This window comes from Leuciscus leuciscus, assembly GCF_965113295.1.
Source record: "Leuciscus leuciscus genome assembly, chromosome: 4".
NCBI classification, from domain to species: Eukaryota; Metazoa; Chordata; class Actinopteri; order Cypriniformes; family Leuciscidae; genus Leuciscus; species Leuciscus leuciscus.
This window is the reverse complement of record NC_138728.1, coordinates 54,061,810-54,133,898: the sequence shown is the minus strand read 5'-3', so window position 1 is coordinate 54,133,898 and position 72,089 is coordinate 54,061,810. Positions and strand designations below refer to the sequence as shown.

The 72,089-nt window shown below is 40.5% G+C and overlaps 2 protein-coding genes and 2 long non-coding RNA genes across 9 annotated transcripts; 3 read left to right on the top strand and 1 right to left on the bottom strand.

Moving 5' to 3' along the window:
* The first annotated feature begins 4,375 nt into the window (after positions 1 to 4,375).
* Positions 4,376 to 5,580, top strand: LOC309498038. Of its 2 annotated transcripts, XR_014205823.1 has the most exons (3): positions 4,376 to 4,457; positions 4,669 to 4,752; positions 5,058 to 5,580. It is a non-coding gene; the product is annotated as an uncharacterized lncRNA (long non-coding RNA). The 2 variants fall into 2 exon arrangements; XR_014205824.1 differs by having other exon boundaries at positions 4,382 to 4,752.
* Positions 5,581 to 15,775: 10,195 nt separating this feature from the next.
* On the bottom strand, positions 15,776 to 42,656 carry LOC309497126 (tripartite motif-containing protein 16-like protein). 2 transcript variants are annotated; one of them, XM_082167350.1, is made up of 9 exons: positions 42,309 to 42,655; positions 42,003 to 42,065; positions 41,755 to 41,817; positions 35,917 to 35,951; positions 26,961 to 27,056; positions 26,643 to 26,876; positions 22,740 to 22,896; positions 22,554 to 22,601; positions 15,776 to 16,664 (listed from the first exon to the last, which is right to left on the bottom strand). In XM_082167350.1, the coding sequence occupies exons 1-9, from the start codon at positions 42,565 to 42,567 to the stop codon at positions 16,153 to 16,155; spliced, it is 1,467 nt and encodes a 488-aa protein (XP_082023476.1). In that variant the 5' UTR covers positions 42,568 to 42,655; the 3' UTR covers positions 15,776 to 16,152. The 2 variants fall into 2 exon arrangements, with proteins under 2 accessions (XP_082023476.1, XP_082023477.1); XM_082167351.1 differs by lacking the exon at positions 42,003 to 42,065 and having other exon boundaries at positions 42,309 to 42,656.
* Positions 42,657 to 44,572: 1,916 nt separating this feature from the next.
* LOC309497150 lies at positions 44,573 to 47,502 on the top strand. Its single transcript, XR_014205427.1, has 2 exons — positions 44,573 to 45,603; positions 45,778 to 47,502. It is a non-coding gene; the product is annotated as an uncharacterized lncRNA (long non-coding RNA).
* A 1,780-nt stretch (positions 47,503 to 49,282) lies between these two features.
* On the top strand, positions 49,283 to 64,370 carry LOC309497124 (uncharacterized protein). 4 transcript variants are annotated; one of them, XM_082167344.1, is made up of 13 exons: positions 49,283 to 49,606; positions 49,934 to 50,051; positions 53,755 to 53,966; positions 56,219 to 56,375; positions 56,893 to 57,849; positions 58,496 to 58,542; positions 58,692 to 58,771; positions 60,643 to 60,686; positions 60,865 to 60,916; positions 61,118 to 61,205; positions 61,460 to 61,499; positions 63,530 to 63,603; positions 63,954 to 64,370. In XM_082167344.1, the coding sequence occupies exons 2-7, from the start codon at positions 49,976 to 49,978 to the stop codon at positions 58,713 to 58,715; spliced, it is 1,473 nt and encodes a 490-aa protein (XP_082023470.1). In that variant the 5' UTR covers positions 49,283 to 49,606; positions 49,934 to 49,975; the 3' UTR covers positions 58,716 to 58,771; positions 60,643 to 60,686; positions 60,865 to 60,916; positions 61,118 to 61,205; positions 61,460 to 61,499; positions 63,530 to 63,603; positions 63,954 to 64,370. The 4 variants fall into 4 exon arrangements, with proteins under 4 accessions (XP_082023470.1, XP_082023471.1, XP_082023473.1 ...); XM_082167345.1 differs by having other exon boundaries at positions 58,496 to 58,544; positions 61,118 to 61,275; XM_082167347.1 differs by lacking the exons at positions 49,934 to 50,051; positions 53,755 to 53,966 and having other exon boundaries at positions 61,118 to 61,275.
* The last annotated feature ends 7,719 nt before the right edge of the window (positions 64,371 to 72,089 follow it).

Here is a 72,089-nt window from a genome sequence, read left to right as displayed (position 1 = left end):
TGGGGTTGTTGCTTGGTCCTCACATTTTCAAATGCATTTTTTCCTTAACCCACCTCACAGGAGAAACAAATAAGAGGGATGCATAACATAGACTATTGTTAAATATTGTTATTATCTGACTATACCTACATCAAAAAAAAAAAAAAAAAAGCACACTTTAAAATAGTCAAATTTTTATCAGGCAGTAGACTAATATGGCCTAGTCGAGTCTATGCAGACTGCTTGTTATTATCAGAGATGGCAACGCCGGCGAAGGAGGTAACTTTACGTGACAAACTCAAAAAAGGAGAATTAAAAACAAAGGCAATAGAAGGTCATCCATCCATTTTTTCCCCCAAAACGCTATAAATCCATCCTTTATATATTTTTTTTATTGATGGTTTGTCTTTTTTTTTTAAGTATTTTGTCATTTATGAGGAAAAAACAATCTTACGTGAGTGACAGTTCTCCATTACGGACGAGACCTCTGAAAGCGCCGCGGCACTAAAAGACTTTCAAACTTTCACAGAGACCTCAAACAGAAAGCACAAAGCCTTTCTTTAAAGCGAATTTCGTTTTGTATCAATTGTATCTTAATTTTAATCCATGTTTCATTAACCACATTCCTGGTTTTAATAAATAAAAAAAGTAAATAGGCTATCTTGATTGTTTAGGCAATTTTTTTAATTATAGCCTAAGTTTAAAATATTAGGCTGTGTATACCGACATGGATCAATTATTAATATTAAATTTCATCTGTCTTTTGTAGGCATAGGCGAGCTGATGGCGCACCAACGAAAAATCCTAAATGATGTGCCAAAATGCGTTTTCTATTAGGCTACAATGAAAATATTGTACGGTCAGGTTTGCCGAAGTTCGTTTAATTTAGGCTATTTATTTATTTAAATTATTTATTTATTTTTGTCCATGTGCGCCGATCGGAGACGGAGTTCACTGCTGATATTCTGAGGTAAGAGAGTTTTCTAGTCTCGCGGCTGTCATCAGCAGCGCCTTGCATCCATAGTGGATGGCGGGCGGGTGTGGTTTTGAAAATTGGTCAAAAACGTTGGTGCGGATGGATGGCGGACGGATGATGAGTTTTGCGATGCGGTTGCGGATGAAATAGCCCATCCGCGCATCTCTAGTTCTGAGGCCTATCCAACAACACAGATTGCGCACCTATCTATCCCCAAATCTTAGGTACGCAAATGAGGGTTGCGGCAATTCATCTGGTACGCATTGTTTAATTGGGTAGCGCATGCGCACCTGCGCACCACTTATGTGCATCCCTGGTTATTATTGTTCTTCACAGGTTCACATCAACTGTTCTCTGATGTAACATCATTATTGGCCTGTGTTGGTTCTGAATGTGTGTTTGTCAACAAAAGGAACTTGAATAAGAATCATCTTTACAGAAGACATCTCAGAGATGCAGTATACTCTTCTGAAAACAGTCAAGGTGTGCACCAAAGCTGAACTACAGAGAGATGGTTGATGTGATTTTGTATTTTTCAATTGGATATTTTAATGCTTTTCATCAATTTCATGAACTTGTTTTTACAGAAAAATGTGTAGTGGCCTGCTTGTGCAAGGACAGCAAACAAACATCCAGAAGCCATTACCATTGCCCACTTTGTAAATGTAAAACTTGTGCACGGTCAGCCAACGTCATAGAGCATTTGACATGCACACATGGTAGGTGTTCTACTGTGGCATCTTGTAACATATTCATCTTTATGTTAATGAGCATCACCAAGCACTAAACCCATCCAAAGGGTGTTACAATCAAGTATGTGATTTGCGAATATGTAGTTTAAAAAGATTGCAATGCTCATTGTGTGAAATGTAGGTAAATTTTCCAAATATGTAATACACACACACACAGTAGGTAGAAGGGCCTGTAAAAGACCTCCCAGAAGCACTCGTCAGAGAGACAGACAATCCTAGGAGGAATTATGCTAATGTGTTTTTATGGACAGTATACGTTATGTAATGGTAACACTTTACAATACGGCTTCATTTGTTAACATTAGTTAATGTATTAACTAACATGAATTAACAATGAACTACACATTTGTTACAGTGTTATTACTCTTTGTTAATGATAGTTTAGAAAAATACAGCTGTTCAAATTAACATTAAGAAGTATTGTTCATTCTAAGTTCATGTCAACTAAAGTAGTTAACTAATGTTATCAAATGAAACCTTTTTCAATTAATAATCTGACTGTCTTATTTTCACAATATTTATCTCCTGCAGGTGTTGCATCTGAGAAAAAGCAAGGTAGTATACATCATTCATTGTTTCCATTATTTTTTCTTAAATAACTAACAGTAAATAAATAAATACATAATTTGATTGTAAAATGATTTTTTTAAAGGCTCATATTGTTCTGTTGTGGTGATTTGTGTTTATGTGATATTATAGGATCATGGCATACTATGTGTTCTGTGCAGTGTTTATTGTTTGTTTGATGGCAATATCATAATCACTGTTTATGTTTTTACGTGTTATTGTTCTCTCCTCTCTCTCCTCTGTATTCTTGTCTCTTTCTCTATTGTTTGTCTATGTGTGTGTTTAACCCTCTGAGGTCGAGAAACGCGCCGACGCGTTTTGCTGGATTTTTTTCACATAGCAGCAACATAAACTTAAAAAAATCCGTAATTTATGGTCATATAAATAAAATAAATACATGATTATAAACTATAGAGGGTCTTCTTTTTTTGTGTACACTCACATTAACATCAAAACCTTGTTTTTATTTTTAAATAAATAAAATAAACAGGGTGCGCTTTCAGCTCACTCTGTCTCCGCAAAAATCTTTCTGAAACAAGTCTGGAAAACTCAGCGAATACTTATCACACAACCATGAAACATGCGTCTAAAGAAAGCTTTAAATTTCTACTTTTAAATAAAACAATTCACATTCAAAACAAATATTCTCCTGCAATTTAATCTGTATGAAACTAAAGAGAAGTACAGTTTCTCCCGTCTCATCTAATTAGCTGTAATGAGTTCACGCCCTCTCGCAGAGCGCGCTATTCATAAGATAATGTGCTGAGGTGATATGCAAAATAAGGTAAACGCCCCCTGAAATGAGTTCACACCCACTCGCAGAGCACGCTATTCATAAGATAATGTGCTGAGGTGATCTATGCAAAATAAGGTAAAAAGCCCCCTGAAATGCTTTAAAACCAGCAAGTTTCATTCACTCACTTTCCTGTGCCGTTGGAAGATGACACACAGCCCTTCAGCTCGTCCTGGATAGCAATGAAGAGTTCACTTTTTCCTCAGAAGAAGAAGAGGACTCTGACAACGAACGTTTGTATTTTGAAGAGCGACTTGATCCAGGCGTGGATAATATTTTGGATGAGTAAGTCTTTTTAAATTTACTTGCATTAGTTGACAAGCTATTTTGTATAAACGTAGGCTACATATTTTACTGGTTGGACCATTTCCATATGTCATTCAGAGTAATTTATATTTAAATGGTCTAGGCTATGCTTTATAAAGTAGGAGAGAGGCTTCATGCAGTCTGTTTTCTTTCATTTTTAATAGTTTTGTTTAAAATAACACATTTCGAGCTTTCTATATATTTCTCTGGTATTTTAGGCAAAGCTTATGAGTTTGGGTTCATTTATGAGGCGAGCTCCAGTTCCTGCTATTTTTAATTCTTATGTTTTAAATACAGGCATTTGGTTGATGAAACAACTATTACAATTAAGATACAATTAATACAAAATGAAATTCACTTTAAAGAAAGGCTTTATACAAAAAATAAACTTAATGAAATGGTCAAAATCGTGTCTGCCCACTCCATTTGTCTCGCGATTGCGCATGATCTTACTCATATGATCTTACTCAAATTAGTTGACAAGCTATTTTAAATAAACGTAGGCTACAGATTTTACTGGTTGGACCATTTCCATACTTGCCATTCAGAGTAATTATATTTAAATGGTCTAGGCTATGCTGTATAAAGTAGGAGAGAGGCTTCATGCATAAATAAACTTATTTGCACAAACGCGTTTCGGCGCGTGCCTTCAGAAGACTTTATACAGCATAGCCTAGACATGCTGTATATATGTACAACGTTTAGATTATAGGCCTGTATGAAAGTTAGAATTTTGAAATTAATTTAGAAAATATTATGTATGTTTAGATTATATTTTGACTAGTGTTTATGCTGCCTCATTATCATCAACGAAGAGTGCTTGCAAATATCTATTGCAAATGTGTGTATGTGCTGAAATGTGTAAATATGCAGTGCTATCTCCGGTAATGGCCCATTACACGCAATATATGCCTACAGCACGTGTCTATAATTATTTGCATCAGTTATTCATATAGACTAATGGTAATATACTTTGAAATATTTATGTTATAATAGTTTTCCACTTTTTTTAAAACAGGAATGCTGCATCTCCTTCATCTGCAACTCGGAGGGCGCGCAGCAACACAGTTGAACGTCAGAAAGAGTAAGTACATATTTACCAATGTTTGTGCAATTTTGTTTATATACTTATTACAATATGAGCCTGTATGAGTTTATTTATTTTTGGAGGTTGGTTGATAATGTTACATATTTTTTCTTTGTGCTATCTTATCAGCATGCTAATGCCCATCAGTTGTGCATGTGCTGGAATAGTACTCTATATGATAATAATAGTTTTCAACTTTTTTTGAAAGGAATGATGTAGGTTGCTCACTCTCACCTCTCACTGCAACTCGCACTAAGAGGGCACGCAGCAACACAGACAGAAATCAGAAGGAGTAAGTACATATTTACCCACTATTTTACAGATGTTAGACCAATTTGTTTATATACTTAGTGATGCTACAAATGTACATGTGCCTGTGTGGATTGCCAGACACAATTGCAAAACACAATTACCAGACACAATTGCAAAAATTATGGTGTTATGTATGCACAATATTACAATTAGTGATTGGTAATGTTAGTATAAAAGAGCTTATTTTTGTTGTTTTACCAAAATGCTGACTGTCCATCAGTTATGCATGTGCTGGCATAGTACTTTGTTCAACCTTTATTAATATTAATATTATTATTTTTATAGGAATGTGGTAGCATCACTCTCACCCTCACCTGCAACTCGCACTGGGAGGGCACGCGACAGGTGTCGTTCAGTTTTGAGAACGACTGAAAAGTAAGTACACTTATTCCCTTTCTTTCAGATATTAGTATAATTCTGTTTACATATTCTGGTTTTACATAGTCCATACAAACATTATGTGTCTGTATGGCTTTGCATCTGGCCAATGTTACTTATAATGATGGAAATGCAGTTGTTATATTTTGTGTAATAAACATGCTCACAGTTGTTTGTTTGTTTTACAGCTATAAAGGTGATGGTGATCATCAGACACCTGTTGCAAAGAGGGCCAAGACAAACATTCAGACAAGCAACAAGCAGTCTACTCTGTCATGGAAAACAGAGACTGACATTGATATGGTTCCACAGACTCTGAGATTCCTGCCTGCACGGGAACCTGGACCACAGCTGAGTTTAAAACATTGCAAATTTAAAACATTTAGTTCCTCCTCATAGAGGAATTACAATAAAACAGTGAAAAACAAAACCTTTGAATCTCCTCTACTTTGTTCAGGCTGCCTCTCTTGATGGCCCATTAGTCATTGGGGGAGTGTCTATGTCACACCCCTGGTCTGAATCTCATTAATATTGATGAGCGATTACCCCTCCCACTAGTGGTGCAACGGATCATCATTGATCCGTGATCCGTTCGGATCAATATCTTCGGTTCGGCACTCACGTGATCCGCGGATTGATTTATGAAAAAAAAGTTGTGCGCATGTTCAGTCCACACACAGCGTGGTCATGGCGAGCGTTATGAACCGCAGAGAGCGTGACGCCTCATTCGCGCCGCAAAACCTCCAGACGTGCGTAAACGCGTCTTTACATTGACTTCACATTGAAATCACTCGCGCCAGACGCTCTATTCGCGTTTGGTGTGAACGCAGCATGGGTGACGGCGAGAGAGAGAGAGAGAGAAAGAGTGCCTGCTAGTGCGAGCGAGCAAGGTAATACGGTGTCGAATATGTTTAAACTTAAATGAACTACATATACAAGTAGTTTTGTCTCTTTGTATTAATTTGTCCTGTTATTGACATAGGCCTAATGCGCGTCATTGACAAAATGCGCAACCAGATGTTCGAATAATTCGAATATGTGTTTTTTAGAGGGAATATTCGAACGTCATTTGAGCAATTTTGACAGCCCTATATGACAGTGGAAACACATAAAGCATTGGTCCATGTTTAAAGGAAGGAAGATGCCTTTTTATGTTGCACTTTAAGTTGTTTTTCATTAATTATGTTAAAAAGAAGATATTATGCCTTGTGCACTTTAAGTTGATTTTATATATTTAAATTTAATAATTTAAAAGTGTTAATAAAAAAAAATATTTTTTTTTGCTGATCCGAAAAATGATCCGATCCGTGACTCTGATCCGAGAAACGATCCGAACCGTGAGTTTTTTGATCCGTTGCACCCCTACCTCCCACGCATAAACCTCTTCTGACAAAAAAAACTGTTTTACAATGTTTAAATCAATGTATTGTTTTAAGAGAACGATCAGGCAGGATGAATTTCACATCATTTTGAAGCCAGAACTAGAAACGACAACATACATTAGTCAAGAGGCTTGTGGGCACATATTTAGAATGTGTTTTGTGGTCTTATTTCAGCAATTTGTATTTTTTTTTAAATAACCACGCATAAACATTATTCTCTTAAAAATACAAAGATTTACAAGCATGTTGATCACATATTATGCTAGCCCTGTTTGTGTTATATAGAGTGAATTTACACTTTTGCCATTAACATGTTTATAAATAACTGAAAAAAAACCAAATGTCAGAGCATGTCAGAACACCTCCAGGGCCCAGAAAACCGCTCAGACCCCAGAGGGTTAATCTACTGGAAATAGTGATTTCTGAAAGATGCAGAATAAATCTGTCACGATTCATGAATTCACTGTCTTGTCTCGTGTCATTGTTGTTGTTGTGTGTGTGTGTGTGTGTGTGTGTGTGTGTGTGTGTGTGTGTGTGTGTGTGTGTGTGTGTGTGTGTGTGTGTGTGTGTGTGTGTGTGTGTGTGTGTGCGTGCGTGTGTGCGTGTGTGTGGTCCGGATCGTTAGCGCTCATCAGCGGTGACAGCTGCAGCTGATCAACGCGCCTTTTTATACTCACGTTCTCTGTCCTCTCATTGTCAGATCGTTGTGAAGTTTTCCCGTGTCCTGTTCCTGGTTTCTGTCTGCCGTTTCCTGTTGGCCTCCGTTGGTGTGTTCCTGTTTGATGTTCAGCGTTCTCTCTGTTATTCGTCTGGATTCATCTACCCTGTTCATTTCACGGATCACCACTCACCACCATCACTTCCTGTGTTGCCTGTCGAGGTCCCTGCGCCACTCAGCTGTCATCGTGTCCTGTGATTTATTTCCTCTGACCTATTATACTGAATAAACTTAGGCCCCGTTTACACGATGGGAAAACGCAGATATTTCCCTGCGTTTTGGCCTGTCATTTACACGAAAACGCCGTTTTTATCCCAGAAAACGATTATTTTTAAAAACTCCGGCCAAAGTGGAGATTTCTGAAAACGCCGGTTATGTGTTGCCGTGTCAACTGGGAGAAACGGGGTTTTAGGTTCTCAAACGTCACATTATGCGCCAGAAAATGCTTACGTCATGTGAGCGCCCTATGTTTAGAGTTTGTTCCATACTGTCTATGAGTTTGTTTGGCTACTATTTGATCATGGATGCTGTTAAAGTGGTACTCATTTTTACTTTTGTGAAAACGCTTTTGGCCTGTTTGCATTTGCTTCGCTGTCTGTCCACACGAACGAACCTCGCGCCATGTCTATTGTTTTGAAAGGAACAGGAAGTCGCTCGTGCTATTCGTCGTTGTCGATTTTGAGGATTCTGATTGGCTTGCATGGCTTTATCCTTCTCCTTACACTGCCGCCCCTTTGTATTTATGCGGGTTGATGTAAACGGCAACTGTTTTTGAAAACGATATTGTGTGCACGATGTTATTTTTGAAAACGGAGGGGGAGAAATATTCGTTTCTCTAAATACCCGGCTATGTGTAAATGTGGCCTTATTCACTTATAACATATTTGCTTCCTCCTCATTTAATATGACAAAATCAAGATGTAACATTTATTTGTCAGGTAAAAATGTATCATGCCAATTACACAAGTAAATGATTAAAAGCCAATTTATAAATAATAAATACATGACATCAATTACTCAAAGATGACTCTAAAAGCAAGCAATGCATTCCTGACAGAGACATGCAGTGGTGTGTGAGTGTTTTCCAACGGGAAAACACTGAAACATCACTGTATGGGGGATGATCCTGGTTACAGGTTCCCACAGACTGCTGTCACCTTCCCTTAAATACCCAGACCAGAACAAAAGGCTTGTACAAATATTGTTTAGAGTTGTTTTGGGTCAGTTCATGTACCCCAGGGGGTAACACCTGGTTTCAGGGGAGAAGGGAGATATCTTGAAGAGACATCACCCAAAGAGGAGAACAGGATTCTCCTAAGTTCTCAGTCTTTCTCATAATACCAATGACTGCAATGAAATTAAGACCATTTTACCAATCGTACTGAGACACTTAAAATGATACCAAACATGAAAAGGAAAAACAATAGATACACAAGATACATCATATGTGATATATAGACAATCTTAGTTAACTTTCAGTGACTTGAGGAGGGAGAGGGGGATGCATATAAACAAGGAGACAAGTTTGGACAAGACGATGTCCTGTGCTCTCGATCTTCTGTCCAGGGTGCGCTTTATTGCAGGGTGAGTTTTGTCTTGGCAGGAAAATCAGTTCTTACAGTCTGTTCCTTTCCTAGGGTACATCATCTCATCTGAGGGAGTGGGTATGGATCCTGACAAGGTTAAGTCTGTGGTAGAGTGGCCAAGTCCAGATTCCCGTAAGGCCCTACAGAGGTTTCTGGGGTTCGCCAATTTCTATCGCGTTTTATTCAAAACTTCAGCCAAATAGCCGCTCCTCTGACTGCCTTGACCTCCCCCAGAACAACGTTCAGGTGGCCCTATACAGCCGAAGCTGTATTCACCAACCTGAAAAGTCGCTTTGTTTCGGCTCCCATCCTGATAGCCCCTGATCCTTCACGTCAGTTCGTGGTGGAGGTCGACGTGTCAGAGGTGGGGGTAGGTGCAGTTCTTTCCCAACGCTCCCCACAGACGACAAGATGCATCCTTGCACGTTTTTGTCTCACTGGTTATCACCTGCTGAACGCAACTATGACATTGGTAACGCAACTATGACATTGAGAGTTGTTAGCAGTCAAGTTAGCGTTGGAAGAATGGCGTCATTGGTTAGAAGGGTCGGGGGTACCTTTTATCGTTTGGACCGATCACAAGAACCTGGAATATATTAGATCTGCCAAAAGACCTAACTCCAGGCAGGCTCAGTGGGCATTTTCTTTTGGTCATTTTGAATTTTCTCTCTCGTATGACTTACAGTCATAAAACCAACTGTAAAGTGTTCATGTAGGTGCCAGACATGATGCACACTTTTAGATTTTCGATATTTAATAAAATAAATTGTCAAATCATGTGTAGGCCTACTAATTGCTATTTTTTTCAGTAGCACATGAGCTCATATTTATTTTAATATCAACTATCTAAAAAGTGTGCATCATGACACCTACATGAGCACTTTACAGTTGGTTGTATGACTAAGTCATTCTCTTCAAATGCTATTTAAGTTAGAAACGTGAGTACCAATGTCTTATATAACTTTAGAGACGGTCCCTAAATGTGTGAATATCCAGTGTCAGGCGAACTTATGCCAGTATATCAATGGGAAACGCTTAGCGTGAAACTTTGTGCGTTACGTTCATATTCTGGTCCATCTGCTTGCCTGTAGCCTATTAATATAGCCTACATCCCCAATAAGGTCTTTTATATCACTGTATTTTGTCCATTGAGTTACTTTGAGTGTCCTGAGACCGTAGGGGAATCCTGGAGAGTGACGTATTGAGGGAATCCCCAGTTCTGCAGCACAGCGCTGCAATCTAAGTAAAGAAAACTAAACAACCGAGAGAAATATATGTCTACTACCTCAGATTTAACATTTGTACATCAGCATCGGGGAATAACATAATCTCGGTCAAGACAGAGAAAGCTGTTCAAAACTTACATGTACAAAAGTAACAGTGAAGACTTCAATGTAAACACAGCTTTTGTGTCTTTATCAGCTTTTCCATGATAATCATCACAATTCATCACCATGATAATAATCACAAATAGCCTACTACTCGCTCCATGTCTGTAATTCAACGAATAAATGAGTCTCTCACCCATTGCTCTAGTTTTCTTCGTCAACAGCCGCTTGCACCCCCTGCTGGTGAGGCCGACTAACAGCTATGGAGATCATCAATCGGCAATCTACTGATATTCCTGCCGTTCCTGTCAAATGCTGAATTTCAGCCCATAAAAATGCAAGCCCTGAAAATACAATGCTTTAAAATGCAAGCAGGGTTAATGCAATGCAAATTTTTTCAAGTAGTGCAATTCAACAAGCTTTTTTGTTTCAAAAACGTCATTATTTTATTTCCATACACGTTCAACCATTCCAGAACTTTGTGGTCCGAATGGGATGTGAAATTTTTAGCTTGATGTTCAGCATTTTGCACATATTTTTCATGACTTGTCCAGTAAAGTGAGTCCCCTGATCAGATTCAATTTGAATGAGTGCTCCCCAAATAGGGATAATTTGGTTCGCCATCACACGTGCCACGGTTTTTGCTGTATTATTGCGACTGGGAATCACTTCAACCGATTTTGAGAATTTGTCAATTATCACGAGGCAATAGCGATACCCCCCTTTGGCACTGGGACGCGGACCAACGAAATCCAATTGTAAGGACTCACAATTGTTTGAGGTCAACGGGTGTGACTTGGACAGCACTTGCTACAGAAACAGAGGTTGTCACGTTTTGCCAACGGTCGCCTTTCACTGCTGCCAGCTTAGCCAATTGGTCGTGCACATCTGGATTTTTGTTAATGTGCGCACGCACTTTTACCACGGAAATGGGGTTTTCTCGTGTTTATACAGCTTGCCATATTGCAGTTATAGTGCTGAAAAGTTTTATGGGCGTTCCGGCAGAAGTGAGGAATTTTTCTCAATTGCCATTGGGCCATAAAATTTGTTACGACGCCGAAAGAATAACGACTGTCAGTGTGCACGCAGAGCAGTTCAGGGTGTGCCTTGATCTCTTCTAGCAGTGCAATGAGTTCAGCTTCTTGTGTGGATATGTTAGCTGGTAGTTTAAACAACAACTGCCGTTCAGCATCTGTATCGGGAAGATGAGGGGTCCACACTGCACAGCCAGTATAGAAATGAGCATTTTAACTAAATCGAGAACCATCAATGTACACATGCACTTGGCCTAGCAGTGGCTGGTCATGGACAAGGCTTTGTGCCTCTTGTTTGGGCTGGCATGTGTGCGGGTGTTCTTCAACATCCCCGAGCAGATGTGGCAAAATTTGAGTGTTTTTTGTTGTGATTTCGCGTGCTTGAATGTCTGCTAACCATCTTGCTAATCTTTGGGAGGAAACTCCCTTTATTCTACCCTTTAACAGCATTCGTACAGGTGTGTGTATTGTGTGTATAACAACAGATTGAAAACCTACAATGGGTTCTGTTGTTTTTAGCATCCAATGCACTGCAAGCACATGCTGTGTTCATGGGTCGAATCCTCTTTCGACCAGAGATTTTTTCCGGCTGTAGTAAGCGATTGGACGCAGTTTTCCTCCATATTCCTGAGCTAAGGCTCCGCTTAATGTAATTTCATGTGCGTCTACTTGAATGTGGAAAATGTTTGATGGGTTGGGCAAACCCAGGGTGGGCGTGGCGCACAAACGCTGTTTCAAATCAGTAAAAGCCTGTTCGTGTTCCTCAGTCCATTCAAGGACATCATTTGGCTTTGTTTTCCCTTTTAAAAGCGAATACAACGGTGCGGCAGTATTTGCAAAATCAGGGATGAAATCTCTTAAATAGTTTGCTGTACCTAATACTTTTTGCAGCGATTTTAAAGTATAAGGTCGAGGCAGTTCGACAATGCATTTTTTTCTGTCGTCTGACTTTGAGTCAGAGTGTATCCTAAATAGTGTACCTCCCTTTGTGCAATTTGGGCTTTTTCTTTGTTCATTTTAAAGCCTGCATCCCGTAGCATATGTAACACTTCATCAATCAGCTGCAAGTGGTTCTCAAGTGGTTCCTCTGTGGCTATCATCAGTATGTCGTCTACATAGTGCACTACTTTGCCAGTCCCTAGTAAGGGACTGAGCACATCTGCCACAGCTCAATGAAAAATGGCTGGGCTGTTGTGAAGGCCCTGTGGCATTCGTTCCCAGGTATACTGCATTTGGTATACAGTAAATGCTAGCTTCCGTTGGTCTTCTCGTTTGACTTTAATAGACAAAAAAACATTTTTGATGTCAAGCACTGTGAACCACGAAACATTGGTTGAAACTTGTGATAAGATTGTAGCTGGATTTGCCACTATAGCTGTTCCTTTAGGCATAACTTTGTTTAGACGCTGATAATCAATGAAAAAAAGCCATTTACCGTACTGTTAAGTGAACATGCAATTTATTCTCTTATAATGCCTCATATATATTGTTAGGTGACCATGCAATTTATTCTCTTATAATGCCTCATATATATAGGCTGATATGATATTATCCACAATTGTAACCTTGTGAGTGGAATATGCAATTTATTCTGTATTAACCAATGATTTTCATGTATAAGTTTATGTATGTTATTAACCAAGTTTATGATTTAGTAAGAAAGAGTGTTGTATAAGAAAGACACCACAACTTGTTATAAAAGTCTTTATTAAGAATCTGTTTTATTAAGAAAGACACTACAAATAGTTTTGTAATAACCTTTTATTGTAGTAATGCATGCAAGAAACGACAATGATATACTCATAGTTGAACATTTAATCAATAGATAGAAATAATAATAAGTAGTGAAAAGCATATATCTTAGTGAAGTAGAAATGGAAAGTATAACCTGTTTCTTTGTAGACAAAGCGTAGGAGACGACAAAGGATCCGAGCGAAGAAAAGAAGAACAAAGGAGAGGAAGACTTTTTATAAGAAGCTCTTGAAAGAACTGAAAGGGTTAACAATAGATCAAGATTTTGGATTGGATAAATTGTCTATAGACGATTGAATATGTGATAAGTGGGTGTGATATGAAGTATAAAAACACAGTGTAATATGTCAACGTCAGACGCTGTACAGACCCTGTCGGCCTCTCCTCAGTTCAATGGTCCAAGCCTGCCACCTGGAGCCGAAGCTTGAAAACTGCTTTTTATATGTTTTGGTTTCTGGTTAATTTCTTTTAATACTTGGTATGTATACCATTTGATTTTGTAACAATAAAAATACTTATAATCAACATAAAAGAACCAGCCTGCCTTGAGTCTCTACTATAGAAAGAATTGAGCTGAACTAAACCACGGAGCAGTCTTTCGACTGAACTGTAAGTATGGAAATTTATCTACTTATTGTTTAAAGCGAATTTGACTTACTTTACCTAACCTGAGAATAAATAAAATAAGGTAGAAGGTGTTTGGGAATTCACACCATAAAACAATATATAGGCTGACATGATATTATCCACACTTGTAACTTTGTAAGTGGAATATATATGCAATTTATTCTGTATTAACCAATGACTTTTATGTATAAGCTTATGTATGATACTAACCAAGTTTATGATTTAGTAAGAAAGAGTGTTGTATAAGAAAGACACTGCAATTTGTTTTGTAAAAGTCTTTATTGTGAATCTGGTTTATTAAGAAAGACACTGCAACTTGTTTTGTAAAATTCTTTATTGTGAATCTGGTTTATTAAGAAGGACACTGCAACTTGTTTTGTAAAAACCTTTTATTGTAATAATGCATGCAAGAAACGATAATAATGTACTCATGTTTAAGCATTTAATCAATGGAAAGAATAGCATATGGTAGATAGAAATAACACTAAGTAGTAGAAAGCATGTATCTTAGCAAAGTAGAAATGGCAAGCATTACCCGTTTGATGAGGAGCATGATACGCAGGAGAAAGGCAGAGGGTCCAGAACAGCAAGCAAAGGAGAACAAAGGAAAGAGTTTTATATATGGAGTTTGCAAGGGGGTTTCCAGAATGGAGGACAGTTCAAGACTTCGGATTGGACAGTGTCTGTAAAGGACTGAATCTGTGCGGAGGGCGTGTGGACTATAAAAAGTATTGTAAGGAATGTCAAAGTCAGACGCTGATTCACCAAGGACGGCCTCTCCGGTGTTAGATGCCTTGCCATTGCGCCTCATGAAGATGAAAGCTTGCAAATTATTTGATTTTGATTTACTTTTATTTTTATTTTATATATTAGTACCTTTTATGTAAACTAGTTAACCTGTATTTAATAAAAAATACATTTAATTTAAATTAAGAAGCTCGCCTGCCTTAAGTTTCTGTTTTACAAAACATTGAGCTGAACTAAACCACGGAGCAGTCTTTCGACTGAATTGTAAGTATGGAAATGTATATACTTATTGTTTAGAACGAATTCGACTGACTTTACCTAACCTGAGAATAAACAAAATAAGGTAGAAGGTGTCTATATTTAAGACCCAAACAAGGGGTTAAATTAAGCACCACAAAACAGTACGCACTGGCAAACATGGAGAATTTGTAGTTGAACTGCTTCGCCGAACTGTTATTTGGTGGAAAGCATTCGTGAGAGTGCCGAAATTGCATTGCAATGATAAGATCTTTTCATACGCGATCAACAGACTGTCTGTCATCTGCTCAATGCTCATCACTGCAGCCTTTCATGTGATGGGAATAGATCATTATGATCAATACTTTTCACGATTCCTTAATCTCGATAGCTATAATAGTAAAAACTTGCCTTTTAAAATTATAAAATTTTATAAAATTATGACAATTTTTGATGTTAAAATCATACTAACATTATAAGGGCACCAAAGGAAACATTATAAAATAATAAAATGATCCAGTCTATGACCCCTTTAAAAAAGATTTTGCAGTAAGAGTAAATGAAGAGTTGTTTGCTGCATTTCTGACCTTGCCCAGTTCTGGCCGTCACCCTTCCTCGCTCTCCCGGGTGAACCTCCTACACCATGGCCCTACTGGTGAGGTGGGACCCGACTTGGAAGGCCCAACTTCCAAGGACACCAAGACATAGTGGGGTCTGAGTGTGTGGTGCAACAATTATCTGTTTCCACGGGTCGGCAAGAGGTGCATGAGAAGGCTTACCTGGGTCCTCGAACCGCACCAGGCTGTCGGCTAACACAATGCTAAATCATAAATCAGATTTATGTACAATAATATTACAATGTCCAGCCATTGATTTAAATAGTACATTGGGTTTAATTTATCGTTTAATAAATAAATACATAGATCCGACTATTTTAAGATGAAATGCAAGGGTGTCGTTTTCAGATTTATCCACTCTGGGACCTGGTTTCAAAAAATAGTGGTTTCAGGCTCCCAAAATGCCTGATCCATTTGGACGAAACGCTGATACGATACATTTTTGTGATACAGCTAAACGCGTCTCTGTGTGGGAAAGGCCTACAATCAGCTAAAACGCCTTACAACTTCACTCAAAAACATTTATTTTTATCTAACTCAATAATAATGGAAACATACGTGTGTGTAAAAATATACATAGTGCTGCTCACAGACACATACAAATCAAGATACAACTTTATTAAATCAAACATGGCACACTTTTATAAACTTTATTCAGTGATTTAATAACGGATAAATATGATTGATGAAAAGGATATAAAGCCCTTCACCATCAACACGAATAAGGTTGAGAAATGCATACATACAGATTGTCACTCACCATGACACACACACACACACTGTTCTTACTATCTATATGAGGATTTATTACACACATTTATTCTGACATTATATTTCAGTGACAGAAGTTCAGCTGTGTTATTAATGTAATGAAGAGACAATAAGAGACTCTAGAACATCATCTCACTGTCACTGATTTATCATGCAGCTCAAAGCATTATGGGTAGAGTCTCTCATCAGGCTATTCTCATTCATCAACACAGTCTCACTGATGATCCAGAATCAACCCCAAACCCAGGATAGAGTGGCTGAGTGAATGTGGTCTGGACTGTGTGTATGAGGCTCAGTGTGTCAGAGATGCTGTAGAAGGACAGAGTTCCTGCACTGTGATCCACATACACTCCTACTCTACTGCTGGACACTTTAGGGAAATAAGTCGATGTTTTATTGTGTATGAATACAGTTCTGGAAGGAGAGCAGGACAAACCCCAGGACTGATCACTACTTCCAAACTCACATTCACCAACCTTCCTGCTGATGCTCTTATATGACACTGATATAGACACATCTCCACTCCACTCAATCTCCCAGTAACAGCGTCCACTCACACTCTCTCTACACAACACCTGAAGATAATCATCAAATCTGTCTGGATGATCAAGATACGGCTGACGCTCTGGGTAAGTGTTAGTAATCACTCTGTTCTTCTCAGACAGATGGAGGAGTCTATTCGCTGTGTTCGGATCCAGAGTGAGGCGATTGAAATCTGATGGAGATCAAACTTATTAGAGAAAAATATTTTTTAATTTAGCTGAACATCAGTAACTCAGTACAGCTTGACAGATATCCTGTGAAAATCATTTATATAATCAATTTCAAAATTGTTCACTCATGTTTTATTTCACCTTCTATAGGAAGAACATGAACAGTTTTTTTTCTGATTGTTTTTAAACCCGTTCACATCACCAGCAACAAAGTGATATGATCCCATTCATTTTGAATGAGAGCTGGTGACAGTGACATTGGCCGTTACCAACAGGATGGAGGCATGTTCAGCGATGCTATACAATTGAGCAATGTTTAACTTTATGCTAATGAAGAGCAACTTTTAGGAGAGACAACCAATAGGAGTAAAGATATTGTCAGTGAAGCTCACACTTCGTCCACCTCAAGTGCAGGTGTAACGCTCACTTATAGCATTTATTGTAATTTGTAGTTGAAAAAGACAACTGCGTACCTGGTCGGACGCTAAGGGCATGCCAGTGTCCAGTGTCTGAAGCATGTGTGAAAACACTGTATACGGAAGTATAAGAGGTTACGTCTACAAGTCATGTACATGTAGTACATGTCTTCACTTTTTTGTCTTCAGGAGCCGTTTGTTTCAGCGTTAATTTTGACAGCAAATTTTGGTTTAGTTTTAGTTATAGTCTTTTGACTAAAATGCCATTTAGTTTTATTCATTTTAGTCATCTGAATTGTTTTAGTTTTAGTCGACTAGATCTACAGTAGATTTAGTCAACTAAAATTGAATGGGTTTAGTTGAATTGCAACGAATCAGTTAAGCTTCAACTAAGCTTAGTTCTAAGCTAAGTTCTGCTCAGCTACTGTTCAGACACTCTTGCTTACTGCTCCAAGCTTTGCTCTAGCGCTTTCATATTTTTATATTTTATCTCCTTTTATCACCTAATTTTAACTTTAGCAAATCAGCACAGTGCTCAAACGACATAGCTTGGATTACTACAAAAAAGCAGAATTCTTTTATCCGACCAGCTTCCCACTGAAAGCCATCGGCTTACATTCCGGGGAAAGGAAAACACAACTGCCTACATTCATAAGGATAAGAGATAAAATGCCTATTCTGGTTCAAGAATCTACTTGCTGCACAAACTGCCACAGACTTTTACAAAGGACTGCAGTTATTTGAAACACAGTTACTTGCGGGACCACCAAACCAGACGGAACACACAGCCAGTGAGTCCAATTAATCTAGTGCTCCTCGACAGGCCATACTGAGTGTAGAGAAACAACCCGTAACCGATCAACACACAAATCGATGGCACAAACAGGGAGCGAGACCCAAAGGCACTCGAGACATCAGATTGTCACGAGCATCACATATTGCTGCAGTAGCATCCTCTACCCCAGATACGGCTCTGACAAGGATCGCAAACACTGGTCTCCTACCACCACCTATACATCTTGAGAACAGATTTGAAGTACTAATGAATGTAAATGAGGAATCCCCAAACGTGAATGTGATCGAACACAGACTGAATGGACCAGTAGCTAACACTGATGCTAACTGGCGCTCAAGGTCGAGCAGACAGCGGCACTCAGCTCAGAGCGCAGCCGAGCCCAGGACTCTGATAGTGGGGGACTCCATAATCAGAGACATTAGCAGCAGGGATACAACTACATACTGCCTTCCACAAGCAACAACTTCTGATGTAAACAGGGAACTTCAGAACATTCTGATGAAACATAAGACTGCAAATCGACTCATCATTCATGTGGAGAAGAATGATATTCATAAAGAGCAGTCAGAACTCCTTAAGAAGGATTACAATTAAAGTAGTCACTATGTCTGATTTTGAAGAAATTGATGGCAACATTTTGGAAGAAACCATACAGCACCTTAACCCTCTGGGGTCGACAAACACGCCGGCGCGTTTTGCTGGATTTTCTTCACATAGTAGCACAATAAACTTAAATTTCTCCATCATTTATGGTCATACATAAAAAAGAAATATGAAAAAAGAATCTGTGATATTTCTATCACTTTTGTATGTGTCCACTTACAATCGAATCAAAACATTGTGCTTTTGTAAAATAAAGAAAATAAACAGGGTGTGCGTTCTGCCTCTCCGTCGCGGTGAACTTTTTTTTCTTGAGCACGTCTATAAACTGAAACAAAACTCAGCGAATACTTGTCACACATTTATGAGCCATATACCTTTATAATCATTTAAGTGTGTACTTTTAAATGATCGGATTCAAACTGAAAACAAATATTCTCTGTTTAAGTAATTTGTATAAAACCAACTAGATGTCCAGCTTCTCACGGGCTTGCTCATTAGTTTTAATTTGACCGCGCCCACGCGCGCAAAAGAGATTCACATGCAAATCTCCACATGGAACGCGAACGCGCTCATTACCTCAACAACAAAGCACCAAAAAACTTCACAAGTCTCTGCTTTTCGTCGAGTTTGAAAGACGTGCCGTGAGCTTATATTGGATTTACCTCAGAAGAAGAAGAAGAACACGATTTGAAGACAAGAAAGATGTAAGGTAAGAAATTCTTACTTATTAGTTCATGTTATTGTTGCATAAACTTCACATTGCAGTCGAACTGTTGGTAGATATATGGTGAATATTATAATATTTGGACCCGTGTTTACTGTTACTGTGTTTGTGGATATCTGCTCAAACGTAGATATGTATAATATGGTAACCCAAATGTTTCATATTTTGGAGCGAGCTCTGGTTTTGAATGTATCGCGATCGCGTTTGAAAAGCAAAACGCACCAAACAAAGGCTTCATGTTTTTACTACTATCTCATTTCATATCATAATAACGAATGGAAACATTTGAAGTAACATATGATAATCAATATATTTTTCTCTAGCGTAGTTGTTACTGAAATCTTTTGGAAGATTTATATGCTGCTATAGGTTATTGTTATTATTATTTTATGCAGCACTGTGCATAGCCTATGCTTACAAGGCACAACAAACCTGGTGTTCATTATATTATATATTGTTGGAAACATTTGTGTATGTGTGTATTCTGTGAATTTTAAAAAGCAATTTTAACCAGAAAAATCTAAAATTTATTGGGAATATAAACTATATTCCCTATAGTTTCTCTTGATATCAGTATGTTCACTTTTTTTTTTTTTTCAGGGCCCAGATGCCACTGAGTCCTGCTGACTTCAACATTCACATGAGTCTCTGTAAATGAACATGGTAAAGTGAAAATCAAACACCTTGGAAATGAAAGGTATGTACAATGTTTTTAGGAATGGCACAAAGGTCTCTGTCTTTGGATTATTGTTTTCAATAGTGTGCTTTTTGTCATTTGTTGTGTATCTTTGGATTATGTTGTGTTGTAAATAAATCCAAACAATCAAAAAGCCATTATTTTTTAAATCTCCTCATTTTTTGTGCAAGGTTGCTCAGAATGACAGGGCCTGATAGCTCCTAATAGGGACATTTGGGAGTGTCTTTGTCTTTCTCAGGTGTGAAAAGCATATTAATGAGGTGATCACGCCCCTTCGCATAAAGCTTTCTCACACAAAACACGTCTTACAGTTTTTAAATCAATATATTGTCTTCTCTGAATGAGCAGTCAGGATGATTTTCACATAGTTTTGGAGCAAATATTCTAGGCTACGTGATACAATTTTCAAAAGTCTTGTGAAGAAATAATCAGTATGGGTTTCATGGCCTTATTTCAGTGAGAATTTTTTTTGGTATTTTCACAAACCACGCATAAATGTCATTATCTCAAAACTACAAACTTTTACATACATGCTGCTGATATATTATTGTAGCAGAGTTTGTGCTGAATACAGTGTAATCAGACTTTAGCCATGAAAATGTCACAAGTAACAGAAATAAGCACAAATGTCAGAGCATGTCAGAACACCTCCAGGACCCAGAAAACACCTCAGACCCCAGAGGATTAATACATCAACCTCCGCCCTTGACACACTTCCCACATGTTTTTTCAAAAGTGTGTTACACTGTTTAGAAGCAGATCTTTAGAAAATCATAACATACTTCTTGACAGGCTGGAGAATTGGGTGGGGCTTTCTGGGATAGTCCTAAAATGGTTCAGGTCATACTCAGATGGGAGAGGTTATTATGTGAGAATAGGAGACCATAAGTCTGAGTGGACATCCATGACATGTGGAGTCCCTCAAGGCTCAATTCTTGCGCCACTCCTGTTCAACCTGTATATGCTCCCAATGAGCCAAATAATGAGAGAGAACCAAATTGCTTACCACAGCTATGCAGACGACACACAGCTGTACTTAGCCCTATCGCCTAACGATTACAGCCCCATTGACTCCCTATGCCAATGCATTGATGAAGTCAACAGTTGGATGTGCCAAAACTTTCTTCAGTTAAACAAAGACAAAACTGAAGTCATTGCATTTGGAAACAAAGATGAAGTTCTCAAGGTGAACGCATACCTTCACTCTAGGGGTCAAACAACTAAAAATCAAGTCAGGAGTCTTGGTGTGACACTAGAGTCAGACCTTAGTTTCAGTAGTCATGTCAAAGCAATAACTAAATCAGCATACTATCATCTGAAAAATATTGCAAGAATAAGATGCTTTGTTTCCAGACAAGACTTAGAGAAACTTGTGCATGCTTTCATCACCAGCAGGGTGGATTATTGTAATGGACTCCTCACTGGCCTTCCCAAAAAGACCATAAGACAGTGTCAGCTCATAGAGAACGCTGAGCAGAACCAGAACATATGAACACATCACACCAGTTCTCAGGTCTTTACACTGGCCCCAGTTACACTTAGGATTGATTTAAACTATTATTACTGGTATATAAATCACACAATGGCCTAGGACCTCAATACATTGCAAATATGCTCACTGAATATAAACCCAACAGATCACTCAGATCACTAGGATCACATCAGCTAGAAATACCAAGGGTTCACTCTAAGCATGGCGAGTCCGCTTTTAGCTATTATGCTGGAACCAGCTTCCAGAGGAGATCAGATGTGCTCCTACAGTCACATTCAAATCCAGACTCAAAACACATCTGTTTAGCTGTGCATTTACTGAATGAGCACTGAATGAGCGTCTGCCTTTTTTTGTTGATGTAAATTATTTGTCAACTAAATTAACACCGGTTTGTTTGTTAGCGTGTTTGAAGGCTGGATTATAGAAAAAATCCCTGGCAAGCGTTTCAGGAAGTGTTTGCCTCCGTGTCCTGAGGGTACACATGACTTGTACATTATGTGCTTGGTTGAGGAGCATGCACGTTCAGTTCTTGAGGGAGCTGAATGTGCCCATTGTGAGAAGTTCACAGTGAGAGAGCTCCGGCTCGTGTTTGTCTCTAGGACTAGGCCCCGCTGTTGCCGAGGCAAGGCTGAGACTTCAGTCATAGGGATCGCAGGCCTAACTCGTCGAGGAGTTTGAAAGAGGGATGGCTCTCTCTTGCTTCTCGCCTGCGGGCTCTAGCGATCTGCTGGAATAGGATGTACTGTCTCTCGAGTCATCCAATCCAGAAGAAAGAGCATTGCTGACACTCTCCAGCCAAGAGGAAGTGGATGTGGTTGATGGAGGACAGTGTGTGTGCGAGTATGTCTACTGAGTCTTCTCAACCTGCCAGCCCCACATACAGGGAATTATTAGACGTCTTGGAAGTTTAGAGAGGCGAGGTCACAGATGGCAGCATTCAGAAAGTACATCCCTTGCTGATCCAGATCCCCGCCTTAGGCCCGTCAATGTCTGAGGAGCGGAGGCAGGGCTCCTCCTCCATCAAGGAGGCAAGGCGCAAGGAAAAATATTCTAAAGATATGTACACATGAGCGTCTACCAATAACATTAGAACGACAGCACTAGGAATGCCCATGAGCGACTCATTGTGTGTTGGTGATGTGAATGTAACTTTAGTGACTTACATTGTAAGAGGTCGCTTCTGGTCCTAGAAACTATGTTGGTGAATGTGACTGTGGAACAGACACGAACAGTGTGAATATCATGTTAAAAGATTCCTATGCATTTATTCCTAAGACATTTCTAATATGATGTTCTACATGATATGAGATGATGGAGGACTGAGAGCAGATGAATCTCCAGGACTTTACCTCTGTCTGAGATCTTTTTGATCTCCTCTTTGCAGAAATCCTCCAGTTTCTCTCCCAGCTGACAGACAGATTCTCTCAGGCCATCAAAAGAGAAGAGAGAAGTAAATGGGATGTTGGGTACAGTAGATTCAGGAGGTGCTGAGAGAGACTGGAAACTCTACAGAAAACAGAAATCGAATCTTATCACCTCCACACTGAATGATGAAATTTATACTTGCACATAAATATCCATGTAACAAGACATTCATGGCCGTATGCAGGATTTTAATTAATACAAGGTCCAATATCTGAGCTTGCTAGGGGGATTCAGAAGCATGTACCCCAAGCAAGATGTTTGTAGGGCAAAAATGGGATTACATTTATGCATATAGGTTTGGAGTGTAAATGATAACAGGGGTTCTGAGGTTCATTAAATTTATACACAATATGCACACTTATTAATTCTTAATCTTATGCCAGTTAATGTTTCTGTCAGGATCCTGTCACCTAGTCTGTCATATTTAGGGTTTTATGACAAGATCCTGATACTAATTTCCTAGTCCTTGTTTATGTTCGGTTAGTGCACAGCTTCAGGAATTTTCCCTAAACTTCCCTGTCCTTTATCGAATTGGAGCATGAGGTCTGCTTCATGTAGATCTATTTCTCCACTCTCCTTGCCTTCCAAGTCTGTGACAGTGGCTACGTTTACATGAAACCAAATAATCCATTAGTAATCGGATTGAAGGCTCAATCGGACTGAAAAGCCTTCATGTAAACACCTTAATCGATCCGATTGTACTCGATCGGAATTAATTAATTAAATTTGTTATTTCAAATGTAGGCGCGCTCGTTTTTCCAGGCACGCCTTTGCCGCGGCGAGATGAAAATATCTCAACTTTTCAGAATGCTGCAAACTCATAAGGCTATAAGAAGACACTGAGTTACAGTACAGGTCATGGTCATATAGAGGTTTTCCAAGACGGGTTCTACTCGGAACAAGTCTCGCAAGGGGCAATCAAAGACATTGTGCTGTGCTTGTGCTGTGCATCAGGTGCAGAAGCTGGCTTCAAAAAACAGACGAGTGAGTGCTGTCAGCATTGCTTTAGAGGTTGCAGAAGTGGAAGGTCAGCTTGTCAGTGCTCAGACCATACGCCACACAATGCAACGTCCCACCAGTCCTTGTTTCAGACTCTCATCCACAGACGACTGGTTTTGGGCATTTTTACTGCATGCCGTGAAAAATATAAGCAGCACGGCACAACGGTTCATATGCTCATTGTCTCCAAATGATGACCAGAAATGGATAAATATTAAGTCTGCTGTTAAAACAAATAAAGAACCAATGTAGGAGAATGGTTATTATGGGCAAACAGCAGGAAACTCGATATATTCGTGCAGTGTGCGCATGTAAAAAAATCTATCCTGATTTGAAGCTTGTGACATATAAACGCGCACATCAACCCGATCACGTTTAGCGTTCATGTAAACAATACGTTTGGATTCATCAATCGGAATGAATTCAGTCCGATTGAAACAAAAGTTGTGCATGTAAACGGTGAACATTACTCAAAATTTGTATTTTAAATAAATGATTTCATTAAAAAGTTAGTAGGAAATAGGTTCCACCAAGCTCATTGATTTTCCATGATGTAAGACAGGGGTTCTCAACTTTGGCAGTAAAGGTCCACTTTCCTGCAGAGTTTAGCTCCAAACCTTGATCAAACCCACCTACATGTAACTTCATAGTAATCCTGTAGACTTGATTAGCTTGTTCAGTTTAAAGTGTTGGTGACCCTACATTTATTTTCCAGAAGAAATAACTCAGAAAACTGTTTCCTAAGACAGGGAATTTCTATGCTGTTCCTGGTTTCCCTCAACAGTATGCATTTTGCATGTCTCCTTAATCAAACACACCTGCTTCAGGTCATCAGCTCATTAATAGAGGCTCCAAGACCAGAAATTGGTGTTTGAGGGCGCTTTCACACTGGCAGTTTAGTGCGGACCGGGCCACGGTTCGCATGAAAAATCGCTAATGTGAACGCTGTCATCGGACCCGGGTGCGCACTAGAGTACCGAACCCGAGACTACCTGGAGGAGGTGGTCTGAGCTCGGTTGCTCCCGAACCGTGGTGCGGTTCGCGTTAATGTGCAAGCAACACGGACTCGGGTGCGCGCTTGTTCAGGAAGTATAGTATCCCGCGCATGCGTATCACTGTCGATATCATTGTTTGATTGCGTTTGCGATGACGTAAGATCACTGCAAACTCACCTGGGTTCGATACAACTAATTGAGTGTGAAACCAGACCAACGCTGCGGGGGGCGCCGGGAACTAGCGCACTCGGGTTCGGACCGCAGCAAACGAACCCAGTGGAAAAACGCCCTTAGACAAAGGAGACATACAAAATGTGCAGGTTGGAGAAGATTTCCAGACATAAAGATGCTGTCTCTTCAGCTGATTCTAGTTAACTGCTCTTTCTGCTTTTGTGAAATATTTCTCATTAAGGCTCCTGTCATAGCAGGATCTTACTCTAGTCCACTAGGGCCACATTTACACATAGCCGGGTATTTAGAGAAACGAATATTTCTCCCCCTCCGTTTTCAAAAATAACATTGTGCACACAACATCGTTTTCAAAAAAAGTTGTCGTTTACATCAACCCGCATAAATACAATGGGCGTCAGTGTAGGGAGAAGGATAAAGCCATGCAAGCCAATCAGAATCCTCAAAATCGACAACAACGAATAGCACGAGCGACTTCCTGTTCCTTTCAAAACAACAGACATGGTGCGAGGTTCGTTCGTGTGGACAGACAGCGAAGCAAATGCAAACAGGCCAAAAGCGTTTGCACAAAAGTAAAAATGAGTACCACCTTAAAGGGTTAGTTCACCCAAAAATGAAAATTCTGTCAGTAATTACTCTCCCTCATGTTGTTCCAACCGCGTAAGACCTTCATTCATCTTCGGAACACAAATTAAGATATTTTTGATGAAATCTGAGAGCTGATCACTTCTCCGTAGGCTGCTAGGTGGCCCAAACTTGCTGGCCCAGAAAAGTTATTAAAGAGATCGTTAATATAGTCCAAGTGACTACAGTGGCTCAATCTTAAGTATATCAAGCGACGAGAATACTTTTTGTGCGCAAAAACAAACAAAAATAACGACTTTATTCCACTATTCATTTCCTTCTCTCTTGGCCTCTAGTTGGTCCACGTAGTGTTTTTGCGCTGCGCGTCACACACATGACCAGCGTCGGCCAATAGTGAGCCTACGTGGTGACGTGTAACACAGACGCGCTGCGCAAAAACACTACGAGGCCCAGAGAGAAGGAAATGAATAGTGGAATAAAGTCGTTATTTTTGTTTGTTTTTGCGCACAAAAAGTATTCTCGTCGCTTGATATACTTAAGATTGAGCCACTGTAGTCACTTGGACTATATTAACGATCTCTTTAATAACTTTTCTGGGCCAGCAAGTTTGGGCCACCTAGCAGCCTACGGAGTAGTTATCAGCTCTCAGATTTCATCAAAAATATCTTAATTTGTGTTCCGAAGATGAACGAAGGTCTTACGCGGTTGGAACAACATGAGGGTGAGTAATTACTGACAGAATTTTCATTTTTGGGTGAACTAACCCTTTAACAGCATCCATGATTAAACAGTAGCCAAACAAACTCTAAACATAGGGCGCTCACATGACGTAAGCATTTTCTGGCGCATAATGTGACGTTTGAGAACCTAAAACCCTGTTTCTCCCAGTTGACACGGCAACACATAACCGGCGTTTTCAGAAATCTCCACTTTGGCCGGAGTTTTTAGAAATAATCGTTTTCTGGGATAAAAATGGCGTTTTCGTGTAAATGACAGGCCAAAACGCAGGGAAATATCTGCGTTTTTCCATCGTGTAAACGGGGCCTAGATCTCTGTTACCTGCAGGAAATGGATGTGATCCTGTGTGTGTGAAAGCTGCTCCAGCTCAGTGTTTCTCCTCCTCAGATCATTGATCTCCTGCTCCATTTGCTTCAGTCCTCCTTCAGCTCGACTCAGCGCAGACTGTTCCTGATCTCTGATCCGCTGTGTCACCTCAGAGCGGCTTCTCTCAATGGAGCAGAGGACCTCAGCAAATATCCTCTCACTTTCCTCCACTGCTGTCTGTGCAGAGCGCTGTTAAGACACACATCACAATCACACAGTGGGCTTCAGTGGGAATGAAAGAGGATAGTCCTAACCAAGACTTCTCAAACTCACCTTATAAGTCTCCACAGCCTCTTTCAACTGCTGAATGTCTTTCTCTCTCTGCTGGATTCTCTTCTGGAATGACCTCTGCGTTACCTTCAAATCGAACTGGATGACAATCCAAACGGTCCGTGTAGGTTGCGTCCATCCATTTTTTGATTTAGCATTGAAAGGAGAAACATGAAATAATGGCAACTTTTATTCATTTTTCATTTTTTCTACCACCAAAAAAATGAATGGAAAACAAGAATTCTATTAGATTTTTTGTTTTTAGGTTCGGGGATAGAAAATGGAAAAATAGCTTGAATATCCAATTTCCATAAGTTAGATAAAATGGCCCTTTCCATTGATTGGTCAGCAAATTATCAGCATGTTACATCATCAGTTCTGTCAGGACCACTATCGTCAAATACTATTGACAATAATCATACCGTTTGGATTGGCGGTATGGTTCTGTTCTAGGCAAGAACTCCCTGCACATCCATGCAGCCTAGCATGGAGGAGAGCAGCAATAACCCCCTAAAACAAAACCACATGCTGATATCCACAAACACAAACTGACAACGAAAATCTGGATGCATTTTTTTTTTTTTTAAATGCAGTTACCCGAGTGAGCTAAGACACCTGAAATATCTGAAAATCTTGAGCAACAGCATGTTGCCAACAATTCAGGAAAGACTTAAGAAAATAAGTGGATTATTCATGTATAGTTAAAAAGGTGTAGATGGCTAAGCCAGAATAAAGGCTATAATGGCTGAATTAAAACAGAAGAATAATGATAAAAGAATAATGAAGATTAAGTTTCATCGCGGCAGAGGTGTGAAAGATCCTTCGATTGGCATCAATAATCATGAATGGGCCAGTTCTCTTCGCCAGACATTAGTCAAAGACTGTAAATGGGTGTTTACAGGGCAATAAAATATTTGATTAGCATCTTATCAGCCTTCTCTAAAAAAAACCTCCCTGACATACTCTTACTAAAATCTTCACAGCAAGGATAATTTTAGAGATATCATCTTTAAATCTATCAGCAGATTTAAAATGAAGCCTGCCCTCACTTACATTCACATAATATTTTTATACATTTAATATATATATTCTTAATATTTTTTGTTTTTTTTTAGCTTATATATCTCAATTTTAATAATGGTATGATTCATTTTGAGTCAAGGGTTAGCTTTCTAAATATATGTTGGTTATGTGTCTATTCAGAATGAATGAATACGTGCAACCATGTTACGTTGAATAGGTTTAAACGTGATATGACAAGACTGAGATGAATCAGTAAACAGTACTCTAATTGACACCTGAATCTGTCTATTTATTAATCCATTAGAAATGGTACAGTAATTGTACAAAATTGTACAGTAATGTCAGGTGACATTTCATTTTTGAGGGGAGAGTGTGGTAACTATAGCGGCTATGGTGACAATTTGTAAACCTCCCTTTAAAAGGAAGTACAGATGCATGTTTTGCTGTGTTATTAGGGGCCAAGCACTGAAAGTGCGTAGGCACCTATTGCAATCATTGGCGTTCTTCTTCTTGTTCTTCTTCTTCCGTTGTTTATTCTTCTTCAACTCTGGGAGTCTATGGCAGCCCATAGAACTGCTTGCAGGAAAGTTATGAAATTTGGCACACTGATAAAGAACAGTCTGAACAGTCCCCTTAGCAAATTTGAGTCTCTAACTCAATCCCTATAGCGCCACCAACTGTCCAAAGTTTAACTCATGTTTCTGCTAGTAAATTTTGAAACATAAGGGCTAGAAACTAAATTCCTTTCCCCTCTGATTCCTTGGCTCAAGATGATTACCATCATGAAAAATTTAGAATTTTTCGAACTCGTCCTAGCCGTCTGCTCCGATTTTCACGAAAATGTAACTAGATAATCTTCAGACCATGCCAATTCGTCAAACCGTTCTTGAATACCGCGTAAACTAATTTTATGTAGCGCTTACGAAACAGACTTAAGGCTGTATCTACGTAACGCTTTATCGTATTCAGACCAAATTTGGTACGTCATCACAAGCATGACTTAAGGCGACATGCACCTACTGGTCTCAAGATATAAAAAAGGCTATTTTTGCTTATAACTTCTGAACAGGTCGTCTAAAAATCATAAAAGTGGTCTTGTTAGATTCATGGCGCCATGCCAAGTCGACTGATATCCAATTGTCCCTTATCGGCCATTTTAGGCATTGACCATTTAGAATTTTGTCCCAAAATGTTTTATTTTATTAACGCATCGTTACGAAACTTGGTATGGGTCATTAGTACGATCTCCTGAAGGAGCCTAAGAAGTTTGGAACCAGCACCACCTAGTGGTAAAATTACATTTTCAAATACTTATAACTGTTTTCACGGGAGTCATCTCCTTAGGTTCCTGAATCCTTGCCGAGTCCAACAATACAAAACATGCTAAGTTTGGAAGCTATACGCTAATACCCAAATGTCAAAATATTAATAGTAAGTGGCATAAAAATGCAAACAAATTCAGGTGTGGGTAATTTTTTATGTGTTTATACATATAAATGTCTATAACTTCAAAACGAAATGAGATATTTTCACCAAAATTGACACGCATATGTATGGGCTCACCCTTAGGACACATAATAAAAATAGTGGGATTGTGCCTCTTGGTGGCACTATAATAGAACAAAACATGAAATTGCCATTGACTTCAATACAGTATTGTGATTTAAAATTGTATACTTTATGAACGCATTAGCGTATCATTATGAAACTCTGTATGAGTCATCAGCACCATGCCTTGAAGGTACTCAAAAAGTTTGGGGGCAGCGCCACCTTGTGGTAAAAAAGTGATAATGAAATTTCCAAAAATTCTAATAGATCTTGAATAAATTTGCCTATTGTAATGACACTGGTCTTAATAGATTCCCTGGGTTATGCCGAAAACATAGATATCAATTTTGCTATAGTCAGCCAAACTTCCTGTCCGCCATCTTGATTTTCTTTAAAACCTACTTTTTTCTAACTCCTCCTAGACCGTTTGTCCAATTTTCAGCGAAACAAATTGTATCATCTCCAGACCGTGCAGACTAAAAGTTATGGATTTTGTGATGATAGACGAAACCATTTTCATATACTGCAGCATCAAAGTTGAGGCATGCTGCCAAATTGACTATTCAGGCTGCATCCCTGCAATTCCTTCACATATTGACACCAAACTTTGTATGTGTCATTGTCACCTCACTCTGAACGCACCACATCAATTTTGTAACTGCGCCACCTATTGGTCGAAAGTGGTAATCCTTTAAATCATATTTTTCTTTACTGTTTAAATAATTTTTCAGCCATTTTGCATAAGATCCTCTTTAAAAGCCTTTAATTGCTCTTGTTGCAGTTGGTCTGATGTTCCCAGCCATGTTGGCATGTCTTATCGTCTGCTTAACGCTTGGCCCAGATGATTGCTGCTTTCAGCTATATTTTTATTTACAACTGTTCATTGGCATTAATTTAAAGACATTGTAAATAAATGCATTAATTCAAAGACATTGTGAATAAATGTATAGCACTATCAGGCGCAGTAATGACAGCTTGAGAAAGTTTGCCGGGGTCCGAGAAGACGACAAGTGACCAAGTGAGAGAAATGCGCCATGCTGTGTGTGGCGTGCCACAGAATATCCAGTATCCATGTACACAGCGAGCTGCCTAGGCCCAGTTTGTACAGTTTTTGAACCATTTTATGGGGAAACACCATAGACAGTAAAAGAAATGGACACAGCGACCCCATAGACTTCAAGGGAGACCAGTGAAGTAAATTAGAAGCACTCACTTCCTGATGGCTGAGCGACTGCGCAGCCTTAAACTGAGCTTGACGACGTGGATGTGACGTGAGCAACCCGTCTGTCTTCTAGTAGCTGTGCCGAGAGAAATCTGAATCATTCCCTTCCGAATCTTGCAGAGACGGAGAGTGTGAGTATTAGCTGTCCATGAGCTAGCAGCAGGAGCAACTTTATGATTCTCTATGGGCTTCTCCCTTGACTTTATCAGACTTTATGCCTCCACGTCCCCCCGATTGCCCGCAAGCTTCTCCTCCTGTCTATACAGTAATTTCTCTACTGTGCGACAGAGTCGCATGGTTATGACGCAATTGTTAGCCTATTTTTACAAAAATGGCTTCTACGGGCCCATAGTGTAAGATACAAGGTAATGGAGCCTTTTATACATTGTCGTGTCTCTTTAGAAATAAACAATGGACAAATGGAGTCTTTAAACGCCTCAGATGTAAAGTTATTCGCTGTCAAAATGATACCAAAATGAATGGGAGTCAATGGAATGCTAACAGCAGGTGAGCAGGGTTGCCAACTCTCACGCATCTGGCGTGACACTCACGCTTTCAGCATCAATCTCACGCTCTCACGCACGCGCAAGAAATGTCACGCCAAAATCCATGTTTCTCCCCTCCCAATCCGTTAATTTTCTGTTGATGACTAGACCACAGCGTATAATGACAGGAGAGGAGTTTAAGGCACACAGCAGTAACATCTGCCTACAACGTTCTCACTGCAGTATTCTCTGATCGTTGATTCGCCGAAAACCTTGCACCTGAGACGTCAGTTGCGTGTGAGAGGTTCAGAGAGAGTTCAGAACATAGGTTCGGAGTCGGAGCCATGATGCGCGTTTGAAAGTTTGGATGACAATCAAGGTAAGCAGATAATAAAATGTGTGCCTTTCACTCACGGGCGCTTTTCGAAATCCCGTTCGTCTACCTCACTGAAAGTTATAATGAGCAGGTATCGCGCTATGTGTGAATGTCCTGACGCACACACACAACGCACAGAAAGACTCGCGCCAGTATCGAGCGCAAAGACAGCGGGTCAGAATCAGTTTTGCTGGGCAGTTCTCTTTCGCGCTTGAACGAACAATAACACATGCCAAAATGACAGTTTTGTCGAGTATCCTCATAACAATAAGCAATCTTAAATTAGTTACATAAAGTCTTAAATGAACAAGAGTAAATGAGAAAATGAGATGCGTGAGAGCCTGTCAGCAGCGGCAGATTTTAAAGTGACAGCAGCCACTAATTCTGTAGTCTGTTAAGTTAACCAAAGAACAAAGGAAACAGAGAAAATCACGAACTGCTCGTGACTAAAGAACGCTTGCAGCTTTAATAAGGATTAATCTAATTTAATTCATAATTTATGCAGTGCGGACTGTTTGATAACCTAATTCAATTTCTGTATATCTCATACCTGTTAGACAGGAAGGGCACATGTAAATATTACATTTATTTTTGGGTTTATGTGAGGAAAGTTTTAAGTTCACTTATATTAAAAGTTGTTATAATTTTCAAAAGTAAAAAATCATTTTCATGGAGACATCAGTAGCGATACTGGCCTTCATTCATAAAAAATGGCATTAAACAATTGTTTAAAATATACTGTCTTTATGTTGTTTCCATATTACAGTGGAAATTGAGTCTCACATTATTTAAATTTTATTTGCACACAAAACATTAATGGTGAACATTTTTGACTTTATAAAATGATTGGCAATTGGCCCCTATTAAACAATAAAGAAAGTAAGACATATTTTTCTTATAGATAGTTTAGTAGCCTACTATATTCTTTTTGGCAGAATTTATCATTATAATCAACTTATTTCCTGGATTTTGTATATCACCATAGTCCCTAAAGCTATGTAAATGCAGGAAATGTGATTAAAATTGTGAAAAACATTTTTGCTTTTTTTAAAGTGCAAAAACTTTTTCCCACATTTTGTGTGATGATCAAAAAAATGATCAAAGGTTGCCCAGATTGTATTGAGCACGCCACACTCAAATGTGGATGCTGAGCGAACCTTTTCAGTTATTGGCCTAAACAAGACTGACACCAGGAACAGACTGTCACTTGATAGCACCCTGTAAGTGATGGGAAGTTTGGATCATTTGTTCGATCTCGTTCATTAAAATGAACAAATCTTTTTTCGAGTCATTCTGTTCATTTAAGGGGCTTTAAATGTTATACTTTTAACAGCCAAATTCCCCGGACACATCCACCTACGCAGTCTTTATCATATTCTGAATTAAGAAATTATTATAATGCAGTCAAAAATAATATACAGGGAACATAAATAATTACTTTCTGAGTGTTGTGGTTTTCTGGGGAGGTGGAGTAACTATTATGTGTCCCTTTTGTTTTGAGATTTTTATTGTTTTGATGTTGTTGTTTTACATGTTTGTTATTTATTCACCTCTATCTTTATTTTTTTTTATAGTGCAATCAATAAATTAATTGTACATTTTGAAAAAACTTTTTTTTCATAAATCAGGGTTTAGGCTATATAAGTAAACAAGGACTGATGTTTTTTAAATTAGGGTTAGGGTTACGCGCACGCACTGATGTTTTACAGAGTCTCACTCCAGCCAAAGTCCCAAAGTTGGCAACCCTGGGTGAGGGCTTGATAGCCAATGGATGCCCCCATGGAAGGTACGCTTTCCGGCAGGGACGCGGGAAGTGGGGGTGCTGGGGGTGCTGCAGCACCCCCTGTTTTCACAGAATTGTAAATGCAATGCATATGTTAGTTCATTAAAATGTATTCATTTTTAGCATTTAGTAATTTATTTGTAATAAACACTTTAAGTGGGCTATTTAAAAATTGTTATATATGTTAAATTATGTTTTTAAAACATAAGCGCAGAGTGTAGGTGTGTGTGTGTCGAAAGAATTTGTCCGCAGCTGCAAAAAAAAATTAAAAAAATAAAAAACAGTCAAAAACCCCACTGTTAGTGTTTTGTAAGGAACAGGCAAATATGTAAAATATAGCAGGAGACATTTTAATTGTTTACTAATAAAACAGTTTTTTTTTTTATGTCAGTGTGGGCTATAGCCACGAAGTTGACGAATCGCGATCTTCGCAGCGCCAGAGAGAAATGCACATTTCATACGAATTAGGCCTACATAAGCAGCGCAGTCTGTTTTCTTTCGTTTTGAATTGTTCTGCTTAAAAGTAGACATTTCAAGCTATCTATATGTCTCAGGTCTGTGATGCGATAGGCTACCTTATAGGCCTACGCTGAGTTTCGGTTCATTATGAGACGAGCTCCAGGTTCGCCAGCGCCTCCGTGTCCTGATAATCTATTTTCTAATAGCCTTCTTATTTATTAAAACCAGACAATTTTTTTGATGAAACATCGATTAAAATTAAGATACAATTAATACAAAACGAAATTAAATTTAAAGACAGGCTTTGTGCTTTCAGTTTGAGGTCTCTGTGAAAGTTTTAAAACATTCGTTTAGTGCCGCTTTAGAGCGCTCACGTCCGTAGCTGAGAACTGTCTGTAACATGTTTTTTTCTTTTTTTTTGTGAAATAAATTTCTAAAAAAATGCGACTTAGTCCAGTGCGACTTAAGCTATAGGCCTATATGTTTTTTCTTCCTCGTGACGCATTTTTTGACTGATATGCGACTCTGGAGCGACTTATAAAATAGGCTACGGTAAGTTATTTATTATTTTTGTGCAAATGTCCCATACAGTCCCATCCTTTAAGGATTAATTTATGTCCCGTTGACCGGTCCATTGCGTTACGAATAAAAGCAGAATCAATAAAGTAAAAAATGTGATGTGCAGTCAGGTTTAAGTGTGTGCTATTTGAACAAGTGTTCTCACTGATACGTTTGTTGTGATACGCGGAGATTTGACGAGTTTTATAGTCTTGATATTGTTTCTCATTCAAAAGTGGTGACGACGTGGTGACGACGTGGTGACGACGTGGTGACCCCCCCCCCCCCCCCCCCCAAAAAAAAAATCAGCACCCCCAACCTAAAACCTCTTCCCGCCCCCCTGCTTTCCGGGTGCTGGATTACCCCTTGGGAATGACTATTAAAAGTTGAACTGAAATCCACAAACATGGGGATGATTAGGAGGCCATGATGGACAGGCTACTGTGCAAATTTGGCCAGGATGTTCAGTGATAAGTTCAGTGATGGTTCATTTTTGTTGTAAAAAAGTTATTAATTTAGTTCATTGTTATTGACAACCAATAAAAAGGCATTTGGCTCAATGTGATCTAAAACAACATGGAGGAAAAGAGAAAATCAAAATATTTGAATATAAAATATAATTTTAGCCTACTCAATTTATTTTCAACAGGCCTGTAAAAACCTCAGTTCCTATTCTAGGTAAATTCAAGACTTATTCCGCAGTGCAAATTATTGCAAAATAATGAAAAGTGTAACATGATGAAGCTAGGCCTTTTGTTTTATCAAGGTGATGGGGACGTTTACATGTTTGCATGGTTGATTACCATATGAATAGTCTGCGCTGCACGTATGATAATGAGCTCAGACAGGAACGACTGTAGGCTACCTCTTGGTACCTCATACGGTTACATAATCAGAAAATTATGTAGAAATTTCAAGATTTCTATAGACACTTTTCTCATGTCTGTGAGGCAAGTTTTCGAACGGAGAAGTCTTGTTGTGCTCTATAGATATGTATATAGGTAAGAAATATATGCAACAGCCAAAGAGTATAAAGAGAAACTTTATAGTAACTAATTTGCAGAGCAGTATACACCTGATGAACTCTTATTCTGCGTGATGGAAAAGACAGTATACAGAAGACTTTTCAATGAGTTGAAAAGGGATGTTTCAGGGCCGCCCACTCATTCCAAACAAATAAAAAAGTGACTTCAAGCCCGAGGTCCGGTCAATAGTACAAAAAAAAAAAAAAAAACCAAGCTTAATTTTCATTTTTCCATTTCTTAAAACAGAAAATTTCTCTTTATTTCTAGTAGAAAATCAATTGACCAGAAGGCACACCCCATATAAATTTAAAGTACTAACACAATCATCACTGAGTGGTAAATGATCTAGCATAGAAACAGAATATAGGTTCAAACCACAAATTTATATCATAAATGAACAGCGTCAGGATTTTTATCTTCATTGACAAATTTTAAGGGTTAGTTCATCCAAAAATGTAAATTCTGTTATCATTTACTCACCCTCATGTCGTCCCAATCTTGGACGGTTTTCTTGTCTATCGTTTCATGAGACAAAAGCAACGAGGTGTTATATGTGATTTGGGTTCTGTATACATGAGCTGATCAATGGTTTTATTTGAGACTGAATAATTATTAAAATTTTGCTCTGTTCATCATACAAAGTGATTATAATCACTTCAGAAGACTTGACTTAAACTACTGGATTACTTTTACATGTAAACAATTGTGTTCTCTTACGAGAGGTTCTCTCGTATTGCGTAAGTTGCTTACGCTACGGGAAAGTTCTCTTTCTTCGAGATCTGAAGCCAAAAAATGATCCTTATAAGCTGTATAAGCGTGCTCATTGGCTGCCCGGCGGCAACTGCTTAAGCCTATCAGTGAGCCCGGCGTGACGTCACACCCAATGACGTCACACCCTCCACACCCTTCTAACCATCAAGATGGGTGTGGCCAGTGTGTATATAAGGAGGGCTCACAGGCTGAAAATCTGATTTTCTTGTCTTCAGCGAAGCTCTTCGCATCGCTGGATCTTGAGAAGCCGCCGCTGTCGAAACCAGCGACCAGCAAGCTTAGGACAGTGCCTGAGGAAGCCGGCCACCTTCGCCGCCTTCAGCCATCCGTGCCTGCTACGCTATCCGGCGACATATCCTTTTTCATTGCTATTCTCATTCTAAAAGAGCACGAGGCGTTTTTCTCAAAATGCCTAGTTTTTCCTGCGGTTCATGCCGCGCCCCGCTCAGCAACGGAGACCGCCATCTCATCTGCGCTCTCTGCCTGGGCCGCGATCACGCCGCCGCCGCACTCTCCACGGGCGGCTGCCCCGAGTGCGAAGAACTCTCAATGTCGACCCTGCGGGCTCGACTTGAGGTTTTTGACCAGGCTGTCGCTCCGCATGTCCCTGCCGGGCCGCGCAAGAAAAAGCGCCGCTCGCAGCGACCACCGGAGACCGATGTGGCGCTTAGAAGCTCGCCGGTACCTCACCCTCGAGCTTCTCTCTCGCCCTCTCCGCCCCCCCTCCCGGCCGCTCAACCGCCGGCTCTCGCCCGCGCCGCCGCCGTTTCAGGGGACGAGGCGGATGAGTCTGATGAACGCGCCGCTGACAGCTGTTCCATCCTGGCGTCTGACAGCGAGAACTGGTCCACCGCCTCCTCTACAGTCCAGGATTCTGGCCGTTCTCGAGCGGGCGAGGACGCAGAGCTTTTGCGCCTCCTTACCCGGGATGTTGACCAGTTAGGCCTCGAGTGGTCTCCTCCTAAGGAGCCAGCACCGAACAGGCTCGACGGCTGTTTTCTTCATCGCCGCCGCCGATCGCCAGCTTCCAGAACCACGCCTTTCCTGCCTGAGCTCCACAGCGAGCTTTCTAAGTCGTGGAATGCACCGGTTTCTGTGAGGCTCTCTTCACACGCCTCATCGACGCTCTCACAGGTTGACGGCGCCGCTGAGAAGGGGTATAATAAGGTATAAGCCCGCAAAGACCTCCTAGCCCGAGGAGAAAAGCGACGGCTGTGTCCCGCTGCGGCCGGACCGCCGTTAAAGCTTCATGTTCTGTCAGTCCCCGTTGCCACGGATACTGCGGACACTAATTTCGCAGCCAACGAGCCGGTAATCTCACCCTCTCGCCTGCATTCAACCGCCGTTTTCACGGCGACCCAGAGAAATCTCAAAAAGAGCATTATGTCTGGTTGCACGGCTCGCGCCGCATGTGTTTCAAATGCAGTGAATGTGCCCACGTTTCTGTGTTCACCCCTGCACACAAGCACTATAAATCCCGTGTCTCTCACAGAGTCCACTCTCATAAAGCGAGTAGAATCCGCTCGAGTGTTGGAAGTAGGTCACGTGTCCACCTTACAGTGCCCTCGCCTACTCACTGCCCGCTCTGTCGCACAGCCATTCACAACCGGTCATGTTCTAAATACAAATGCTTTGCCTGCTCCCCTGCGCTCACACATACTAACGAACATTTCGCCCTCGACGCCGCCCTCACGCGTCTCGCCTCACGCTGTATGTTCCCCGTCCAAAGCCACCGGGACACCACGTGTAAAACGGCCAGTTATCGCTGTGTGCGATCCGCCTTATCTAAGCACAGAGAGCGCGCGCGCTGAGCCCGTCCCTCCGTTTCGAGCTCTCGAGCCCACGATGCGCGGCGATCAGAGCCCGGAGGCCATCCTGCCCCTGGCTGCACACGCAGAAGCATGGGAAGCTATCCCGGGTGCATCAGAATGGGTGCTAAACACAGTAAAACAGTTCGCTCGCCGCCCCCCCGCGCTTTCAGGCGCGTATCGAGACGAGAGTGAATGGGGAAGTAGCACATCTACTTCGAGCAGAAATAGCGACACTTCTGTGCAAAGGGGCTATAGAACCGGTTCCCCCTTCTATGAGCGAGTCGGGCTTTTACAGCCGTTATTTCCTCGTTCCCAAGAAGGACGGAGCTTTCAGACCGATTTTGGATCTGAGATATTTGAACAAAGCTCTCATGAGAAGACCGTTCAAAATGCTCACAACCAGGCAGATCCTCGCGCAAATTCGCCCGAGGGACTGTTTTATCTCTCTCGATCTAAAAGACGCATACTTTCAGATCCAGATAATACCCCGTCACAGGCCATTCTTGAGATTCGCCTTCGACGGTCAGGTATATCAATACACCGTCCTACCCTTCGGCCTGTCTCTAGCACCCCGCACATTCACGAAGTGCATGCACACGGCTCTCGATCCCCTGAGAGGTCGGGGAATGCGAATTTTGAATTATTTGGACGATTGGCTGATCCTAGCACAGTCAGAGGCCGAGCTCATCGCTCACAGAACAGTGCTCCTCAGCCACCTGGAAAGCCTGGGGCTTACGGTCAACTGGACCAAGAGCTCATTAGTGCCCAGCCGTTCAACCTCCTTTCTGGGTTTGGATCTGGACTCTGTGGCAATGACGGCCCGTCTGTCGACACAACGCGCGCGTTGCATTCGACGCCTGGCCGCTTCCTTCCGGCCGGGCAGCACCGCTCCTCTCAAGACATTTCAGAGGATGCTGGGCTGTATGGCTTCAGCTGCAGCAGTGCTTCAGCTGGGTCTATTGCGTATGCGCCTGCTACAACGCTGGTTGAACGCCCGAGTGCCTCACAGAGCCTGGGCTTCCGGCGGCATTCGAATCAGAGTGACTCAGAGCTGCGTTTCAGCACTGAAGCCCTGGTTAGCGGCCGACTGGTACCAGCGGGGAGTGACAATGGGTGCCGTCTCGCACTGCAAAGTTATCTCGACGGACGCTTCCACCTCAGGTTGGGGCGCTCTTTTCGAGGGCAAGCCGGCTTTTGGCCTGTGGTCGGATCAGGAGAAATGCCTCCACATAAACTGTTTGGAGATGATAGTGGTCGAGAACGCGCTCAAGCGCTTTCTCCCATTCATACGGGATCACCATGTGTTAGTCCGCTCGGACAACATGTCCGTGGTATCCTATGTGAACCGACAGGGCGGTGTCAGATCCAAGAGCCTGTGCAGACTGACAGAACGCCTTCTCGTGTGGGCTCACCGCTCGTTGCGCTCGCTGAGAGCCGCGCACGTGCCGGGCCACCTGAATGTGGGTCCAGACAGACTGTCCAGGGACATCATTCCCCCGGGAGATTGGTCCCTGCATCCTCAGACAGTCCAGCTCCTTTGGCGCCTATTCCGCGGAGGTCGACCTATTTGCGTCAAAAGACAACGCTCACTGCCCGATATTTTTCTCGAAAAGCGAGGACACGCTGTCCCAGACCTGGCCCAGCCTCCCGCTGTACGCTTTTCCCCCGATCTCCCTGTTACCACAGGTTTTAACAAGGATCAGGGAAACACAGCACCCAGTGCTCCTTATAGCCCCGCGCTGGGAGAATCAGATTTGGTACCCAGAACTGGTGAGGCTGTCGCGCTCACCCCCATGGCCGATCCCGGTGAGAAAGGATCTCCTCTCTCAAGCCGGTGGGTCAATCTGGCATCCCCATCCGGAGCGATGGTCTCTGCATGCATGGATAATCAACGGATACCCGTTGACCTGCCAGAAGGGGTTGTGAACACGATCACGCAGTCTAGAGCTCCCTCCACGAGACGGCTCTATGCGTCGAAATGGTCTGTGTTCTCTAAATGGTGCGCTACTAAGAGCTTTGATCCACGCACATGTGGGGTTCCCGCAAGTGCTCTCCTTCCTACAGGAGCTGTTGGAAAAGGGCAGGTCCCCTTCCACTCTCAAAGTATATGTGGCGGCTATTGCAGCGTTCGCTGAGACGACGCGCAGCCGTGCAATCGGAAGGAATGAGCTTATTATTCGTTTCCTCAGAGGAGCCAGGCGGATGAATCCCCCGCGGCCCCCCTCGGTTCCTATTTGGGATCTGTCCTTGGTCCTGGAGGCCCTGAAGGCTTTTCCTTTTGAACCGCTTGAATCTGTGGATTCTAAGTACCTTTCGCTCAAAACCGTTTTTCTGATAGCTCTGTCTTCAGTAAAACGCGTGGGGGATCTGCACGCGCTATCTATTAGCCTTGCATGTCTTGAGTTCGGACCGAATGACTCTAAAGTCATTCTCAGACCGAGACACGGGTATATCCCCAAAGCGATTGGTACCCCTTTTAGGGCACAAATCATCTCCCTCTTGGCTCTGACAGTATCCGATAACGGGGACAGTGATAACCTCCTATGCCCTGTAAGGGCGCTGAGAGTTTACATCACGCGTTCCGCCGCTTTCAGGCGGTCCGAGCAGCTCTTTGTTTCGTTTGGCGGACGCACCAAGGGTCTCGCCGCCTCGAAACAGAGCCTGTCCAGGTGGATAGTGGGCGCGATTGCAGCAGCTTACGCCTCCAAACACCTGCAGTGTCCTTTGGGTGTCAGAGCCCACTCCACTAGAGGCATGGCCTCTTCGTGGGCCTGGTCCAGCGGAATTTCTATTCACGATATTTGTATGGCGGCAGGCTGGGCCTCCCCATCTACATTCGTGAGGTTTTATAACTTGGAAGTTCTCGCCCTGCAGGCTAAACTGTTATCAGTATAAGTGGCTTGTATGCTGCCCAGTCGCTTATGCGCAGACTACGTCCACATACTGGTTAATTTTTCTGGTTGGCACCAGGGAAAGGATTCTTTTCCACAAATAGACCGCTCTATTCTTTTTCCCTATACGTGTCTATGCACTGTGTGGGCCCGCGCTGCCGGCCACACCATTCACACTGATGTATATAGACCGGCTATGCCGCTCTATCTTATATGTGACGTGAAGTGCTTGGTACAGGTGTTGGCCTGACCGGCCACCTGTTTCAACGTTATGATTTTCCCCGGTCTCCCTGGGATTCATGTGTTGGATGCTCGGCGCGCACGGCGTTGACAATGGGTTCCCGTAGCGTAAGCAACTTACGCAATACGAGAGAACCTCTCGTAAGAGAACGTACTCGGTTACCTAATATAACCTCGGTTCTCTCTAGAAGAGGGAACGAGTATTGCGTAACCTGCCGTGATGCGCCACGAGCTTTGCGCTTCAGACTATGAAAACCAGAGTTTCAGCCTGTGAGCCCTCCTTATATACACACTGGCCACACCCATCTTGACGGTTAGAAGGGTGTGGAGGGCGCGAAGATCTCGCTTCAGATCTCGAAGAAAGAGAACTTTCCCGTAGCGTAAGCAACTTACGCAATACTCGTTCCCTCTTCTAGAGAGAACCAAGGTTACATTAGGTAACCGAGTACGTTATATTTATATTGTGTCAGCCTTATCATTGTTTTGTCCTGTAATTGCTGCTTGCAATTATACTTTCTCTTGCACCTACACAGTAGTCCATATGACTGAAATAAGAATAAACCCAAATTTGGGGTTTCTCTGTACAGACAGCGATCAATATTTACCCTCTATCGGTTTTGAACTGGCTCCAACAGGAGCAGGATCCTCAAAACTGCCCTCAGCCTGAGCTGTGTGAGAGAGAAAGAGATCAGAATGAAAATACAGTGACATTAAACCACACAAACACATCCACAATGCAAATAGGAAAGTTTAGGCTGAAAGCCAGTAGTTATTTATTTATGAGTCATTCTATAACCCAGGATAGAGCAGCTGAGTTTGGGTTTTCTCTGTACAGACAGCGATCATTATTTACCCCCTATCGGTTTTGATTCGGCTCCAACAGGAGCAGGATCCTCAAAACTGCCCTCAGCCTGAGCTGTGTGACAGAGAATGAAAATACAGTGACATTAAACCACACAAACACATCAGCAATGCAAAGAGGAAAGTTTAAGTCAACAGTTAATTTATTCTGTTTAACATTCACTCTGTGAAAAACAGAAAAATATTATATTTGATACATTAAAAGGGCTTTATATTAAAAAACAATCATTTAATTCAACTTTTTATTTTTATTTGAAATGGAACATTTAACAACTTTGTTTTAACTTTGACCTGTTACCTTGCTTGTGTTTGTTCTCTAACTGTTCAGCCACATTGTTCTGGTTCATCTTCCTCAGGATCTCCACCATGATCTTCACAGCTTCTTCTGGTCCAAAACGCTTCATCATCAGATCCACCGTGTCAGGGGTGTCTGCCTTATCCAGAGCAGCACTTGAAACACAGTAATGGTTCTTGAAACGCCATTTAAACCTCTTCAGTTCATCTGGGTCTAGATCATCCAGAGCAGCCAGAAGATTTTCTGAAACAGACGCCATCATCCTTCACTGATTCACTTCTGCAGGACAAGTAGAAAAAGAGCTGATCAGTCATCTGATTTGTGTTAAACGACTTACTTTGAAAGCTTTTCTGAACAACAACAGGAAAACAAGTTAAACCAGTTTTTCAAGAGACACGAGTGTGAAACGTGAATGAAATGATGGGGAGAGTCTCTGTAAAAAAAAAAAGCCGGTTAAGGTGGTTAGCCAGGTATGTTTGAGTTTAGTTTGTGCCAACCCTGTGTTTTAGGCACCATGAAAGTTACTCGGCTTTTAGCAGTGTTCATCGCCATAGTATCTTACGCTCCACGGCTAACCTGCCCCGGGTCAGGTTATGTTCTCGAACTGAAACTGGACTAAGCAGCTGTGAGCAAAGTGACACTTGTCTGATGCAATAAAGACCGTCCCTCAGTTTCTCTGGATCCAAATTAAAGGTCACATCACCTGTGTCCCAGTTCAGGGGCTGCATCCTTCAACTGTGGCCTACGGCCTTCATTCCCCGGGCTGCGCAGGACAGAGCGAGTGGATCCTTTGCAGCTTAGCCAATCCCGCTACACCGACGGCAGGATTTTTATCAAAGAAAGGGGCGTGTGATTATTGTTCTGTGGCGGCGGATGAATACACACACAAAAAAAAAATTATTTACTCAAATAGCCAACAAAACAGGTGTTAAAAGCCAGGGGTTTTTCTTTCTTAAAAATGTGAACTTAATCCCTGTGTTACCACTGTGCGCCTTCACTTGTTCTAATATTTCGTTATGTTTTAGGCAGCAAGGGGCAGACAGCTGAGTTTATTCAAATGAGGGCTGAAAATGATCATTTATTTACCCAAGGCCAAAAATAATTCCCAAAAAATATTGGAGACTTGTTTTTTAACTTGTGTTTTATAACTAATAGCCCTCACCCCATACAATACCCACAACAATAAGAAAACCAGTAGATAAGTCTTTCACTTCTTTAGTTTTTTGTAGTGCTGTCATGCAAACTATGTCTACAAATGTTTTAAACAAATTAGAGTGTCCAGAAATATGATTTATGGAGTATTTTGTATGCATGTACTGTTGTGTCATATTTGAAAATGTTCTTAGTGTTTTCTTTTTCTCAAGATTTAGGACAATTCTGGATAAAATGGGCTGGCTAGGGAAGGTTACTCCCTTGCAGGTAAAAAAAAACAAACGAAAAAAACAAGTATGCAAATTTATAAACCATTGCTGGATTTTATTGTGCTGTTGTTGTTAAGAGGAATGGTTTATTTTCTAATTATTAACAAAATAAATTACTCAAACTATTAACAAGATAAGTTACGTTCAAGATTAGAAAAAACAACATAAACATTTAAATTAATAGAACATAAAAGAGATTGGCAGAAAACATTTTTCTGTAGACTTTTAATGAGCTGAGCAGGAGATCCTAGTGGTGCTGCTGGACTGGGATGGGCTGCACAATAGAGACCCTGGTGAGGCCTCTGCCGGCGGGGTATTCATCTGGGATGAGTGCATATTTCCACTGTCCAACAGGTTTGCAGGGCTGACTCAGGCAAAAAAGCAAAATTGTATCCTGCCAATGCCTTATTTGATCAGTTATTGTGATTTATTATGAGTGATGTAGATGACTGCTGCACTTGTGATAGGGTGCATGTTAACTAAGAGAATGAGCAAAGAGCCTCTCCCTTGCGTGCGCTCTCTCTCTGTCTTCAAACTAGCGCTGGCAAAGACAGCGCCTGTGGCTGAACCTCAAGGACAGGGACAGAGTGTTTCTGCGTAATGCCCCAATCTCACCTGGCCTGTTTGGTGAACACAGTCATCAGCAAGTTTCAGGAGGTGAAAAAACATGAGGAAGCTTTCTGTGAATATTCTGTGAACTGTGAATATAAGCAGTCAGATCAGAATAGCCAGTTGCACTGAAGGATACAGGGCAACTTAACAGCATAATCACATATCAGTATGCACATAAGCACAGCGTCAACAGCCGTAGCAACAACAACTGTTTTCACACTACAGGATTTTAAGGCCGATTTGCAAGTTAACGAGCTCGCCGACAGGTCGGGCTGTAATCGCGTGCAAAACTGTGGGTGATCTGCGCTCGCCAATCTTTAAGTGTGAAATACTTAACGACACATCAAAAACGCTCTCTGACACATCGCCGACGCCAGACAAATATCTAGCATTCCAAATATCTGGAGCTGCCGGCCAACTCGATAGCCTGTGGTGTCACGTGTCGCGACGAGCAACAGCCAATGATCAGCTTGTTATGACATTACAAAAGCCTTTTGTATTTGTAACCATCGTTGCCAAACCACAACAGGCAGCTGCTTTTTCATTATAATGTTTTACTCACTTCAAACTCTCTCTGACAGACAATCCCTGCTGCCCGCGTGTGCTTATCCATCCTTTCACTGGATATATATATATATATATATATATATATATATATATAATTAATTTTTTTTGTCCTATTTTGTCCCGCCGTCTATTTTCAAATAGACAATGCACCATTGGAATGGGCCATTTCCCATTCCACTTCTTGCGCATGTTTTCGTGACAAAATGTGGTTTTGGGACCAGATAGAGTCGTTGGGTGACAGAGTTGTTGTCAGCTCGTGCGAGTGCTTTTCTGTACACAGTAGGCCGCGCCTCTGAGGCGAGGGGCTGCTTTTCGTTTTCGAAGTGCCATGTGGGACCTGTGACGACATGAGGACACTAGCTGCATTCTCCGCGCTCGGCTCGCAGCTCTACCACAGGGGAGAGCATAACAAGCCGGGCTTATGAAGATTCTTTCTTTGTTGCCGCTCGGCGTCGTGGGCGGCGGGGAAAGCATGATACTTGCAGGCCATACCAGGTAAAGACCACGGCTCAGCGCTGCTCCAAGGCAGGGCTCTGAACTGGCATCTCAAGGAAAAGCTCTGAAACTCATCTCAGGGAAAACATGGCAAACCAGTTTTTCAAAAGGCGTGAGAGAAACTCTGGGGAGAGAACACGTCAAGACACGCACAACTGATCATGTATACAGTAGATGGAATGAGATAGTCTGAGAAATTACAGGTACAGTAAGAGACAGATGTACTTATTTAGCAGACACTTTTATCCAAAGTGACTTTGGTGATAAGAAGCATCATTCATGAATATATTACAATGTTTATGGATGTGAATTAGTTAAGTGTTTGTAAAAGAAGTGTGTCTTCAGTTGTTTCTTAAATGCATTGATGGTCTCAGCAGATCGGGTGGATAATGACAGCTCATTCCACCATACAGGACCAGAGAGTGCCAGTGTGTAGATGAGGCACAATGACTCGCTGCCACAAGAGGTTAGTTTAAACTTGCTTTAATGCCGACTGCAATGAAAACAACAGGCAGCAACATCACATGCTCGCTCCGCCCACGTCTGGCCTGGGACCAACACCACATTCCACAAACTGGTGCGACCGCATTTTTCCTTAAGAACATATACCCTTTTCTCCAGTGACTGCTGAAGCACACAAGATGGGGATAATTATGTTGGATATCTGTTGGATATTTTAATTTCATTGAATCATAATCATGCACTGTTTGTTGGCTAGAGGAGAACTGAGCGCCTGAGCCTAGCTTCTGTCACCTGATGGTGTTTTGGTTCCTTGATTAGTTGGGGACACTTATATTCAACAATATTATTGATCTGCCTGTATTGACACCATTATATGAGAACTGAACTGAGCTGGACGATGACATCACTGTTTTCTCCAGAGCAGCTGTATAATGAATTTGATTAATAATTTTTTTACAACAAAAATTAACCATTACTGAACTTACTTAAGCGTTTTTTTATTATTCAAAAACAAAATGAAACTACTTACATTGTGTTGTTTCATCGTTGTAGCCAATCACAAACATTTACATTAAGCACATGAACGCAGTGGCCAATAGAGAATGAGAATGTGACGTCACGCGTTTCACTCCGCATTGTATTCCTGGAAGGCGCCACCATATTAGTTGGTTACACTATCCGTTGCCATGGTTACTTCGACAGTGAGACCGAGAGAAATAGCGAAGTAAAAGAAAATAAGAAAAATGTACAAAAGTTTACCCCTGGCTCTTAATGCACCGTGTTGCATTCTTGAGCATAACCTGGCAGATTCAGAGAGATGTACAGTAGGTAAACGTATGACTGTAACTATACATTGCAATCCTTTTGTAAAGGTTAATATATTAATTTTAGATCTTAGTGTTGAGACCATTCACTGGAGTTTGATTGACAGGCGATCTGACCAATCTGAATAATGCAGACATCTGCCATTTTTGTCCGACAAACAAACCAAACCAGTTAGCAGATTAAAGTCAGTGGACTTGAACTTGAAAAATGGTGTGTATTGACATCTTTTTGCAGTTCATTCATGTTTAATTCGTGCTATAACTACAAGAGATGATCTGTTCACGTGCTGCTTGAACCGAGGCGGTACACATTAAAGTGCCACAGAACGGTATTTATTGTTTGAAAAAAATATATAATAATGTGAAAGCTGAGACTTTATTTCATGCCAAAAGTAATCTCCTCTATTTTGTCTGTTGGCGCATTGTCAATGTCCTCTTTGCTCCGCAATATATTTTTCACTGTGTGAGAACATGAAGTGTGGAGTGAGAGCGGAATGGCTTGTCGCAACAGTAACTAAGATGGGCAGGTCTTTGTGAAAGGTCAATTTCAAATCATTTAAATCTTTGTGGACTCGACTTGGACTCAAGTCCGACTCGGCCCCCTTTGGCCGGACCCAACACTATTGATTATTTTCCTCTTGTTGAATTATTTGCTGCATTACCTTTATTTGTTGCATTATTATCCTATTTTTTCTCTTTTCTTGTTTTCTTTTAGATCAAACTTTGTAGCATTATTTTCCTATTATCACTGTAAAGCTGCTTTGAAACAATCTGTATTGTAAAAAGCACTATATAAATAAAGGTGACTTGACATGACTTGATTGTGCTTTAATCTAGATATTTGATTATTCTGGGTATCCCATACTTTCAGTTATCCATTCATTAAGGGACTCGGAATGGCTTTGAGACTGCACGTCGGCCGCATGTCAGCTCACGGACACAAACTCGGTCAGAGGATGCAGGGTGAGCTATACACCTTTAACTCAGGCCGCGCACTACTTGCTCATTACAAATAGTGTAATTTTTATGGTCACAGAAGTGCAACTTGCTAAGTCAAAATGATGCTCCATTTATCGGTCCTTCGGTATGAACTACCCTGAACACAGATTTGAGGAAACACTAGACTCCACATTAATCTATACTAGAAATGATTTCAGAACAATACAGAATAAATCAAGATTAACATTTTATTTGTCAGGTAAAAATGTATCATGCCAATTACACAAGTAAACAATTAGATGCCAATTCAGAATTAATAAATACATAACATCAATTGCTCAAAGATGACTCTAAGAGTAAGAAATGCATACCTGACAGTGAGAGACACACAGTAGTGTGTGAGTTTTCTGAGTGCAGAAAGTAAAGATAGCACAGATCTGGTAACAGATTCCACAGTGGCTGCTCTGACACGACACCTTCCCTTAAACACCCAGACCAGAACAAAAGAACTAAAAGCATTTAGCACCCAAATATTTATGCAGCTTTTGTTGGTTCTTTTCTCTGCCCAAATGGTCACGCCTGGTTTCGGAGAGGAAAGGAGAGAATTATCAGATATTCAATTCAATTCAATTCAATCAACTTTATTGATCCCACAAAGGGCAATTAGTTAAGAGCAGCATGTATACAACAGTACATAACACAAACCACACACATTATTCGCAACATACAACCGTCGGTAAATATGTACACTTTTTACCTCCTTTTTCCCTTCCTTTCCTCCCCTTCTCTTTAAAAAAAACAAAAAACAAAAAAAAACAAGGAGCCCTACAGATATCTTGAAGAGACACCACCCAATAGACACCACCCATAATACCAGTGACTTCACCCCTCTCTTTCTCCAGCTTAGCACTTCTACTTACGCTCTTAACGCATTATAGTCCTTCAAGTCTCTTGCGATCTCAAAATTCCGGCCAGTTAATAATACCTAGAATATCTAAATCGACTGCTGGCGGTAGATCCTTTTCCTATTTAGCACCAAAACTTTGGAATAGTCTTCCTAACATTGTCCGGGAAGCAGACACACTCTGTCAGTTCAAAGCTAGACTAAAGACACATCTCTTTAACCTAGCATTCACATAATACATTATAGACTTCTATAATTCAATGTTAGGCTGCATAGATTAGGTCAGCCGGAACCGGGAACACTTCCCATAAATCCTGATGTACTTGTTACATCATGAGCAGAATGGCATCTACGCTAATTTTAGTGTCTTTGTTTATCCCGAGGTTTTCCCGCAGCCTGCCGGATCCAGGCTGTATCCAGATCTGACGAAGGACCTTCGCCTGGACCCGATGACAACGCAGTTCTGAAGTGCCAACTAGTCTCTCCCTATGGAGGAATCCCTTTACCACTCTACAGATAAAGCGTTGTCGGGAAAACTCGTTTCGCGTTCCTACCCCGAAGCGACAAAATAAAATAAAATTCTTTATCAAAATTTATAAGGAAAGACAAGTACTTTGTTTAGGCTTGGCTTGTAGGGAATTCCAAACCTGCGCACATATATTCAAACGCACATAACTATAGAACCAATTCTTAATGCGCATGTGAACGCCATCAGCGTTTCTCACAGGTTCGAGTTTAAAGTCTGTGTAGAGAGAATGGCAACCCAGGCTCATTGGAAATACGTTACTCTGGGTACTTTTTTGCAAACCCTGAAATACGTACCTGAAAGTACATTTCCCTGCACTTTCCGGGTGAAACGTCCACTAGAGGCACTATACATACATTTAAGCTTGGCATACATTTCCCCCGTTCCAGATGCTTGTTTATAAGCTTATAAAGGCTACAATATTAATAAATGATGTTCAGCATACACTTATTTTAATATAAATTAGGAATTATTTCCACGCCTTTGAGGTGCCAAGCATGCCAGACTGAGGATAGACGTCCGACGAGCACATTGGATCGCACTTCCCCGAGGTAACTTACCGAAATAGTATGGTATTGCCTCGCAAAAGGAACAATTCATAATTAAAATGCTTTTGCATGTTTTAGTTTTCATGTGTTTTGTGTAAATTAAACGGCAGGGAATCGCGCAATCATGACCGTGTTGATTACGTACCAAACCGCACAAAACTTGTTGGCAAACTATTCGCAAACAGCCAGCCAAAAAATATTATACCTTTGCTATGTGTCTCACTATGTCTCACACTAGTATGATTTAATAAGATATCAAACGCATTAACAAGTTTTGCCAGAACGATACGTTTCAGTCAGGTGATTTGTTTTATTAACACTTTATTGCAGCGCTACAAATATGTACCACTCGGTACGTAAAGTTATTGCTCAATGCTCAAACATCCATTGGAGTCGCTAAAGAGAAGGACTGTTACTGTATGTGGCATTGCGATCGACAGTCGGAGAGGTATGTACTGTAGTATATCCAATTTCCTAAAACTGTGTTATTTAATGATAAATGTTAAGTGGTACGTGTTGTTTTACTTGATCTTGTTTTCTGTAATGATAAATCTAACTTTAGAACCATGTGAGTGATCATGACGTCAGTAGGACAAATGAATGCCTCGTGATTTAGCTGAAGTTCGTAAAGTTACATCGGCAAAGTACGCATGTAGCCAGCTGGCCAGCTAGCTGCTAGCTAGCGCTTATTAAGTTATTTTTTAGTGATATGTTTGCTGTAATGGTAAATATGACGTTAGAATCGTATGTGAGCACTCTCGATGAAACCAATGGCCTTCAGTTACGTATCCTGTAATGTTTTGTAAAGTTAGTTAACGTTACGTATTTAGTGAGCTAACCCTGTACTGTCTGAACGATATATATTTGCACATAGGGGGAGAGTGGGGTAAAGTGAGACATTTTTTACATTTGTTCCCCTCTAAGCGAGCTAAAATGATATATCAGTCAAATTTACACATTTCCCATTAATTCAGGATGTTTCCTAGCAATGGAAATTATTACAATGTATTCAGGATGAAGGGCAGTGAAAATATGATTGTTTTTAAAAAAGTGGTCTTGTGTCTCACTTTACCCCAGCTTAGGGGTAAACTGAGACAGACCAGAGAAATCAAGGGGGTAAAGTGAACCAGCTAGGGGTTAACTGATCCACTTACTTTTTCCACTCTGAAACTTCCATAACAACACATGTTGTAACAGTAAGAATCTTGACAGCTAGCTTGACAACCACACATTCCAGAACTAATGTCGGACTAATAACAGAATCATGGAGATTGGTCAATTAAGCACATTTTTTTGATGACCCACCGGTGCGCATCCAAGTGAAGGTGCAACGCCCTTGGCGTGCTAAGGGTGAATGGCACACTGGAGGAAATTCCTCCTAAAAAAAAAGAACTATGTCCAAATTATTGTGATACATTTGGAAAAATCAATGCAGTCAGACCTCCCCTGGCCAGCCCAGGGAGGGTGGCCCGTCCTGAGCCAGATTCGGATTTGTCCGCCACCGCTGGAGCTCCGTCTGGAGCTCTTATCGGACTAGGTAATGGAAAACAGGCGCCTCCGAGTTGCCTGGGGCCCAGAGGAGCGCACCCTCTCCTTCGGGCCATCAAGTCGGGGTGCCCGGTCGATTGGCGCTTCGGACGCGCCTGGGGATGGAGCAGCTTGCTCCTCCCCGATTTGCGCGTTGACCTCGGGAGACTCAGATAGCCCATCTGAAACGGATGTCCGCAAAGGTGGCCGCGGGCGCGTCGGGAGGCTTGGATTAGTTGGGGCCCCCCTGGCACGTCTTAAGAGCCGAACTATGCCCTGCACCTCCCCCCGCTTTGAAAGCACCCTTCCCGGTTACAGCCTCGATCCAGATGCCTCCCGCCCCTGCCCCCGGCGGATGGTTCCTCATGCGCCCTATGAGTGGCCATGTCGTCTCGAGCCTAGGCCCGAGTGGAGCGAGACCCGTGTGTAGGGAGCCTGCACATCGCGGTTCACCTTCTGGGGCTTCTCGGTTGATCCCAAAGGTAAAAATGCTTGTTGAACAGTCGGTCTGGGTAAACGGCGAAGCGACTCCAGGGGCTTGAGACACCCCTGGAGAAAAAGCAGTGTACGAAGGTCCTCCTCCGAAAACAAAAACGGACAGTGTCTGTGAGGTTGCAGATGGATGAGATTCCCATGCTGACTTTACTCCCTAGCAGGCTCCCAGGGAGAGTGCGGAGCTCCTGTCGGAGCGACCTCGGTCCTAAAACGGACCTTGGGGGTTTTGTCGAGGAGGGGACAAACGCTCCATTCGGACAAGGTGAGACGGAGAAGGTGCTCCACCTCTTTGCCTAAGCTACTGCACCCCAGGCTACTGATTATACTTCCCCCTTCTTTTTTTTCTTTATGAATCTTAGGAGGCTTGACTTGTCAATATTTATCTCCCTTGCAGCTGCTCTTATAGACTTCTTTCCTTCCTTGACCTCAGCGGCTGCACTCTCCATCTCCTCGAGGGGTGTTTTGCCCCAGGTTTTCTTCCTGGTGTATTGCCTTGGCATGATGGCTTTTCTACTATGTTTATGACATTAAAAATAAAACATATGTCATGTAATATTACATTAAAATATGTTTAAGACTAAACTTAACTTGTGCCTCATGTCTCACTTTACCCCACAGCATTTGTCTCACTTTACCCCACCGCCACATTTTAGAAAAAAACGATCTCTCTTAGCAATTCAGGCTTATCTTCAGCTAACATCATCACATGGTTTTATATGTTGGTAGTTCATCAACATGTATGATATAAGTTTTTCTACCTGAATCAGTTGGCTTTGGCACAACAGTTGATTAAGTTGACAGCAAGAAAATTTACTTTTACATGCAAAAAAAATATTTTTGTGAAAAAAACATGCTTACTACAGCACCATGAGGTCCTCTCCTTCATGGCCAAGGGGAAATGGAAGGGGCTTGAAAACATAATGGTCATATGACCACAATTGTGTTCCATTTCCTAGATATAGGGGGTGTCTCACATTACCCGATGTCTCACATTACCCCGTTCTCCCCCTACACACATTCTTCAACAAATATGTGCAAACAAATGCGAGATATATTGCATTACTTTCATGTAGATAAGCTGCGTGTAGGCCTATGCCTTAAGAACTACAGATCCCATGAAACTTTCGACCAATTAAGTCACGTGTTCCTGCCATAATGGTGCGTTCAAGTCATCTCGTATAGATCGTATTTACGAGTTGAATGCACATGAACGCCACCACAATGTCGTAAATACCAGTGGGGAGCTCGGGATTTTCTTTAAGCCCCGATCTGTACGAGTTGGGGGCGTGTCAGTGAGAAACATGGCGGAATCAATGAATGCAACGTCTGTAGTTGAGCAAAGTGATAGTAAAATATATCACAATATACAGGTATTTAGCAGTAACATTGTAAGGCTTTTTCATTTATAACAAAGTAAGCTCTCTGCACAATATATGATATAGCCTACTTGTAATATAAAAATTATATATATACTAATTATATAATGATACAGTTAATTTACATTGGCTTCATAAGTTAATTAAAAACATAAAAAGAAAAACACACCCGATGCGCATTCTTTGTTCTTCATTTTCTATAAGCAGAGTTAACAAAACTTGCTATATTTTCGTGTTATTCATTAAAAGAAGGTACCACCATCTTGCTCCGACGAAACTGACTTGAACGCACCTCACTTCGTCAACACGACTTCCCACCTCGTACGTACGAAATTCCCAGGAGGACTTGAACGCACCATTATACAGCGTGTACTATGGTACAAACCTTACAGTCTTAGGTACAAATTAAAAACGTGTATTTTTTATGCACAACATGATGTTCATTTTTTATATAGTATAACGTACACAGACAGGTGAGTTGATTAATGCTAGTTGGTTGCTTTTTTTATATATAAAATATAATGTTTGCCTATCCAAAATTTTTATTTATTTATTTTATAATTTAACAGCAACATTACACTAACTAAAGTTAGAAAAGTGAAATCATATTCAACCACCCCTTTACTTTTTAAATGCTTTTTAAATGTGATTTTTGGTTTAACCCAACATTATAATTGTGCCTCTTGTTACTGGATCTCATGTTACAAAAACAAGTTGTATATAGGTTTTAATATAATTTTTTCTTCATTTTAGAGATGCCAGGAAGTTCTCAGAAAATGTGCACAGGGTGCAACACGCTAATAAGTGTTGCATACAAAACCTGTCCAGCTTGCAAACAACTGCAGCCGTACAAAGCCAAAGTTGCAGCCAAGAGACGCAACTTTGAAAATCAAAAAATCAAGTGGAAGGATTCAATAAATAAAAACAACAACAGGACAGTTGTTCTTAATAGCAGTCATCTGTTGGTAAGATTAGTTCAGAGTTAAGGATGCTAATATGGATTTATGAAATTAAGTCAATTGACCCTTTGCAGGGAGCTCGATTGACAGGACGATTGACACCCCCTGACGAATCATACTTCGCCATCTGCCATTTTGCCCGACAACTTTTCGGTTACTTTTGATATTAAACATATTAAAGGCACAATATGTCGTTTTTTTGCTTTAAAAATTGCAAAAATCAATATATCTATGTTATGTATCTTTTTAGTTGTGTACTTACATTATCCCGACTCTTTTCAACAACTTTCAAATAAGGATAAATTTGTAATTTAATTCTAAGACATGGGACGTGTCTTTATTTTCGTTTTGTCTCCCGTCAATGGCGTCATATCCGCTTCTCTCTGGTTTCCGCTCGTACTGACATACACCCATATACAGTCTATGCATACACCAGAGCACATTAACCAAGGCGACAGACATGGACAACTGTGTAGCTTGTAATGTCTATCTGCATGCTGTTGTTGTTTCGTTCAAACATTATGCATCATGGCAAGCAGACTTTGGATAAAAAAGGAGAACTAAAACGAGGATTAAGATCAGCGCTGTGTTTTTGAGATGTTGAGATCGAGTTCCACGTCTATGACTAACTTCGACCGCTCGTACATGTACTTTATTAAACAGGTGAGCACATTTACATAAACTAATCAATGTTATATAGTTCAGCAATGATAAAATGTTATAATATGATCTGTAGGGCCTACGTTATTCTAATATTAATTGAGCTTACTGCTACAGCTTACTGTTCGTTTGTCATACAGACAAACGAACACATAGAATAACATAAATGTTTATTGTGTTTATGTGCAGTTTTGTGTGATCGTGTAACGTTAGACCAAGTGAAACAGCGCTGCATTACCTCACACGTTTAATTTGTTTAATAAACTGACCTGTGAGTAGTAATTCTGCACTTTGGTAGAATGAAATGTCCATATTCCTTTTGACGTTACATTTGCGTGGGACTCGATTCGCGTGTGATTCTGCTGATAGCTGAAATGTCCATAGCATATTCCTTTTAACGTTAGCTGTTATATCTGCTGGACTCACGTCGCGTTTGGAACTGATAGCTGTCTCTTAGCAAACGCGCCCTGCTTAATATCACATTGATGTATTTACTCATCCATAAACAATATTAGATTGGTGGACTTGAAGTTGACCACAAGATCCATAATTCTTCTTAGCAAGTGTTGCGTCATCAAAATACGCCTTTGTTATTGTAAGAGGTTAGCGACCCCTAGCGGCGAAAAAATTACATATTATACGTTTAAACAAAGGCTCACCTTTCAAATTTGGTCATTTTTTTAAAAGAAATATAAACAATAAATATCGTAATAATGTGTCGTGAGACTCTTGACAGATCATTGTAGAGCATCAGTTACAGCTTCTCGTGACCCGATCATCTCTTCCTTCCAGTTCAGTTATATCATCAAATAAACATGAATGAACATAAGAAGAAATGTTGTTTTAACCACGGAAAGACATTAGTACACTCCGTTTCTCAAGTTCAAATCCTCACGTTAATCTGCTATCTCTTCTGACTGCATTGTCGGGCAAAATGGCAAAGTATGATTTGTCAGATCACCTGTCAATTAAGCTCCCTGTGAAGGGTCAATTGACACAGTAAAGGTCAACAGTCAATAGCCATGTTTCCATTTATTTGTCAAGTGAAATTTTTAAATGTTTCGAAAAAGAGAAAATTTTTGTAAAATATGAATCAGGTGTTTCTATCAACTGGTTTGGAGGGAATTAATTAAGATCCAGCTAGGGAAATTACAGGTTTGCCTTACACCACATTTCCCATTCCGCCTGTCAGATAAGTATTAAGTGCTGGGATCTTTGCTCACTGCTACTGAGAGTTTCCTGGTTAGTTTATTTTCTTCCACTTAGTAATGTGCCTGACTGCATATACAGCTTGGAACTTTGTCAAAGCTTTTTCCATATCCCGTTCAGCACATTAACTCTTTTTCGAAAAAGGCAAATACCACCTTAAACAACAGTTAAAATAAAGTTTTTTGCTAAATTGAGGATATTTTTTTCTCTAATGTTGATGAAAACATGGTTATTGAAACATATAGTATAGTAATGAATTCCTTGATATGAGCTGTACATTAAATATTACCATTAAACAGCTGTCATGAAATTCATATTTAAATATTTTTTTAATATTTAAATTAAAAAAAATATGTGCATGTTTTTTATTTAATGTTTTTATATTTCAGCTTGACAAACTTGCTGCCCTTGATTTCTACCCCGTATTACTTTTGGGGAAGAAATACAAAGGAAGCTTAGTGGCCGATGTCATCCTAGGAGGGGATTATGTTTTGGATCCTGATTTGCTTCAGAGGGTTCAAATTATGTATGAAGCTGTGCTAAAGAGTAAGTATTTTTGTACAAACACGGAGCTCTGTAATGTGGAAACACTGGTAACCCAAAGGAATGTGAACCCACAAGTATCTTTCTCTTTATTTTTCATATTGACGCAAAGGAGGAGCATTACTTTCAGCCATAATAGGATAAAGTAACATGTGATCACCCAATAGTTTTTTTTAGCAGTTGAGCCAAGTCAACAAGCTAGATAAAAAGTAAGCAGAAAATCAAGAATGCTCTGATCAGCACAGCATTACCTTGACTGAGAACTAGATGACTAGATTTGTTGACATAGACTGTAGATAATTAATGCCACTTTTCAGTCATAACATAAAACACCTGTAATGTAGAAATCAATCTTATTATAAATACTATTCTGTTATCATCACCCGCTGCAGGTCCTATTAATTAGATCCGCTGCAGGTCCTATTAATTATAATTAGTAATATTCTATATAGAATAAAGTGGCACTAACAAAAATGTAGGCAAACTGTTTAATTTTTCTTGTGTTTGTCTTTTCTGCAAGTTCATTTTCAAAGACAGAAGGCAACAAGTAGCACAGAAACCCCTGACCCTCCAGAAGCTACTGTCAGCGAGACCGAGAACCCTCCAGAAGCTACTGTCAGCGAGACCGAGAACCCTCCAGTAGCTACTGTCAGCGAGACCGAGAACCCTCCAGAAGCTACTGTCAGCGAGACCGAGAACCCTCCAGTAGCTACTGTCAGCGAGACCGAGAACCCTCCAGAAGCTACTGTCAGCGAGACCGAGAACCCTCCAGTAGCTACTGTCAGCGAGACCGAGAACCCTCCAGTAGCTACTGTCAGCGAGACCGAGAACCCTCCAGAAGCTACTGTCAGCGAGACCGAGAACCCTCCAGTAGCTACTGTCAGCGAGACCGAGAACCCTCCAGAAGCTACTGTCAGCGAGACCGAGAACCCTCCAGTAGCTACTGTCAGCGAGACCGAGAACCCTCCAGAAGCTACTGTCAGCGAGACCGAGAACCCTCCAGTAGCTACTGTCAGCGAGACCGAGAACCCTCCAGTAGCTACTGTCAGCGAGACCGAGAACCCTCCAGAAGCTACTGTCAGCGAGACCGAGAACCCTCCAGTAGCTACTGTCAGCGAGACCGAGAACCCTCCAGAAGCTACTGTCAGCGAGACCGAGAACCCTCCAGTAGCTACTGTCAGCGAGACCGAGAACCCTCCAGAAGCTACTGTCAGCGAGACCGAGAACCCTCCAGTAACTACTGTCAGCGAGACCGAGAACCCTCCAGTAGCTACTGTCAGCGAGACCAAGAACCCTCCAGTAGCTACTGTCAGCGAGACCGAGAACCCTCCAGTAACTACTGTCAGCGAGACCGAGAACCCTCCAGTAGCTACTGTCAGCGAGACCGAGAACCCTCCAGTAGCTACTGTCAGCGAGACCACAGGCTCATCAGAAGCTACAAGACCCCGGGGCCCTAAGGCAAAAAAAAGACAAAGAAGTGAAGTATATTTCCTTAATTGTCAGTAATGTCTTATTAGTGAATAATATGCGGGGCATCTCAGAACTATGTCTTTTAATACAGTACCTGTCAAAAGTTGGAACCCACATACCCATTTGAGAGAATGGGAAAGCGTGCCCAATCTTTTGACTGATACTGTACATTCTAAATGAGTCTGTAGAACCCAGTTCTGGCAGGTCACGTTAGACAAGCTCGCATCAGCTGATCCACGTCTACCTATAGGAATACAACGCCTATCACTGAATACATATATACGCTCCTCCAGTATTATTAAAAGCTATTGCGTTTCCCAGGAGCTATTTACTCTCCTCCATCCCCAGCTCCTCCTCTCATCAATCAGTATGTGGCATTCTGATTCCCTCTGAATGAGACTTCTCTAATAATGTTGTACATTACAAATAATTAATGATATCTGCAATACATTAATGTTGGTTCTGTTCTGTTATTGCTGCTCTCCCTGCTCTTATTCATGCTAGGCAGCATGGATGCGCATGGAGTTCTTGTCCAGAGCAAAACTAGATCGCCAATCAAAACTGTATGCTAACTGTCAATCATGTTTGATGATTGTGGTCCTGACTGAAATAATGTTTAATAAAATGTGGTATGTTGTATATTCTTTATACAGATTCAGTCCAACAGAGGGTAGCCAGCAAGATGAAGCAAAAAAAAAAAGTGTTAAGTAAATTTTCTCTATTGAAAATGATATGATGTATCAATTACACATTGATTCAGGGTATTTGGTAACAGTTTGCCACAGTTTGGTATTGTCTATACTGGTATATTGGTATACTTATTTCAATGTTATATTGCCTATCTTTCAGATGAGTGTCCAGAATGCTGTATGAGAGTGAGGCAAAACAACTTTGAGTACTCCAAAGTTTTGAAAAGAAGAGTGAGAGAGGTTTGTCTTTCTAAAGCCATTTCAAACTGTCTTGCTTTATATCAATGTACCCTCATTCACTCATTATTAATATTTTAATCCTTTTTGATTCTACAATGAAAAAAGGCCATGTGTCCACCAAAGCGTTTTTTTTCACGCGACTGCCGTATTTTTCCAATTGTTTTTAATGGGAGCGCCGTGGTTTTAAAACATGCATGGGTGTAACAAGGTGCTGAGCGTATTTTGCCTTCTGCGTTTTTTACCAGTCGCCGAGAGTTGACGAATGTTCAACTTTGGGTAAAACGCAGCGCTCACTGTCACTTTTTACCCAGCCGTCCAATCACAGTGGAGGAGGGGCTGGACAAATGCCACACAGACCAACTGTCACATTCTGCTTGCTCACATTTAAATTTATTGGAATTTTTAACAACACAGAAATAAAATGATCTGTGAAATGAGATACTAGTACACTTTTGTTGATATTTCATATAATATGTGATTTCAGCAGAGCGCCTAGCGTTTTCAGCTGGCTAAAAACGGTTTGGTGGACATGCGGTTTAATACTGCGTTAAAAAAATGTCTTCATTGTTTGAGCACTTGACTCTACAACTGGATGTTTGGAGAACAATAATCTGGATTTAGTGTTCATGCACTGAGCACTAATTTAACCAGAGTTTTACAAACAAGATGCATACATACTTTACAATAACAGAAAATAATTTGGCTGTACGTATTGCTCATATGATGTAGACTGCTGTCCAATCAATACTTCGGTTACCAACCAATATATGTTTAGGTAGGTCTTATGTTGGAATTTATTTAACGTTACTTGTTGTAATTATTAGTTGTCTGTCTGTCTGACAAATATGAAACCTACAATTGCACATTAATGTAATTTTGCAAGTAATTATTCGTCTTTGATTTTCCTTATAAGCCCCTTTCACACAGAGATTCCGGAAAATACACGGATAAAGTGACCCGGGATTTGACCCGGGTTCGTTTGATTTTGGTTCATTCACACTGCCAGTGATTTTCCGGAATCAGAGAGTGCGTTCACACACAACCCGTAAAAATGCCGTAAAGACACGTGACATCGATGTGACTTGTAATCTCAGCAGCGTCTTAAGTTTGCTTATGAGCTGCGATCTCTCTCTCTCGAGAAACCACGCCTGTGCATTTGTTTCTCTGATTCGATCATAAACTTGCGCATTACGTACCGTTTCACAGCTGGAGAACGAGCCCGGCTTCAGCGTCATCACTACGACACGGCATTATTACGGCTTTTGTTCACACAGCGCGCGTTCCGGGACTGAACACGGCAATGTTACTAGGTCCCGACCCGGCATCGATCCCGGCATAAATCCCGGGTCGAGTTTGCGTTCACACAGAAGGCGCTCTGGCAATTTGCCGGCAATTTGCCGGGTTCAAAGCGCTGTGTGAAAGGGGCTATAGCCTTCATACTTTTTTGCAAGTATTGACATGAAATAGGTCTTAAATTCTTAAAATCTTAAAAATATTTATTTACTAATTAAATGTAATTTACTTTTTGAAACTTGCAGAAACCTTGAAAACATTAATGTAAAGATAAAATAGTAGAATGAATACGTTGGTAATGTAAAGTTAACATGAATTGAAACTGTCACAATGTTTTCATGTAATTTACTAGACCACTCAGATGTATGATATTGTACTGTACCACTTTGAAACACCACCTTACAGCAATAAATGTTCTTGTTTTAATGTTATTACATGTTAATATTTTCCAACAAAGTATATTTTGAGTACTCCTGACATGACTTACTTGCTACCACCACAATTGCAAGACTTGTGCCAAGACAAACGTTGCTGGATGTTGTGTTGTGATAGTTTTTTTGTGTGTGTTTATTCTATAGGGAACAGAGGAGGTCCTTATTTGTTGGGTTCCATGCAAGACCTGGTAGGTGTACTAATGTACAGTTTATTACACACTGACACCATACACAACAGTTTAAACATTAACAATGTTAACAGTTTTTTTTAATAGTTATATTTCATAAAATGATATACCATTTTGCTAGCCTGACAGAGTTACTCAGCAAATGTAAATTTTTACTTTAAACGTTGTATCTTTACAGTGGGACCAAATGGAAGGACTCCTGGGAGCCCTCCTCCCTTCTTGAAGAATGAGTTAAGCATTTTGTTTGTTAATTTTAAAATTATAATGAATAAAATAACTACAACGTTTTTGGCTTGTTATTCATTGTCTAAAAAACTATGCTATATACAGTTCATACAGATCTTTAGAAATAACTTAATTTAAAATATTGTATTAAATGTCAGTTTTGTATGAATAAATGTTCACTAGTTCACACTTACATATAATTTCAGGTAGCAAGGTTTAATGCCTATTTGGCGTGCTGTCCGGAGGGAGGGCTCCGAGCTCGGATTAGGCCCGAATCCAGAGTACTCCCCCCGTGTAAGTGTTCAGAACTAGAAGTGTGGAGAAGGGGTGGTGGAGGGATGATGCAAACTGTTAATGGATCGAGGTAAAACTGTTGAGTCTATATATACCCTCTTGTCATTGTTTGCTGAGTGCTATCCACTCGTGTTAATTATCTGAACGTGTTCCTCCCAAACTTAGTTAATAAAACTTCATTTATATTTATGTCTGTGAAAGATGTTTTTTTTTTTTCACCTGTGTTTTTCTGTATGTGTCTTGTTTGTAAACAGGATTACTTGTAACTTGATGGATGGGTGGGGCATGGTCCAGGTAGGAAACTATCAAATTTTTTATTAGGGTTTAGATTAATTAAAATCTATGTATTTGGAGACATTTGCTTTACTATATGCCCTTGATGTTCAGGTTTGTGTCCCTTTGTTCAGATGACATTGTGTGGTAAACATCATAATGGTCCTGGTTCCACACTAGGGAAGGAAGTGGAACAGTAGTTGGCATGCCATGTAATGGCAGTTTTCCACTACACAGTACCAGCTTGGCTCGGCTAGCTTTTCACTGTGTTTTCCATTGCAGCTAGTACCTCCACAATAGTACCTGGTTGTCATAGCGACACACTCCCGCTACCCACACACACAGGGCAATGGAGGAAATCGAGTGTATATGCTGTTTTTGATCCTCTGGATGTGGCTGTTTCTCATAGCAAAAAGTAAACTATTTAAAAATGACGGGGTTATTCACTCGTTACTTTGCAGTGATGCAGTGAATAGTGACGATTCTCTCTGACCAATCAGCAGTCTGCCTGGTTTTCACAATGTTTTAGTATCGCCTCAGCTCGCTCAGAACCTGGCCGGAGGTGATACGAAAAAAAGTACCTGGAAGCAGTTACAGGTACAACTTTTATACATGTGGAAAACCAAACAAAGGCGAGTCGGGGCGAGCTGGTACTGTGTAGTGGAAAAGCGCCATAGATGTGCCAAGTGCCATCATTATATGCCTCTGTATTTGGATAGAAGACCAGTAGCAGTTGTATCTTTTGATCTATTATTCATTGGCAATGCAATAATTATGCCTTCTAAGCATCAAACTGATTTAAAGGTAGGGTAGGTAAACCTTTTTCTAAAAAAAAAACATTCCAAATTTGTTTAAACTGTCTTTATATACCAATACATAATTAAAATGTAAGTACTCTGAAAAAGAAAATTTTAAAATCGAGTGACTGTAGACCTTTTAATCTGCAATAAACACAGCTCATTATTTCCATTCACTCCACCCCCTCCCTTCTGAGCTCATTCCAAAGCCACGCCCCCAAAACACATGAACGCGCGACGCCAAACGCTCAGGCTGGAACAAGACGCATTTATTACCTGAGACGAGTGGAGAGGAAGGAGCGCAGTACATACAGTGACATCATGTCAGAATCACATGTAATAAAATACCTAACTTTATCACTATGAATATAAACAAATAAGATTTCTTTTAGTACTCACTATCAAGCTAGCATATCGATAATGGTAAAGTTTCATTCGGTAACGAGCTATATTTATAAGGCAAAACTAAAGACAGGTTGCATTGATACACGTTTTTCCATTACCATCAGTTACACTGTGATGAAGATGAATTTCGTGTAAGATTCATAACATATACGGTGTTTTGCATGTAAGAGTTTCCATGATGAAAACATTGTTGACTCTAATGAAGACTAACGTACACTCCGAGTCCGGAGACAAGTACCGCATCGTCGGCTCGAGGACAGGTCCGGGGTTGAGGGCGAAGCAGAGGAGGTCGTTCAAGAGCGCGGGCAGGGTCCGAGGAAGTAGTTTTTGCCTTGTTTGCCTTCGCTGACTGCATATGCAGGTGCTTTGAGCTGAATATTTCCGGGAACGGTGACATGTGATGAGTGCACGCCGGGCAGCGCGCGCAGTGGGGCTCGGGGCGGGCACGAGACATGAAGGCATCTGATTGGTTCTTTACATTCGCACCGGATGGCAGTGATTGGTCAGAGTTTTTACTGTCCTGCAGCTGCTACAGAGGTCTGATTTTTTTCATTCCTTTTTCTAAACACATAATGTATTGACTACTATCAGGATGGAAGGACCATTTCACCCAGTATAAAAAAAAGTGTTTCTGAACAGGATTACCTACCCTACCTTTAATATTGGCATAAAATTACATATAAATTTAAATACATAAAAAAGAGACCTGTTTAATATCCAAGAAACAAATGTAACTTGTTTTTAACAATATGAACATGATTAAACAGAATAACCTGAATTATCAAGTAATCAGATAACAAAAATCAAATGGTGGTTCGTACACTAATAATAAGTTTCTTGTAATTTTAGACTTCTAAAGCAGATCCACTTTGGGACCTGGAAACCCTGAAAGCACCAGCTGCAAATGAGAGAGTGGGCAGATGGTAAGAAAATAATGAACATGATCTGACATGAAGAAGTTTTGTGTTTATTATGAAGTTGACCACAATGTTAATCTGCTGTAGTAATCTGTAATTAAATGCTTGTCTGTCACAATTTCACAATATCTCCAGCCAAATATTTATAGCCACTTGTATGATATCTTGGTATCGTTTACATGAAGCTGCATTTTCTTTTGACGAGTAAAGATAATGATTAAAAAGTTATTTTGATGTTGGAAATGCAGCATTGTAGACTATTTGTAGATATTTGGAATTGTCATGTTTTTTTGGGACCTTGACTGCTGTGTGATGTCATCTTTTTCTTTCTGTTTTTCCTTACAATTCCTCTACAGGTTCCTGTGACTTGATAGAGGACGCTAGATGTGGGCACAACAGTTCTATCAATCGTCTGTTTGTCTGTTGGAAAATAGTGCAATTGAATTTGACATTTCAAACCAAAGCTAATAAGTGTCTCTCTTGACTGGCATCACCAGTAGCGAAATAATAATGTTAAAAGTTTGTTAGTGAACTAAAAAGACCTTAGTAGCCTACTGCTTTAATAAATCACTGTAACTTTTGCATGAAGTACATTGACAGGGTATGTAATATTGCCTCTGATCTTCTTCAATTTCTTCATATTATTCTATATGTGTATGTATGCAATATCTATTCACTGTTTGTTGAACATCATCAAATGGAATTTAAACCATAGATGTTTTTCTGTTATGTTTTCCATATTGTATCATCGATAAAATCCACTTTCACTGACATCCTGTAAATCTGTGGAGAAATTTCTTCCTTTGTCTTGATGCATACATATGTTCACTACTGTAATAAACACAATTGTAATGGCCGGTTGTGTGAACTTAACAGAATACATATTTAAAAAAATAAATTAAAGAAAGTAGACTTATAATTTTATTCAGCAAGGATACATTACATTAATTAAAAGTGACAGTAAAGACATTTACAATGCTACAAAAGCTTTCTGTTAAATAATATAAATTAATTATTTTAAACTTTCCATTCATCAAATAAACAAAAATTAAATGTATCATGCTTACTATAGTTTTTATTTCTCACAAGTTCATGACTCATGCAATAGCACTTAGGCCTATAGTGTAGCCTATTTTACCTGTAGTACATACATATGTGCACTAATAAACACCATTGTGATGGCATTGCCTGCTATGAAAGTACCATTTGGACACCTAATTGACTTATTCTCTATAATGCAGATACTCACAAGTAGGCTACATGAATTGTGCAAAAACACTTAGCAAACACTTTCGTGCAAAAACACTTAAATGGTGCATATTTTACTTGTGTGGTGCGTACACTACTGTAAAGACAATTGTTAAGACAATTATAAAGACAATTGTGATGGCATTGCCTGTTGAGTGAACTACACTACAGTTTACCGTAGTAAAAACAAAACAGTAGGCTACACTTTATCAGGGTTCTGTAGTATTCATTAACAAAGTGTTGTAATACAGTTAGGCCTACTACAATTTACTAAAGTAAGTTTCACATCCAAAAGTAAATGCGAACTACAAACAGCGTCATGTTCACCCAAATAGCATTATTCATATCACATTAATCCAACACTGTTAACAACATGCTAACTGCTAATTTCTAAGTAAGGGGGCAGTTTAGTAAAGCCATGGCCAAACAAACGTTTTAAAACTCCGGCTGCAGTAAAACCTTTTTATATTATGTGCATAGATGGTTTTATAACCCTATATTTAACCCCTAATTTGCTAAGACAACGAGAGTGGTGCTGCTGATGTTTTTATAAAGCTGCTCCAAAATATTAACAAACATCTTTACTTTTTCTCAACATAGATCTATAAATACAGTGTAAGTATGACTTCGGTTTTAGGCTACTATAGGTTTTATATATTCCGTAGATGTATCTTTTTACAACCCTATTCACAGCAATACTTTGGTAACTGGAAGAACTACAAATATGGCGCTAATTTGTGTCAAGCTGGAAGGTGCTGCTATAGGAAATTGTAGTTTTAAATAAATATAGCTTATTACTTAAAATTGAAAGTAATAAATACTGAATTAAGAGTACAATTAGGCGGGATTTAAGTGGATGTAATCGCATTTGTGTGATAATATTTTATATAACTGCTAAATAGGTGAGAATCAATTTTGACCATAATTGACTGCACCCCATTTTAGTGACTCTATCCTTAAGAGTATAGTCACATAGCTAAAGAGCTCTCTATAACAATTGGTCCGATGTATTTCGCCCCTTCTGTATTTTGAATGACAAGGCTTAACACCCTGCTGAAAAATCCACCTAAAACCAGCCTAAGACAGTTGGCTGGTCTAAGCTGGTTTAAACTGGAAGTAGCTATAGCAGATTGGTTTTAGAGGGGTTTTGAAATTTTTTTAGCTGGTCTTAGCTGGTTTTAGCTGGTCAGGCTAAAACCAGCTAGGCCAGGCTGGAAAAAAGCTAGGCCAGGCTGGGAGACCAGCCATGGCTAGCTGGATTTTTCAGCAGGGCATGCACTGAGGTCAAAGTTCAGAGGTCAATATTCCAAAGCAGGAGCCATTTCCAATCTTCATACTGGCATATATTATTCTCTAATCCTACGTCAAGGCTTTAATTTCAACATTTCATTGACACAGCTTTGTCCCAGGGATAGTTTCAGTGAAACCTTTGGAAGCCCAACCTCCAGCCTCCAACCTCACAGGCATCCCATCACAATTGTGTTTATTACAGTAGTGCACATATGCATGTACCACACCCAAGTAAAATATGCACTATTTAAGTGTTTTTGTATGAGTCATGAACTTGTCAGCATGGGGTCAACCCTATGTTCCCACATTTCTAAGAATTTTTTTTTTCTTGTTACGAAGAATTTAGAAAATTAGGCCCTATGTTTCCACAGTCTTATGTTCCCACAGCCCTATGATCCCACAGTCTCGTTTATATTGGGTTTAGGGTTAGGGTTAAAGAAAATCAACCTTGGATATGATGGAACATAGGGCTGTGGGAACATAGACACGCTCCCGTGAGCATCTGCATTGACTTATCAAATGACTCTCTTTACTAATCAAAAAGAGAGTAATCAAATTAGGTGTCCAAATGTTACGTTCACAGGAAGTTCGCTCAACAGGCAATGTCCCTATTTGATCATCTAAGCAAGTATATGTGGGGTTTCCTCAGGCTTAACCCTAACCCTAACTAGGGATGGGACGATACACTTAAACTCACGATACGATGCACCTCGATATGCCAGGGTCACGATACGATACGTCACGATACGATATCAAAAAAGAAAAAAATATTACTGTATAACAACAACTTATTTATTTTTGTTTCAGCTGCACACAGGGAAACACAAGGCCTAACTGGCCAAACACAAAAAAGAACACTCCCTTAGTGCTGCTCTAATCCTAGGTTAAGTTATCTCAGGACTGGTTCTTCTTCAAAAAAACAGTGCAGACTGCACGGGGGGTGCAGACTAACTTTTTTTTTATATACATGCCATGGGATTAATCAATGCATGCTGATGAATGATGTATAATAATAATAATTAATCTGCATACCCTAGTTTTGCACAGATGTAACAAGACTGACAGTGACACAATAAGACCTCATGTTAGCATCTTTTTATTTATGTATGTTCTTTAATGTTTGATTATAATTTTACTGTCTTCACATAGGGATGGGATTTGATAAGATTTTATCAATAATAATGCCACTGACGATTCTGATTATCGATCCAATTCTTTAACGATTCTCTTATCGATTCTTGATAGCACTGTGTGGAAAAATGTTTAAAATGCTTTTTAAAAAAAGTGGTTTTATTTATTTTAAAGTTTAAGCTTGAGTTAGCAAACTGTACTTTTTATATAATGTATGTAATAAATAGAACCTCATTGTAAAGTGTTACTGATTAGTTATACACCGATTCAGACGTCTCCTGAGTTCACTGTTGGAAAGATCAGTTGTTTTAACGATTCATTAAAATGAATCGGTTCAAAGGAGTCATTATTAGTTCGCGAATTGGACGTGTCGTGCGCGCTGTGTGATTATCCCAGCAGTTAGGACATGGACATCCAAGATTTGTGTCAAGTTGTCAACATAGAAAACATTTCATCACTGTATAGTTTTATTTCGTTTAATTAAAGTGTTGTTTTATGTCAGCTGAATGTCCGGAACGCTTTTCAGAGAAGATAAGGAAACTTATTTAGCACAATTCAGACCCAGCAGTATAATTCAGGGGGGAAAAAATATCCGAATGCTCCACACTAAACTTTGGTCTTCCGACCTTTTACCACCGTGTCGATTTATTTTGATTAATATGTGCGAGGGAGAGAGAGCAACACAGCGCCTAGTTTGGAGACGGTGAAGTCGTTTACACAGAGAGCGCGCGCGCGCGACCGGCTCTCTCTCTCTCTCTGGTCGTTCTTTTAGTTAAAACATGCGCCCTGTCACAAACGCAGCCGTTCATCTACATTACTCACCGATCAAATAAGACTTTGGCGGGACAAAAATTCACTTTGGCGGGCGCTAAAACAAGTTCAATGCAGGAAAATTCATGCGTGAGTTTCCATTAGACTCGCACGGTAGCCAGGCAAAGGGCGAGCTCAGCTGTTGTTGACGCTGTGTGTGTGTCGTCATGGTGTGTGTGCTTCAAGATTATGACGCAAGTGCTAAGATTCCGATTGGCCAAGAGAAAAAGTGCTAAGATTCCGATTGGCCCAGAGAAATGTAAATTATAAGAATTATCCAATAATGTTTCGCAATTCTAGCCTGCATGGCAGTTTACTGTGAGAAACAAACCGCTGTCTTGACGTGACGACGTACCGCACCGTTCCCCGGATATTTTCATTTAGTTTTACCCTGCTTGATCAGCAGATGGTGCTGCCAGCCTGCCACCAACTGTATGTCTGCCCCATATACATACACACACATATAATACACTAAATTATTTATATACTACGCAAATCATGCAGCAGTGCCATCTATCTTTATTTCGCGATCCATTTTTTTCGACCTCGATGCGTTTCGTCACGTTTTGTATCGCGATATTTTGTCAAACGATATTTCGTCCCATCCCTAACCCTAACCCTAACCTTCTCTGGTTTCCCTACAACAGTCCAAAAACATGCATCATAGTTCAATTGGAGACATAAACTGTCAATAGGTGTGAATGTGACCCCTGTTATAGACGCAGATGGGAGTTTTACTTACTCAAACATGTTCTGAGGGCAGAAAGGAAAATGATTGGTTTACAGCTTCAACCAATGAAACTGAAGCAAGGGCGGGGTTTAGACGTTTGATTTTGAGGTGCGTTGCGGTGCGGAGGGATTCTTGAGGAATAGTCGGAATAAAAGACAGATGTTCGTGGGAGAACGCATTTATTGCAAGGTAAGTGAATTTACTACTATATGTTGTTACAATTCAACATCCTCTAACGTTTACTAAGATAATAAGCGAACATTTAAAAATGCACAGAACTAATAATCATCGTCTAAATATCGTATTGTGCATTTTGATTTGACTGTTTCATCAGTCGACCAAAACAAAGCTGCTTATGGGGTAACTGGTGTAAAACATGCTTTTCCAATGCTACCTCGCTGTCTGTTAAATTGATATGTGAGAACAGAACTCGTTCAAATTTTCCGCGATATTTCAACGGTCAAAATGATACATCTCCCGCCTTAGCGCTGCTCTCAGGGCAGGAGTACTCGATAGATTCAAATCACTTTTATTTTTAGTGTATTACGCGCTGCTCTCAGGGCAGGAGTACTCGATAGATTCAAATCACTTTTATTTTTAGTGTATTACGCGCTGCTCTCAGGGCAGGAGTACTCGATAGATTCAAATCGCTGTTATTTTTAGTGTATTACGCGCTGCTCTCAGGGCAGGAGTGTTCAATAGATTCAAATCGCTGTTATTCTTAGTGTATTACTTCAGGGCAGGAGTACTCAATAGATTCAAATCGCTTTTATTTTTAGTGTATTATGCGCTGTTCTCAGGGCAGGAGTACTCAATAGATTCAAATCGTAGTTATTTTTAGTGTATTACGCGCTGCTCTCAGGGCAGGTGTACTCAATAGATTCAAATCGCTGTTATTTTTAGTGTATTACGCGCTGCTCTCAGGGCAGGAGTACTCAATAGATTCAAATCACTTTTATTTTTAGTGTATTACGCGCTGCTCTCAGGGCAGGAGTACTCAATAGATTCAAATCGTAGTTATTTTTAGTGTATTACGCGCTGCTCTCAGGGCAGGAGTACTCAATAGTTTCAAATCACTTTTATTTTTAGTGTATTACGCGCTGCTCTCAGGGCAGGAGTACTCAATAGATTCAAATCGCTGTTATTTTAGTGTATTACCAGCTGCTCTCAGGGCAGGAGTACTCAATAGATTCAAATCGTAGTTATTTTTAGTGTATTACGCGCTGCTCTCAGGGCAGGAGTACTCAATAGTTTCAAATCACTTTTATTTTTAGTGTATTACACGGTGCTCTCAGGGCAGGAGTACTCAATAGATTCAAATCGCAGTTATTTTAGTGTATTACGCGCTGCTCTCAGGGCAGGAGTACTCAATAGATTCAAATCGCAGTTATTTTAGTGTATTACGCGCTGCTCTCAGGGCAGGAGTACTCAATAGATTCAAATCACTTTTATTTTTAGTGTATTACGCGCTGCTCTCAGGGCAGGAGTACTCAATAGATTCAAATCGTAGTTATTTTTAGTGTATTACGCGCTGCTCTCAGGGCAGGAGTACTCAATAGTTTCAAATCACTTTTATTTTTAGTGTATTACGCGCTGCTCTCAGGGCAGGAGTACTCAATAGATTCAAATCGCTGTTATTTTAGTGTATTACCAGCTGCTCTCAGGGCAGGAGTACTCAATAGATTCAAATCGTAGTTATTTTTAGTGTATTACGCGCTGCTCTCAGGGCAGGAGTACTCAATAGTTTCAAATCACTTTTATTTTTAGTGTATTACGCGCTGCTCTCAGGGCAGGAGTACTCAATAGATTCAAATCGCTGTTATTTTAGTGTATTACCAGCTGCTCTCAGGGCAGGAGTACTCAATAGATTCAAATCGTAGTTATTTTTAGTGTATTACGCGCTGCTATCAGGGCAGGAGTACTCAATAGTTTCAAATCACTTTTATTTTTAGTGTATTACGCGGTGCTCTCAGGGCAGGAGTACTCAATAGATTCAAATCGCTGTTATTTTAGTGTATTACCAGCTGCTCTCAGGGCAGGAGTACTCAATAGATTCAAATCGCTGTTATTTTAGTGTATTACGCGCTGCTCTCAGGGCAGGAGTACTCAATAGTTTCAAATCACTTTTATTTTTAGTGTATTACGCGGTGCTCTCAGGGCAGGAGTACTCAATAGATTCAAATCGCTGTTATTTTAGTGTATTACCAGCTGCTCTCAGGGCAGGAGTACTCAATAGATTCAAATCGCTGTTATTTTAGTGTATTACGCGCTGCTCTCAGGGCAGGAGTACTCAATAGATTCAAATCGCTTTTATTTTGGTGTATTACGCGCTACTCTCAGGGCAGGAGTACTCAATAGATTCAAATCGTTTTTATTTTAGTGTATTACGTGCTGCTCTCAGGGCAGGAGTACTCAATAGATTCAAATCGCTTTTATTTTAGTGTATTACGCGCTGCTCTCAGGGCAGGAGTACTCAATAGTTTCAAATCACTTTTATTTTTAGTGTATTACGCGCTGCTCTCAGGGCAGGAGTACTCAATAGTTTCAAATCACTTTTATTTTTAGTGTATTACCAGCTGCTCTCAGGGCAGGAGTACTCAATAGTTTCAAATCACTTTTATTTTTAGTGTATTACGCGGTGCTCTCAGGGCAGGAGTACTCAATAGATTCAAATCGCTGTTATTTTAGTGTATTACCAGCTGCTCTCAGGGCAGGAGTACTCAATAGATTCAAATCGCTGTTATTTTAGTGTATTACGCGCTGCTCTCAGGGCAGGAGTACTCAATAGATTCAAATCGCAGTTATTTTAGTGTATTACGCGCTGCTCTCAGGGCAGGAGTACTCAATAGATTCAAATCGCTTTTATTTTGGTGTATTACGCGCTGCTCTCAGGGCAGGAGTACTCAATAGTTTCAAATCACTTTTATTTTTAGTGTATTACGCGCTGCTCTCAGGGCAGGAGTACTCAATAGTTTCAAATCACTTTTATTTTTAGTGTATTACCAGCTGCTCTCAGGGCAGGAGTACTCAATAGTTTCAAATCACTTTTATTTTTAGTGTATTACGCGGTGCTCTCAGGGCAGGAGTACTCAATAGATTCAAATCGCTGTTATTTTAGTGTATTACCAGCTGCTCTCAGGGCAGGAGTACTCAATAGATTCAAATCGCTGTTATTTTAGTGTATTACGCGCTGCTCTCAGGGCAGGAGTACTCAATAGATTCAAATCGCAGTTATTTTAGTGTATTACGCGCTGCTCTCAGGGCAGGAGTACTCAATAGATTC

Coding starts and splice junctions, on each gene's coding strand:
- LOC309497126 (XM_082167350.1), bottom strand. CDS start 42,567: ATGATGGCGTCTGTTTCAGAAAATCTTCTGGCTGCTCTGGATGATCTA. Junction 42,066..42,308: donor AGAGAACAAACACAAGCAAG/GTAACAGGTCAA, acceptor TCTGTCACACAG/CTCAGGCTGAGGGCAGTTTT. Junction 22,897..26,642: donor ATCACATCCATTTCCTGCAG/GTAACAGAGATC, acceptor TGTTTTCTGTAG/AGTTTCCAGTCTCTCTCAGC.
- LOC309497124 (XM_082167344.1), top strand. CDS start 49,976: ATGCTCAAACATCCATTGGAGTCGCTAAAGAGAAGGACTGTTACTGTA. Junction 53,967..56,218: donor TTAATAGCAGTCATCTGTTG/GTAAGATTAGTT, acceptor TTTATATTTCAG/CTTGACAAACTTGCTGCCCT. Junction 56,376..56,892: donor GTATGAAGCTGTGCTAAAGA/GTAAGTATTTTT, acceptor CTTTTCTGCAAG/TTCATTTTCAAAGACAGAAG.